At 37.6% G+C, this 72,089-nt stretch overlaps 1 protein-coding gene across 3 annotated transcripts; it reads left to right on the top strand.

The window, feature by feature from the left end:
- Positions 1-21,623: 21,623 nt before the first annotated feature.
- On the top strand, positions 21,624-45,157 carry Spdl1 (spindle apparatus coiled-coil protein 1). 3 transcript variants are annotated; one of them, XM_034636838.2, is made up of 12 exons: positions 21,712-21,809; positions 23,504-23,679; positions 26,787-26,963; positions 28,720-28,914; positions 29,495-29,644; positions 29,738-29,836; positions 29,923-30,033; positions 31,330-31,470; positions 33,686-33,789; positions 34,316-34,503; positions 42,028-42,346; positions 44,512-45,157. In XM_034636838.2, exons 2-12 carry the CDS (start codon positions 23,524-23,526, stop codon positions 44,657-44,659), a joined length of 1,788 nt encoding a protein of 595 aa, XP_034492729.1. In that variant the 5' UTR covers positions 21,712-21,809; positions 23,504-23,523; the 3' UTR covers positions 44,660-45,157. The 3 variants fall into 3 exon arrangements, with proteins under 3 accessions (XP_071467914.1, XP_034492729.1, XP_034492728.1); XM_071611813.1 differs by lacking the exons at positions 21,712-21,809; positions 44,512-45,157 and adding an exon at positions 21,624-21,696 and having other exon boundaries at positions 42,028-42,671; XM_034636837.2 differs by lacking the exon at positions 44,512-45,157 and having other exon boundaries at positions 42,028-42,671.
- Positions 45,158-72,089: the final 26,932 nt, after the last annotated feature.

The raw sequence follows: 72,089 nt of genomic DNA, 5'->3' as shown, positions 1-72,089 counted from the left end.
CATCTCACCTTTAAGAGATAATTTACTGATTTGACTAAGTGGTTGAGTTGTTAGAGTATTTTAGCCACTTTTCATACATTCAACAAATATTTCTTGAACTCCTTCTCTGTGGCCTGGCCTGCCATCTTCATTGAGGATGCCACAGTGACATGCTAGTCAGGGGATAGAAGCAATGAACAGGGAATGACATTAATAAAATAACAGTCAGACGGTGATATGAGCCAAGAAGGAACAAACATGGAGCAATGTCATAGACTGGTTGGTACTGCACCAGACCAAGGGTCCAGGGGACATTCCAAAGGAGGTCACTTCTGAGCTGAGACTTGAAATATAGGGGTTTAGGTTACAGCATCATGATCTTATTTTTGGGGGTCATCTTATGACTTGGTCATGAGAAAAAGATCTTCTTAACACACATTTAAATAAAGTTATTGAATATACATCTTGTGGATGTGGTTGTACAGTACACACTTAGTCTACTTCCTTTTAAAATCTTCACTCTCAATATGCTCAGCTTCTATCTACTTCCTTGTTAAGCTTCACCCTCAAATGCTATTATATCACTGGAATTCATTTTAGAAATGAAAGTGGCAAACCTAGACCCATTAGCTATAATTGATATAAAAATCCACAAAAGATATTCCAGTGGGAACAGAACTGGTCTTGTAGACAAAAATAATGAATTCATTGCTCCACCAGCTGCCCTAGACACACACATCTCTACTTCTATCACTGACCATAATCATCCAACAAAATGAATCTGTAAGTGCTTATGATGAAGAGCAGTTACCAACACATGCAGGCAAACGTTCTTACATTCATATCTTCTGTGAATTCATCAGCCAGCAGTTCCCATGCACAGGGTAAGGAGCAGACATATTTCTTTCCAGGCAGTTTATCTATTGAGATGCTGTAGGATGCTATTCATCTATCATTTTGGACTTCATATACCATAAGTCATATTGCTTATGACTTGTAGTCAACAGAGAGAGCCTTCTGAAGGTGTCCCCAAGCAAAGTTATAAGAGAAAAAAAAAACTAGGCATATAACCTTATGCCAATCAATTATTCTCCCTAAAATCAATTTTTATATGTAAAAAGAAGACATTAAACCAGACAAATTCTAAGTTCTAATTTTAAAGAAATAATATCTGAAGATTTTGAGTACTGTATCCATTGAGAATATGCTTGGTGGTAATCAATGAAAAAGTTAACAGTAGCCTAAACAAATAGGTTGGGTTTTCCCACATAATAAAAATCCTGGAGGTAGACTTCAACAGGTTTTGGTTGAGCAATACCACAATGTTCAGGCCAGACTATCTAGTGGTCTTTCCCCATCTTGTAGCCTCAAGTTCATAAACTGGCTCCAATAATTGTAAAAATCACATCCTCATAAATGTACTGAATAACTGGAAGACTGGGGGAGAAGGGAACAATGCCAGCCAGATCTATGGTTCTATCTAGAAAACAAATGCTTTATAGAAGCCCCTGCAGCAGCCAGAACCTCTGGTTTTATGTGTCACCTAGGCAACTATAAACCCAAGGGTGGCTGCAGAGCTGGGTATCTTGTATCTCCAGCCTGAAGAGTGGAGATCCCTCTTTCTTCATTCTGTCTACTACAGTTATTTCATTTCTGTCTCCTTAATTATAACTCCTTCTCTGTTCATTTCTGTCTCCTTAATTATAACTCCCAGGATATCACACCAAAATATAGGCATGGAACCAATACTAAATGATGGAAGAATTTAAATTTGTGAAGTCATTGGCTATAGGAAACATGAGTTGGGAAAACTAAAACCAAGGGAGTCAAATGGGAAGTCCTCAATGTTGTCAAAACAAACCAAGTCTAATGGTTGAACAGTTTTTTAAAAAGATTTTTTTTCTATTTTTTGGAAATACAGGTTGAATAAGAATCTTTTTAAAATTTTTCCTATTTGCTATAATTAGTTATACATAATAGTAGAATGCATTTATGCACCTTGATATATCATACATAGATGGGATATAATTTCTCATTTTTCTGAGTATACATTTGACAGAATCATATTGGTCATGTAGTCACATATATACATACAGTAATAATGTCTGTTTCATTCTACTGTCTTTCCTATCCCCACATCCCTTCCCCTTCCCTTCCATCACTTCCCTCTATCTAACCTAAGGTAATGTTATTCTTCCCTAGTGCCCCCTACCTTATTGTGAATTAGTATCTGCATATTAGAGAAATTCAGCTTTTGGTTTTGTGGGATTGGCTTATTTCATTTAGCATGATATTCTCCAACTCCAACCATTTACTGTCAAATGCCATAATTTTACTCTTCTTTAAAGCTGAATAATATTCCATTGAGTATATATACCACATTTTCTTTATCCATTCATCTATTGAGGAATACCTAGGTTGGTTCCATAGTCCAGCTATTGTGAATTGAGCTGCTATAAACATTGATGTGGCTGCATCACAGTATGCTGATTTTAAGTCCAAACTTAACACCAAAAAAAAAAAAAAACCCAAATAACCCAATCAATAAATGGGCTAAGGAACTGAACAGACACTTCACAGAAGAAGAAATATAATTGATCAGCAAATATATGAAAAGTATTCAATGTCTCTAGCAATTAGAGAAATGAAAATCAAAACTACTCTAAGATTGGGAATGGAACCATCATTTGACCCAGCTATCCCACTCTTCGGTTTATACCCAATAAGACTTTTAATTGTAAAGAATCATAAAGAAAGCAAAAGTGACCCCCAAATAACCCCTGATATAATAATTTGCTCTATAAAACCTTTCTTTCCAAGCATTCTATATATTTTCCTTCTTCCTCTGCTCCATTATGATAGGTCCTTCTGAGATCTGCTTTCCTCTATTGAATTTACCCTTACCCCGTCTGCACAGTTGCTGTGTTAGATCATTATGACATGTTGGTGGTAAGAGCAAAGATTCAAGCCAGGCTGTCAGATGTCAATCTCAATACAACTCTTAACTGCTGATATCTCAAGCAAGTCACTCAACCTCCTTAGGGCTCAATTTTTCCATCTTTCAAATGAGTTAATACCATCTATCAGAGGACTGTTACAAAAGTTAAGTGAGTTAATCCTTATAAGACACTTAGTACAGTGACAGCCAAATAACAGTGTTCAATTAATGTCAGCTATTTTCATTATATGGATATATGTCAAGCAGTTTTATTAATACTGAATTGATAAATATTAAAATTTTTTAAAATATTTTACTTTTATAAATAGTCCATCCATTAATATACTTGAAGGTATACAGTTGTCTAATTATTTCCTAAGGATACAGTCCCTCAAACGTAGTTGCTGGACCAAAAAACATCCACATTTTAAATTCTGAGACTTATTTCTGAGTTTCTCATCAGAAAACTTGTTCCAGGCCATGTAGGGAGTGCTGGTTTTTGTGTACAAGAACACCTGTTTTCCCACACCTTTTCTAACACAAAATATTAATTTTCCAAACTTAGAGGAAAAAAATTCCATCTTTAAATTTATATTTCTTTGATTAGCAAAAAGAATTAAAAATTTAAATATTTTTAACCATTTATATATTTTTTAAAATGCAAAACTACACTGAGATTCCATCTCACTTCAGTCAGAATGACAATTATCAAGAATATAAGCAAAAAATAAGTATTGATTGGGATGTGGGGATACATTGCTGGTGGGACTACAAATTGGTGCAACCACTCTGGAAAGCAGTACGGAGATTCCTCAGAAAACTTGGAATGGAACCACATTCGACTGAGTTATCTCACTCTTCAGTATATATCCAGAGTATTTTAAATCAGCACACTATACTAATGCAACCATATCAATGTTTATAGAAGCTCAACTTACAATAGCTAAACTATGGAACCAACCTAGGTGCCCTTCAACAAATGAATGGTTAAAGAAAATGTGGTATGTGTACACAATGAAGTATTACTTAGCCATAAAAAAGAAAGACTTCATGACACTTGCTAGTAAATGGATGGATCTGGAGACTATCGTGCTAAGTGACATAAGCCAATCCACAAAAAATCAAAGGGCAAATGTTTTCTCTGATATGTAGAAGCTAACCCACAATAAGGAGGAGTGTGAGAGGAAGAAGAGAAGTCCAGTAGATTAGACAAAGGAGACTGGAGGAAAGGGAGCAGGATAGGAAAAGGAAAGACAATGGAATGAATATGACATAATTTTCCCATGTACATATATGAAAACAACACAGTGAATCCCACCATCATATACATCCATAAAAATAGGATCTTAACTAGAATAAGATATATTCCATGCTTGTATAATTATATCAAAATGGGTTCTGCTGTCATGTATAACTAAAAAGAACCAATAAAATTCATATTTTAATGATTATTTTGATTATTTACCCCAGAAATTAACTGATTTTTTTGTTATAGGTGTTAATTGTCCGATATGATGTTTAAAGAAAAAATTCCAATGACAAGTGAATTTGCCCATTTCCAAGCATTTTCTTTTGCATTCTCAGTGACTGTTACCAAATTCTTCTCAGTTTGAAAGAAATGTATAGTAAAGGCAAATTTTCTACATTTGTGAGACACATCTCTTTAGTAAAACCTATAAAAATGGAAAAAGTAAAAAGATAGCAGGGGCAGGAAGAAAACTGTTTTTAATGAGAATGAGGTATTGAATTATCTGCTTTATTTATTTTATTTGAATATGTTTTGATTTGATTTACCATTATTTTGATCTGTCCCAAATTGCTAAAATGAGCCTCAACTTGTTTGCTAAGTATTCTTGGAGTCCTTATTTGGAGGGAATATAAGTCACATAGAGTACCTTTTTCAAAAAGCTTCCATTTACCTTAACATCACTTGAAGTTTAATTATATACATACCCAATTTTGGAGCTTAACTTTCACACTAAGAATGAGAGTCTCCAAAGATATAGGCCAGACAGCTACATATTTTAAAGACCCTTCCCAGGAGATTCTTACAAATACCAATGTTGGAAGAATTTAGGAAAATGCCAGTTTAATAACATCTATTTCTTAAAAAAATAATGAAAATCATTACTAAGTACCTATGTGCCAGTAACTATTCAGGAAATTAAACACTGAACTAAAAAAAAGTCCATGTTCTAATAGAGCTTACTTTATAATGAAGAAAGTCAAACAACAGACAAGTAAATGTATATTATTACCCACAGTGGTAAGTGCTATTACAAAGAATAAAGCAAAGAAAAAGGAAGGAGATGTGTGGTAGGTTCTTCTTTATATTCTTTATATATTGATCAAGAATCAAACTTTCATTGGTCTCTTCTGTAGACAATAAAGTTACTCTAATATCAAACTTAGTGACATTCCAATTTCTCAATTCACTTGAGTTGGGGCTGTTCTTTATCACAACATGTGCTTGCTTCCTTCTGTCCTCACCTACTGGTGAGGTAGTCCTACAGACTACTGGCCCTATGGAGTATTAGAAAAAGATGGATTCAAAGGCCAAAGGGCCAGCCACCTCCATAACAAGATCATTATCAAATTAAGTGTGGTACACAGGATAGACAATAGTAAAGCAGTGGCAAAATATGAACCAAGGCAACAATGATAGTCCACCCAAGCCTAATAAATGTTTGCCAGAATCTTCAAGAAATGTACAGGCCATGGCACTTGGAGGCATCCAGCACAATGTGTAGCACCAGCAGTTGCTGAGGCTCTGCTGGGAAGATGAGCTTACTGAGCATTCTCACTCATGCTTGGAGTAAAGAGAGGTCTAGGGGTGTGATCTAGAGAGATAAATCGAAAGGTCTGAAAGACCTTGAAACAAATCACTGGGCAAGAAGTTTTAAGACTCTAAACCTGAAATTCAGCCAGAAACCCATACCAACAGATCCGCCTCTGTCAGAAGTAGCTGGAAACAGTCATAAACATATTCCTTGGCAGTTAGAGTTGTCTGTGTAGCCCTGAGAATTCAGATTAGAGATTCTTAACTGGTATCCATGCATTTACTGGTCCACGACCCCCTGAAGTAAGCATATCTTCTATGTATGTGTTTGCAGAGGGCAGGGGAGCAAAGAGCACTGTGCATTTTTTTCTAAGATGTTCCATATATTTCACTAAAGTGAACTATATAACCCAATAAAGCTCGGGACCAAGAAGCAGCATCCTATAGACCTTAAGATGAAATACATAATTCCACTTCAGAAGGCTTCTAGTTAGGATGACTGTCACGAAAGGCTTTTTCCACATGGACCCTACAACACTGACATCCTCCCTGAGAGTTGTAAAATGCCTCATGCCTTATGAGTTAAGTCCTTTGCACAGGGTGGTAAAAGCTTCATGTTCATTATTGAAGACTTGCTTTAGGCACTTTAAGAAAACATATCACTGTGCTAATTCTCTATCAATTGATAATAAACCACTTCAAACATTGTGGAGGTGTTTACTTACAATTCTGTAAAGTCAGCACTAAGGGCTGGGTTCTGCTCAATGATTCTTCTGCCTAGAAATCACAAAACCTGAGTTTAGAATCTCCCAACATCACTTTTGTCACATCTATTACACATAACATGCTAGAAGGCCAGCCTAGGTTGAAGAGGGTTCAAAAACAGACTTCATCCCGATGAAAGGAGCGAAAATAAGATTGTGAAGAGGCTCCACACAGAAGCATCATTGTGAACATCTTTCAAACAATACCACACTTGCATACTGAAAAATGGTATATCATCTGTGATGTGATTACAAACATCCCCGAAAAAAAATTAATGGGAAAATTGTTAAAACAAAAATCTCAAAAAAAATATTGTTGAAGTCTGACCGTGAACACATTGGGATTATTCACATTAGTCTCTTTACTTTCATATGTGTTTATAATTTTTTAAATAAAAAGGATAAAATAAGCTAATAAAACATACCCTCTCAATTAATCCTTACAGTATTTTTCTCCTCTCCTTTTACATATGGGGATATTGAGATAGGGGCAGCCGAGTGACTAGTCTTTGCTAAGGTCACTCATATAATAAGAGTAGCTAATAATGAATGAAGCACCAGCATCTTTCCAAGCACATTGAATATCACATCCTATATAATCCTCACAACAGCCACAGATGGTATTATTATATCCATTTCTTAGATAAGAAAACCTTTCTAAGTTCACAGAATAAGTGGTGAAAGTATGATTTAGATCCAAGAAATGTGGCTCCAAAGCCCTTATTCTGTAAAGAAGTTAAGCTGAGACTAAAATCAAGCTTTGTATGATTCCCATTCTACAGTGCCAGCTTGGGACCTCTAAAGTTGGGTGCTTCCTCCATCATATCCTTCAGTCCAAGACTTGTCTATGTTTCCTCTCCCAAATTTGTTCATTGCAAGACTGGATGGATTTACTTGTCAGTAGTATTCTCCTAAATATCCCAATCACCCACACTTAATCAGAAATTTAACTAAATTGTTCCACATAATGCCCTTGTTTTCTTCCTATAAATAATGTAATGTGTCTATTAGTACTTTCCATACTGTGAGGTCTGATAAAAGGTTCACTCATTTTCCAACGCACATAGTGTTCTAAACCAAAATCATTTGAAATTTATTTTAAAGACTTTCCAAAGAAGCCAAATCTTATGGTAAAATTCCTTTTTGAAATTTTCCTTTCTAATACTTATAACTATCAATGTATAAATGTATTTATTTTAGGTGAGAATTGTAAGGTTTCAGAGGCATCATTGTAAAGTGAGAAGCAAGAATAACCATGAATGAAGCTTCTTTCCAGGGCGACCTGAAAACAACTGAATGGAGCAGCCTGGGAATTTGTCCATTCTCTTCCTTCTAAGTGGAGGTGCCACTTCTGAGTACCCTCCTATGAGTCAGAGCATCAGTCACCCCAGGCTGAAGGCACTGCTCATTATTCTCAACCCTGAGAAAGCCAAAAAGCCAGAGGAAGGGATTCACTCCTGTGTCATGTGAACTGTCACTAGGCTCTGCCTGAAGGGCTTCTTCCAATCAGCAGAAGTGTTATAGCCTAATTGCAGTACTGGTGTGTAAATGTAGATTAGGGCTAGGGGTGTGTGTGTGTTGTGTGTGTGTGTGTGTGTGTGTGTGTGAGAGAGAGAGAGAGAGAGATATGGATGGGGTCCTGAAATCTAGAAACATGCCAAAAGTTTACAAACGAAGCACTCCTTCTAAGAATTAACTGCTGATACCGACCCACACACACACACTCAAAAAAAAAAAAAAAAAAACCTGCCATGATATTTTATTGAAATTTAGTATGTTTCTCCAGGGTCACAGAATATCTGGACTTGTGTCTCTTCCATTATTGAGAAGAAATAAGTAAAACGGTGCCTTCCTCACAGAAGCAAAATATAGGATTTGCTTATCAAGAGCATTCTCTCATGCAGCCCAGCTTTTCAGGGAAGATATCAGAGAACTGAAGATATTGATTCACTGATTGACTTCAAGCTATCAGTGGTTTTTGATGCTTTACCTTCTTAAGAAATAAAATTAAGGAGCATGAGAAAGTGGTGTCAACTAATTACAAAATTTAGTACAGACATATGTAAAGTATATGGGCTATGTAGGTGTGAGTGTATATGCATATGTATTTGTGTGTGTATGTTTGTATGTGTGGAGGGAAGGAAGGAGAGAGAGAGAGAAAAAAGACAGAAGAGAGACAAGACAGAGAGGCAAACTCTTTACAGACATACTCCTTAATCACCCAGGTCTCAAATTCAGTCTAAAAACACATAAAACAGTCAAATATTTAATAAAAACACAGTTGGAACTTGACCTCAAATATGTGTAGGTGCATTGTACATATCAGGTTTCCCAGAAACAGAAGTCATAAAAACACATTATTTGTCAAGAAGTGTTTTCTCTCGCCCTCCAAGTAAACTCTTCCCCTGGCAACCATGCAGCTGTTGCCTTCTGGACACAGGTTGGGCATGGGTACTAACTTTTATGCCTTTTTGTTCCCTAGAACCAGACAACAGTACTCTAAATTTTGAATTCTCTTTAGCTTTCAGAATTTCAGAGAAAATAAAAATCCATACCAGAATATAGGGAAAGTTGATTAGCCAGATACTATGAGGAGGTCATCCTTGAGAGATTTGGGGGACTTTAACCTTAAAGACAGTGTCACTCAGCCTGGGATGCACTCTTGGTCACAGCTCTCAGCACATGCCCCTGGCAGTCACGGCCACCAGACATTTTTCTTTTACTGTGGGAAAGTGTCAAATCTTTTCTCTGTGTGTTTGCGTATTTGGGTCACAGGAAATGGTCTTCACATCTCACTCACAGGAATGAATGAAGTGTGAAAAGATTTTAATATCACATAAATGCTTCATGTCTTTATCAGATTGGATTTGCTTTTGCTTCTTGCATATAACTGCTTAAAAATTTTAACAATTATGAAAGTAATATTAAAACATGTACACAAGACAATAAAAGAGAAGAGTGGGAGAAGCCATCTAAAGTCATGAAAAGACAACTAACTACTGCTAGCTTTTTTATTTGGAAGTCCTTTTTCTTAAAATATGAATTACAAATTTTTCATTATTGAGGTCATCTTAATGTTTTTAAGAAAAGAGCCTACAAAATGATTTATAATTTTATCACAAATAATTCTGAAACTTATAAAATAGTTGTGACAATGTTATAATTTTGTTATAAATAATGCTTCCTGAATTAAATAGTAAACAACAATAAAACTGATAAATAAGCCTAAAATTGTATCTATTATATAATTGAAGGCCACTAAGGGTAATGGAAATAATATCAGCCTTCGTTAAATTCAAAAGAGATGAGTTTGTGTGCCAGCTTTGACACCAACCCATAGTGTGATCAAGAACAAGTTACTTATGATAAGTTCAGTTTTATTTGTAAAATTATGGGGCCAGCTATTGTCCATGAGGTCCCTTCTAGTGCTAAAGTTGTCTGATACTAAGTCAAGAAGATCCAAAAGTTGAGAACTACTTCTCTATATTTTGCCTCCACTTGCAGCCACATTCAAATTGCTAATTCCATTTTCCATTTATAGATGAGCTTATCCAAATGATCAAAATTAATTCTTCATCAATGAAAATATAGCCAAAGAAGAAAATCAACTTAAGAGTTATTCTGTTGGTCACAAATTCATTCAAGCCTTAAACAAACTAATTGAAATATGACAGAACTTTATAGCTACAATATAGCTGAGTTCTTTCCCCCAAGCAAATATCAGATTATCTATAGCAGGATTGAGAATTCCATTTGAATAAAAGAAAATCACAGAATCAGCTGGAGGACAATGGAGCCATACCATAATCAAATCTTTCTGGCAAATTCAAATGCATACAGGAACAATGCACGAAAGTAATATAATTGTCTCCTTATATCTGACTCACCTTACTGAATGATAATAAAATGAAAAGAGGCAGTGGTGAACTGGAAAAAAAGTATAGCCAGACCAACACAAACATCAGAATGAATTACTGAGATGAGGAATGTGGGTACAGGATAAAGAAACATTTTGATTTTCCAAAACAAGCTGACAATCCAGATGTGTGCGCGTGCATGTGTGTATTCCATACATATTCCATTTCCTACACTGTATATGGCAATGTTGGGCTACTAATTTGTACACAAATTTACATGGAAACCCAACTTGCTCCACTTTCTGTAACAAGTGTTGCCCAGAGATAGTACTGAAACATTCCAGAAGAACTGGAAGACCAAGACAATCAGGAAAAACAAGGATTAATCCTGGAATGTGCTAAAACAATGTCAACATTTAGACCCAAGAAGATAGATTTTTAGAAGCATTTTCTCCAAATTGTTTCGAGTTTGTTCATCTAGGAATAAAATAGCTGATAATGATTGTTTTATTCATAAGTAAATAGAGATGCAGCTTTTTGCTTTTCAGTGTTGGCATTAAAAGATAAATTAATCCATTTTATGTGGACTTAAAGGTCTATTCTCCACTTGGTCTTAGCCAAAAGGCTGAGAAGTGATGGGGGTCTATTCTCAATATATATGATTATCTTGAATTCAGGTGTGACAATTAACCCAAAGCCTCTTTTTTCCAGCCACATGAGAAAGGAGGAGCATGGTGAAGAAACAGTCATTCTACCACTTTGCTAATATGTGTTACAATACCTGCCCCTCCTCTTGTTCCTATAAAAACATCTGTGCAAAGTGGGCCCAGTTGATCTGCAAGTGTGTTGCATAATTTGGGCCAGCTTCAGCCCTTCCCATGGCCCCTTTGTTTTGTCTTCTTGCTGCCAATAGACATTTCTCTTTTAAACATCTAATGCTTACTGAAAAAAATCACTGTTATCAGGTTGAAAGTTAATGTGCTTCACCTGTTTCACCTCCTTCCATTAGTTAACTTGGACTCCACTGAGGGATTTGACACTTCACCTGTTTGCCCATCTTCTACTTGGAGGAAATTATAAGGGGATGCTCAAGAGTTGTTCATCAAAATGTCAGGCACCAATTTGGTAAAATAACTACAACTTCTGCTTTCTGGAAATTGTTGTGAAATCTCACTCCTTTTCCTTTGTGGATACTGCTGTTGCCCAAGAAATGCACCAACCATGACTCTTAGTCCTTCTTGGGATGAAGGGGAGGAAGAAAATATCAGGAATGAGCTAGAGGTGAACAGTCCTTTGAGTTTCAGGCCAAAAGGCATCCAGACTGCTTGAGAAGCCTCCTGAGATTAAGGTTCTTTCAAGACTTTCAGGGACTTTGAAAGTTTCCATTAGTTCAGACTCACTAGGCTAGGAGAACAGTTCCAGCTGGGAATAATCTTAACTCCAGCTAGGGCAGAAGGTATCTGATATTCAGGTAGATTAAGAAGGAATTATAATGTGAAAAAAAGAATAAGGAAAAACAAGTCTGAAACCATAGAAAAGACTCAAAATGACAAAAAAGAAATCCCAGCACTACTCAACTAGGGTTCCTGAAAGCAAATCCTAGACTCCAGATTCAGGTATTCACCTCTTCTGTATCCTATCTCCTTGCATAGCCGTACCCCTCCTCTTCTGCACTTCTCACAACACCCCTAGCAAAAGGAAAATCTTCTTGGCTCACTGGGGGATTTTAAGCAGTCTTTAATTCTTAATATGCTGATGCCTTTTTTTTGTGGGGGGTGGGTGGCTGGGAGCTACTGGGAATTGAACCCAATGCTTCATGCATACTAAACACATACTCTGACATACACCTCCAATCCCTGCATGTTTATCTTCCACTGATGCAACTAGAATGGGTCAGAGCTAAAGTAAAAATCCCAGATTCTGAGGACTAATGGGATGGTGCTCTCTCCAATCCAAATTTGACTGCTGTCTTTCCCAAGGATAAGCCATGTTCTCCTACCAATGAGTGTTTCCAAGCATGCATAAGGCACTGGTTTTGATTCTCAGCACAGCATATAAATAAATAAATAAATAAATAAATAAATAAATAAATAAATAAATAAATAAAACAAAGGTCCATCAACAACTAAAAAAATAAAAATTAGAAATTAAAAAAAAAAACAAGGTTCCAGTTCAATTTGAATTTCAGATAAACAGTAAATAATTTTTATTATTCATTGCAAACATTGCCTGGGCATACTTTTAAAAAAGTTTCATTTATCTGAAATCAAATTTAACTGGATATCCTGTATTTTATCAGGCAACACTACTATTGCACAGAGATTTATGAAAATGTTTGAACTTTAGGGCCTAATGAACTGAAGAAGAAAATTCATTCCACAAAACTATTGAATAGGAATTTTAACAATGCATAAAGCTCTTAACAGCCAGGAAAAAAAAAAAAAGGCTAAGGGACTCACTTGATCCTACCTCTTTATATGATCAGCTGGTCCAATGATTCTCCACCATGGCTGAATATTAAAGTCACTCAGGGAACACCTAAATATTTCTGATACTTATATTCTGCCTGATGCCACATGATACCAATAAGCAGTGAAGCTGAGAACCATTGAACTAAAGAGGCACTGAAGAAGAGCTGAAGTGTGATAGAGAGCTTCTGATTGTTTGAACTCAGGTACCCAAACGTTGCTGCACATGGGATTCACTTGAGGATTTAAAAAACAATTGCTGATGCCTGTCACCCAACCCCAGATCTTCTGATTAAATTAGTGCTGGGTACAGCCTGGCCATCAGAATTTGTAAAACCCTCAGGTATTTTTAATACAGAATGATGCTTGGAAATCACTCTTCTCAGGATGAGAGCAGGACTAGTTACTTTTTGTGGAAGCAGCATTGAAATATGAGATTCTAACCATATTATAAAATAAAATGTTACCTTTAAAACCTATTTTTCTGTTCATAAGACTAACACTGATTCCATTTCCAAGAATTTTGTGGATGGGAGAATGACAGTCACACAGGTCCTTCCATAATGCCCCACCTTTAATCACACATCATCATGTGCCATATAATAATGCTCTGGTCAATGATGTACAATAGTGCATGTATAACAGTATCCCATAAGTTATAAGGGAGCTGAAAATTTTCATTCACCTAGTGATGTCACAGCTATCATAAGGCTGTAATGCATCATATCACTGGTGTGTTTGTAGTGATACTGGTGTAAATAAATCTGCTGAGCTGCCAGTCCTATAAAAGTATAATTATGCACAGTAAATTAAAGTCACTCAGGGAACACCTAAATATTTCTGATACTTACATTCTGCCTGATGCCACATGATACCAATAAGCAGTGAAGCTGAGAACCATTAAACACAGTAATGATATTTGATAATAAACGACCATGTGACTGGTTTATGTATTCATAATACCATGCTTTCTCTCCTTATTTTAGAGTGTACTCCTATCTATAAAAAGTTACTATAACAGCATGCTGTTTCACAACAGCAGCCTCATCCATCTCATTTTTACCACAACTCTTGAATACATTAAGAGTCCACATCAAGTGATTGACCTATATCATCTAGTTTATGCAAGTTTACTCTATGGTATGCACACAACCACAAAAATCATGTAAAGATGCAATTCTCCGAACGTGGCCCTATTGTTAAACAATCCATGACTAGATAATAAAAATCCTGGTGATTACACCAATTCAATTCAGAAGCCATACTTCATTTCTGTATAGATTGCTTCCTCTGAGGGGAAGATAGTGACACCAACCTCCAGACTAACACACAAGAAAGCAAAACATAATCTAGGCTTAAATGTATTTATAAGAAACTCTGACTTTTGCTAAATGCACACTGACCCCTGGAACTGTTTGTCCTCTAAAATTTAAAAGTTACTCAACCCCAAGAGATTATTCAGCCCTGATCTAACACACAATGAAAGAGCATTACTTTAGTGCCAAAACTGCAAAGATCTGAATTTCCAAGGAAGCATGCTTTGTGGGAGGATGTGGGCTTTGGCCCAGCTGCTTGGGTAATCTGAAAGCCAGAGGAAGAAATGACTGTCAGAGAAGACACCTGATGAGTTCCAGGACTTCATTTCAGAAAAGTATTTCACCAGACTGACCAATTTATCAAAGTGGCCAAGTTCTTCCAGCATCATGTAGCATGTTGTGGGCAAGTTGATGGGATGCATTTGTGATAAAGCCACAGTTCTGGCAGTCTGCCAGGTGGTGGACCATTAAGTACAACCATTAGTACAAAGAAAGGAGACAGTTATTTTAGAACTGCCTGAAGTCTCATCACCCTGGTAGGAAGAAACAAAGATTTGAGGTGCTGGGGATATAGCTCAGTTGGTATAGACTGCTTGCCTTGCATGCACAAGGTGCTGGGTCAATCCCCAGCACCACAAGAAAAAAAAAAAAAAAGAAAGAAACAAACAAACAAAAAGAAGATTTGACTGTATGGGTTATCTCAAGCCCACAAAGCACTTTCTCCTTTTCTCATATTTTGAGAATACTTTGGAAACATTTAATTATATTTTAGAAAACAACTAACATTTCTCACGACTGTGCTTTTGGGCCTTTTTAGTTGCTCCCTTCATAGCTAAGGGATTTTAAGGATTAGTGAAATCATACACTCAAATATTTTCTATGTGTGAAAATGAATAGGTCATGTACCACATTGTTTTTACCAGGATATAAATAAACCTGCCCAGGACCTGAGGAAATATTAGAAAAGTACAAGTTGTAAAACTTTAAATTCATCAAGCATAGTTCTCCTTTTAAGAGAACTTAATATGTAAAGCTTTGTATTAGACACAATGAACATTTACTTCTGCCAAGGTTTCTTTGCTTTGTAGTCATCTCCAAAACAGCTATTTTGCATTCTAAGTTCACTATTTCATTTTAAATGCTTGATAGGGATCTAGCACTTGACTAGCATCTGCAAAGCCCAAGCTTGTTCCCTAGCACTGGAAAAAAAAAAAAGAACAAAATGTTTGAATTGGAATCATAACATTAATGGCTGAATTCTCAGTGAGGAAATATTGGTTCGAATGAAGAACACCTATATTGTCATAGGTAGATAAAGCAATTGAAATTGCAGAGGATATCAAATAATCTGAACACTTATTTAGTATACACTCCCAGGGATATTTTTTTTCATGAAAACTGATTTTTAACAAATATTCAGCATTTTCCATTAAGGATAAATAATCATAATTCTTTTACAAGTTACTTTAATCTCTCAAGGAGATATAAAGGTTTATAGATTCATTATTTATATCAATAAATTGCATTTAATATTAGTGCTTTGAATATGTATTTTTTATTCACTCATCAAACTCAATCACTGGGATGTCCTGGACAATGTGGCACTTGCTGGGAGAAACTGTAGTGAGGTGAGCATCCTCTAAGAGCTTCCAGTTTAGTGGAGGCGGCAGACATAAACTACTCAAATTATCATAAGTGTTTTGAAGGATAAGCACAGAGTGCTGTGAATTCTATGTAGAAGACAAGCCCTAGGCTAGGAATTCAGAAAAGGGTCCCAACAGAAAAGACATTTTGAGTCAAGACAATGCTCTCAAAAATAACAACTAATATTTGCTGACACTATGCTAACACTTAGCTCATTTAAGCTTCACATATACTAAATCAGGTACACTGATTATCCCATTTTGTACATTGGGAAATGGAGGCTCTGAAAGGCCAACTAGTTGGTTAAAGAAAACCACAGCTAGGAAGTAACAGAGCCTGCAGTAGGAACACAGATCCCAACTCCTGAATGTGTGTTATATGCATATGACTTAAACATTAGTCATAGATCTCTTCAGAGGAAAGAATGAGAAAAGTGAATTAAGTAGAGAAAGAGTATTCCAGATGAGGGGTAACTATGATTTTGAAGAACTTCAAGTCTCAGGATTTAAAAAAATATGTGCATTTGGCTAATCTAACTGAAACTACCTCTTCCAACAGAATTTAATTTCTGTGCCAGGAATATGTTTTGTTCAGAAAAAATATTTGCAAAGACTGTCACCTAGTGGCAACAAGCAGGAGGCAGTGCATGGGCTGAACTGTTGAACAGCTAGCTGCTTATTGAGGGATGCTGACTCATCAGTTTCCCTGTGTATCATGTATATTCCAAGTTGCTTTTCCTAGAAATTCATTAAGTATTACAACATCAAGATAGTCACCATCTCTTTCAACTGAATTTACAAAGAGAAAGAGGGAGGGAGAAAGAAAGAGAATGGAGGGAGAAGGTGAAGGGAGGGAGGAAGGGGGGGAGGAGAAGTAGTGTGGTAGTTTCAACTTCTCAGAGAGATGTAAGATTTAATACCTGAAGTTTTATCCCACCCCCTATGACTTTAAATAAATTTAAACCAACAGAATGGGGAATAATATAATTCATAACTAGTGACTATGTTTTATTCAGCAGTGAAGATTTGGGTCACTCTAATGGATAAGGAGCACCAATTAGCTGCAAAACTGTCAGAAAAGAAGAGGAATATATAATGGGTACTAGAAAGTACGAGGTCATAAGAGACAACTACAATCTTGTGAATAGTTGCAAAAATTAGGACTCTGTGGTTATATACACATCTTTAATAAGAGTGGATACTGTTTTTGGCAAGTAAAAACCATATCTGATAATAACATGCAATCTTAATTCTAACTGGCTTAGGTGCTAGAATCTTCTAAAAAAATTCATTTTAAATGTGTTGTGGGGTAATCTGAAGTGGAACCAAGAGTGATTACACACAACCTGAATCCTTATTTTCCTCCACTATTCATCCCAGACCCCTTAATGTAGAATAAACCTTCCTTTTCATTCAACCAAGGCGTTTTTCTCAAAGAAGCCATCCTACACCTCTGGAAGTAAGCAACTTTTAGTATTATGTTAATCTCATAAATTCATGAACATAGAAAAGGAACTTCTGATGCTTAGACCACTCAAGCTCATACACAAGTATTATTGCCTGTATTGATTAGAACTCCTGTGATTCAGGCAACAAAAACCTCAAAATGGAAGCTGTTTGAGCAAAAAATAAACATTGCAGGCCCACCCCTAACATCTTGAGAGGCTGCATACTGGACAAAGATGGCTTGAGCGGGATGCTTTCCTCCCTCTCCATTTGTCAGTTTTGCTTTTGATTCTATTCCCAAGCTAACCTGTACTTCATGGACCCAAGATGGTGGCTAGAATATGTAGGCTACAAAGTTTATCTATAGAAGGTGGCCTGACTAGCATGTGGGTAGTTGGGTTAGTCGGCTCAGGCAATCATAATGAAATACCACAGATTGGCTAAAACAACACACCTATTTTCTCACAGTTCTGGGGACTGGAAGATCAAGTGTCAGCAGAGTTGGTTTTTGATGAGACCCTCTCCTTGGGTTGTAGACAGCTTCCTTCTCCCTGTGACCTTTCCTATGTGTGTACACATATAGAGACAGACATATCTGGTGTCTCTTCCTCTTCTTACAGGACATCAGTTGTATTATTAGGGTCCCATGCTTATGACCTTATTTAACCTTAAAGACCCTATCTCAATTCACATTGGAAATTAGGGCTTTGGCATATGAATTTGGGGGTACAAATCAGTCCATAAGACAGGGTATTAATAAAAAATCCACTTTTCTGCAGTCCCAGTGACAAATCTCATTGGCTTGGATTCATTCACATACCCATCTTTTAAACAATCACGGAATCAAGGTAATGGGTATCCCAGAGCTGAATGGTGGAATAAATTGTAAGGAACCAGCATGGCTGAAAATGAAAGATGAATCACTCAAAGAACAAATGCAGTGCTTTTGGCAGGAGTAAGTGAGAGAAATTGATGTTGGGAAGTTAACCAACAAATGCTGACAATATTGGGATAGCACACACTTGCTTTGAGTGAGAACTTCATCTATGAAGAGCAAAATAGAGCTCGTTAAAGAGCTGAAGATGGTGCTACACACTGCAGCTCCCAAAGAGACTAGGTTTCATTACCGCTGTTGCTATTAAACAGTCAAATTTGCCTGCCTGGAACAATTATTCGTTTTGACATCTAATTATCACAGTGGGAATTGTGAGAATTCAATTTCCTGGTCTCAGATGGCTCTTCAGTTTCTCTGGTTGAATCCTATACACCCCCTATTTCATGGATTAGAATAATCCCCAGGTCCTGCACTCAGTCCTCTCTTCTCTCTTCTCCATCTCAGCCGTTTTGAAGGCTTCAATGACCACAGCCTTGAGTGTAACTTCCAGAACATCACCTCCAAGTCCATCCTATGAATCATAGAACTTTATTAAATCATCTAATTCTTATTTTAAGATTCTGTGTTGCAGAGTCCTGAGCTTGTTTTTGCTTGATCCCACCAAAAACTGGCTTACAACTCTACCCAATGTGAAGGAACAAGAAACTATTCATCCCCTAAATAAGAATTCATTGTTTGGGAATGCCTCTTCTCTAAACTCTAAGCTCCTTGAGCATGAAGACTTCATCTGTAGTACCAAAAGCAACTATTAAATAAGTTTGTGTCAAAATAAACACAGCTTGTCAATGCAATACAACACCTCCTTCTACACCATTTCTGCTAACTAAACAGTCTAAAGCAGTCACAATGAAGGAAAGATAACAAGCGCACTACAGCTTTCTATCTACATTTTGAACAGCTATAATATTAGGAGTTATGATGGGAAGTAGGCCAGATTTTTTTGTTGCTCTTTCCCAGTATCTAGAGTCCCCTTCTATGCTACTGTGGAGGAAATGGCTTCTCGTTATATAAACTGAAAATTACAGATAAAAGGTTATGTTTTTATTTGTCTGGTCTTTGACATTTAAGGAATGGTATCTGGACCTTATCCGGGTATAGGAATCTGCATCTTGAACTATAAATCCAAAGTATGTTAACAAAAGCGGAGACTCTTTAGAATTCATTTCACTTGTGACATCTAGTGTCTAGTGGTGGTACTGGTAGCACTCTCATTAGACCATTCCTCGACAAATTGCAACTAATTTAAAAATCATAATTGGCTTTAACAACTCTAAAATTGGGCAGTCTGCACGATCACAAGTTCAAAGACCTCCTTCCAGCAACATGATCAGACAGTTATTTATGGATAGTAAACAAAAATAAGGCATATTGATAGCTTAATGGGTTACATCTCAGAACCTTGACTGATTTGAATCAGGTAGCTACTTAGGGTAAACTGAAGCTCAATCGTAGAAATTGACTGAAGGCCAGCTATTCATTAAACATTTAGCAAGAGTGCTTTCATATTGGTTTGGTTTACTGAACCCTGTACAGGAGTCTACTCCAAATTTATGTCCTCCGACAAATTTTATCTAACAATTTTTATATGAGTAGCTTCTATGACTTTGATAATGCTGTTCCCTCTTCCTGAATTCATTCCTCCTTAGCTCTGCCATCCTCAAGACTTTTCTTAAAATGTCACCTACACTGCGAAGTTTTAAATGACCAAACAAAACATATCTGTCCATATAATATTTACTGTAAGGCTTATACCACGCAAGTGGCATTCATATACAACCCTATAGTTACTTTTATATTTCTCAATACTCCACTATGTTGTAAGCATCTCCCAGAAAGTAGTTATCATATCTCTGAATTCCTTCCACTATGTCTACCTCACGGTGGCCACTCAATCCTTTACATAAATGATGATACTGAGTTTACTTTCTCCTGTAAAAGGAGGTTAAAAAAAATGTTAAGAAAGAACTTTAGATTAGTTATTTCATTTCATTACTGGTCCAGGCTAGAATAGTGTCTTCCTGACTTCTGAGTTGAGGAATCTTTGTTAAATGACAGGGGAAATGGTATTTATTTCATTTATCAAAGAACACAAGGGTTGATTAAAAATGAATGAACATTTGGTTCATTCAGGCCCCAGATGCATCTGTTATCTTTGTTGCTTATCTTAAAACTGAGATTATTCTTTTGTAATCTGGTCTACTCAGTCAGAATAAAAGTATCCAAAATAAAGTGAAAAGAGGAAAAATCAAGGAGAGTGTGGCACCCCAAGACATAAAACAAAAATTCAATGAAAGCAATCAACTCTTGACAAATTTCAGCAGAAGGAAGAACTAATTATTGACTACTTGATGTTGCAAGATACAAATCACTGGTGGACTGAGGTGTAGCTCAGTGGTAGAGCACATGCTTAGCACATACAAGGCAAGTAGTCCAATTCCCAGTACCAAAAAAAAAAAAAAAAAAAATGACTGGTGATCTTGAGGTGTCATTTCACTATATTGGTTGGAATTGAACCCTAGCTGAAGTTGGAGCAGGCAGGGATAAAATGTAAGAAAATGAAGTTAGTAATTGTAAAAAAATTTTTTAAGGTGTTTTGTTACAAAGGGAAGCAATCAAATGGGATTGTACCTGATTGGAGTCAGGGAAATTGTTGTTGTTGTTGTTATTTTGCAATGGGAATTTTCACAAAATTTTATCTATTATTATTATTATTACTATTATCACTTTGCAATGGCAGTTATTACAACATTTTTTTCTGTGGAGAGGGACGGTCCAACAGAAAAGAAAAAAAGCTGATGATGGAAGGGAGGGGAGTCAAAAACCAAGTCCTAAAATAGGCAAGAAAAGATGACCCCATAACGGTTACTAGGACTCAGCAGTGTTCGCTAAACGTTGGACGCCATTCTTTATGAGTGCTTAAATTTTTAAATAACGTATAGACACTAGGTTAACAAAACAAAATTATTTAAACACGCATGCTCTCAAGAGCCTGGGTTCTGGAATCGGACTGCATTAGTTCATACTGTGATTCTGTCACTTAAGACAGCCATTTTTTCTTCCTGGGGCTTTGCTTTCCTCTGGTGACAGGTATCGTGTGCAACTTGGCGCCAAGGCGCTACAAGTTGGGGCACAAAGCCACATGGTAACCGTGGACCCACATCGCCACCCAGACTCCGGGTCCTAGAACCACAAGAGATTCTGCTGGAAGGTCCTCCGAGGGCATGCGCACAGTCCGTTGGTGGGTGGACAACGCTGACAACGGCCCCCAAGGTCAGTCCCACCCATCCCCGCCAACCGACACTGTCCCTCCAGAAGGCCCTGTCATAAACAACCACAAGCCCCACAAACATAGCAATTTTAAGCAGACACCTAGACGAAAGCCTGGAAAACCACCTGAGGTAAAACTGACACGCCAAGAGGCCAGGTCCGCGCCTGCGCCAGCCCAGGGCTCGCCACCCGCACCTGCGCAGTCGTTGGGGGGGGGCGGGGCGCTTCTGCCGAACGCTCCTCGGCGTTGGCTTTTCTCGCGCTGTTAGAGGAACGTTTCATGAGAAGTGAGAGTTCTCGCGGGAAGTGTGTTCAAAAAGCCCTGGCGCTTACAGGACTACTAGGTAAATGAATGGGACCGCAACTCTCTGGCAGGCTGAGGTTAGCATCACGGATCTGGACGCCCAGACCTCTCAGCTCTTGCCAGCAGCTGGGGGAAGGAGTGAGGACTACAGAGGTAAAGACTAGTGAGAGTGGAGAGGAGCGGTAGGCGGCGGGGAGCAGGGCTTGAGGAAGCCTGGGGCCGGGGTCTTGGCGGACGCTTTGGCCGGAACGCCTTCGATTCCGGAACCCTAAATTCTTATAAGCTGGCTTCCAGTCGGGCCCCAGTTTTCGGTTGGACGTTCTCGCTTTTCTGGGGAACTCTGGATAAATATGGAAGGCCAGGCGGCTGCTGGGGGCCTCAGACTGATGGCCCCTGGAGGTGCGTTGTCCAGTACGATGGCCCCCTAGCCACTGTGGCAACCCGAATTAAATGTAAATTATACACTGGATTTTAAAGGTAGTATCCCACAAGAGCTGTATCTCTGGCAATTATTATGATTACAAGTTGAAATGATATTTTGGATGCATTGGGTCAAGTAAAACGTCAAGATGAATTTTGTCCTTTGTTTACTTTTTTAAAACGTTGCTCGAAACTTTCAAATCATGCGTGTCTCCCTGCCCTATTTGTATTCCATCCATTATCATGTTTAATGTTCTCAATAAGCCTGTAAGATGGTCATTACCCTCCTTGTATTGAAGGTGATGAAACAAGGCGGCTCCTTTATTATCTGTGACCTAAATTCTAGTTCATATCTTGAACTCTTTTTCCATATTAGGGTTTCCCATCTGCCTGGAACATTCTTCCCCACAATGATGCATACCTATTTCCCATCTTTTGTCTCCTATTTACACCACGTATCTCTTTTGAGCTTTTTTCTTCTTCTTCCAATTCTATTTTCTAATGTATTTAATTATTATGCTGTTACTTATTATTTTCCCCTCTTGGAATGTAAGTTTAATGAAAGAGTAACTTTGCCAGTTTTACACCATAATGATCTGAAGTGCCCAGAATGAAGCCTAGCTAATGGGGCATTCAGTAAATGTTTGTTAAATGCATATTTCTATAAACTTAAGACATAGAGAATCATCTGATGCTCTATGAAAGCAAAGTCCAGTTTCAGTTTGGCTTAAAGGGACTAGGGCCAAAGAGGAAGGGACAATAAATGAGGTTAAGTTAAAGTACAGTTATCCTATGTATAAACTTGTAAGGCTTAGCCTGGAAATTGCTGTGAACATAGTTTCTATTTTACATACTCTGTTAAGAGTAATTAGAAAAATAATGTGAATCTGTTTCCAAAGAAACAAATACATTCAGCAAAGTAGTACTACTATAAAAAATAAGACAGGATATTCTTTGCTTTATCTTGTAAGTCTGATTTAAAACTGTCTTTTTATACTCTTAAGTAGCAGTCATGCATGCATACCATAAAGTTTCTTGGTTTCTGTCATTGCTCTCTTTCTACTTTGATTATTTTGACAGTAACACAGTTATGAGACTAATTCTACCTTAGTAATTATGGACATTTAACATATAACAATTGAATAGTTTCCTAATGTTGAGTTTCTTAGGAGCACAATTAAGTGTATTTTTTTTTTTTCTGTTCTTTTTGGTTTGGTCTCAACTCAAGTAAAAAAATTATCAGAACAATTTTTGCTCTTAGAACAAGAATGCAAATTTGACTCCTTACAAGTCAGGAATAAAATCTTAATATTATGTTTTTATATGATAGTAGCACTGGGGATACATGGTTCCTTTATTATTGGTTTTATTGTAGGGGGTTTTTTTTGTTTAAGCTCAAAAAATTGTATTTCTTCTATTTATAATAGGCTAAAAACAGGAAAAGAACATGGAGGCAGATATTGCAGATCTTCGAAGCAAGCTCAAAGAGGTTGAAAAAGAGCGACTAAAAGCTGCACAGTATGGTTTACAACTATTGGAGAGCCAAAGTGAATTGCAAAATCAATTAGATAAATGTCGTAATGAAATGATGACCATGACTGAGGTAAGACTGTGGATTCCTCTGTTTATGAGGGTGTGCATAGCTATTGAAGGTTTATTTTGTCTAGCAGTAATTATTTTATTTTCTGAAGATCTAATTTCCTATCTATGCCATTTTCATTAAAGGTGAATGAGTTAATGAATTCCTGATATTCTTTCCAAAGCAGTGTGTTCTGAGTTTCAATTATGTTTACTCTTTCTACCACAATTTACCTACTATATTTATCACTAAGTTTTGTTTGTCCACACTCTACATAGGTGACCTCACTAATTTTGGAGCTCTGAATATCATCTAAATGCCCCCATGGTAGTTTAGCAACCTAAACTGTTTAATTAACAATTAATTAAGAGTTCAAGGGAGGAGCAATAGTCTTCCCTTGAACTCTTAATTAATGTATTCAATTGCCCACTTAAGAGTATCTCAAACTTGATATAAACAAACAGAATATTTAATTCCCTGTCTACTAATCAAACATTCTCTGTCTTTAGCTTATTTATTTAGTAAATTGAATGATGTTCAGTTGCTTGACCCAAAAATCTAGAAGTCTCACATTTAGTCCACAAATTCTTAGGACATGATTTATAAAACATCTATCTAGGCCACTGTCTTCTTTCTCCCAGCCTTCTAACCAGATTGCCTGCTCCATCATTGCCATTCAGATCATTCTTTCTCAACATAGAATCATTCTTTTTCATGGAAAAGCACAAGAGATCATGTCATCTCCTTTCTCATTCTGCATAAGGCTTTCGATTGTATTTACAAAAGACAGTCTGAGGGTTTGTACATCCCTATGTGATTTGACTTCTGCTGGACTTTTGCAAACATAGGAAACTGCTTTTCCTTGTTCAGGCTATCCTAGTCTTGCCTTATGGGTTTATATGAGCTCTTTCCTCCTGCTTAGTTGTTCCTCACCCACTCTTCATAGATTGAATCCTCAATCTTCAGATTTCAGTTAAATGTCACTCATAGAGACCAGCCCTAACTTTAATGTAAAGTTGGCATCACTCACTCTTTTGTGGGGGGAGTTCAGGGGGTATAGTTACCAGGGATTGCACTCAGGGGCACTCAAGCCACACCCCCACCCCTGTTTTGTATTTTATTTAGAGACAGGGTCTCACTGAGTTGCTTGGCACCTTGCCTTTGCTGAGGCTGGCTTTGAACTTGTGATCCTCCTGCCTCCCTCCTGAGCCGCCAGGATTACAGGTGTGCACCACTGCACCTGGTAGCATCAGTCACTCTTAATTCTTAACTCTAATTATCTCCAGGATTGCAAGGTCCTTAAGAATTTTGTCTTGTTCACTGCTATATTCTCTAGTGCTTTGCACACAAATATTTATTGAAAGAATGAATAAATCAGTTTAATTTAGTAAATCCTCAGTGGTATAAACTAAAATTGAAAATTATAAATATAGCAGGTAAAAGTTACTAATGACAGCTCTTGTTTTTCCATATGGTACTGTTCTTGACCACGAGTTCAATACCTAATTATAAAGCAAAGCAAAGAATTACAAATCTAATAGTAGAAAATAAAACCATGTTATATATAATTATTTGGAGAAATAACTTATCAAAAGTGGAAGTGCTTTTGGAGAAATAATGTTACTTGTTTTAGGTCTTTTTTCTAGTTTCATTTTATCTTATATTTTAAAGCTTCATGAAGGAGTTTGAACTAATACTTCTCTGTCAATGCCTTCTACAGGGTAGTGAAGCAATTACCATATCTGTATCATGGACTTTACCATACAGTAGGCCCCTTCCTTATTTCTAGTTTCACTTTTCTTAGTGTGAATTACCTCTGGACAACTGTAGTCTAAAAATATTACATAGAAAGTGCCATAAGTAAATAATAAATTTTAAATTGCATGCCATTCTGAATAGTGTGAGGAAATCCGGTGCCATCCTACTTTATCCCACCTGCTCCACCTCACTTCCTCTCCTCACCTAGGCATAGTACAATGAGATATTTTGAGAGAGATCATATTCACATACTTTTATTACAGCATATTATTATAATTGTTATTAGTTATGTTATCAATCTCTAACTTGCCTAATTTAAAATTAAAACTCATCAAGATAGGTGTGTACATATGTATATATGGAGTTTGGTTCAACTTGTGGTTTCAGCTATCCACCCAGGGTCTTGGAACATCCCCTGCATATAAAATGCAAATGATATCTGATCCTGTGTGGAGCTCAGACACCTGAATGATCTGACTAGTTAAACAATTATTCACTTTATGATGTTCTCTGCATCAGAACGTAGTATATAAGCATGTATCCTAATACTTTAAAAACCAATATAGACATTACTTCCTTCAGGAAGTGTATTCTGAGCTAGCACTTACCAGTTACTGTGACTTAATGTAATTGCTGAATTGTGTGTTTATTGTTCCTCTAGACATTGATCCTCCTTGAAGTCAGGCATCATTTTTTATATTTATCTGAGTTTCTCTGTTACCTGGCATATTTGCTGGGTTCTTAGTAAGTATGTGTGGAATAGATGGAAGGTTGAATGCCTAAGACCTTGTTTCTGGTCTTTTGTTACCAAAAGTCCCTTTACTTTTTCATGTTCTCTCTCAGATGGACTCCAGATTTGAAGGCTGTGCTATCAAACTGTACTAAATAATAAGTAGCTTATTTTCCTAATCGTCAAACAAATGCCTAGTTTTTGGTCAGCATGAGATAAGACATGCTGCTGTGACAGTTGATATTCCAGCCAAAAGCAGGGACATTTTAAGGTAGCCTGATGGTACTCATCATACAAAGTTTTATTCAGATTTTGGAATCCAGAGAATGCCTCCCCAGTTATATTTTGCATTGTGGGTTACTAGGGCATCAGAGCCCCAGATTGGAAAGTGGTAACCTTGCATCTTTTCTAGAGTTGATGCCTGTACTAACCTCAGCCTGAGTGTTTTTGACATTACTGTACTTTCAGAATATACCTTAGGGATTCACTAAAACTGATGAGCTACAAAGTTATTCCGGATTTAACATGTGGTTGTACCTCAGAAAGCAGCAAATGTATGAAACAGGAATAAGCCAGTTGAAGGTGAGAACTGATTATATGTAATAGCTTTAAGTGATTTTTATGTAATTGAATCTATTTTCAGAATTATGAACAAGAAAAATATACTCTTCAGAGAGAAGTTGAGCTCAAGAGTCGCATGTTAGAAAGTTTGAGCTGTGAATGTGAAGCTATTAAGCAACAACAAAAAATGCAGCTAGAACAATTAGAAGAGCAGCTAAGCAGAAGCCATGGACAGGAAGTGAATGAACTAAAAAACAAGGTTTGAATATATGTATGTTTTCAGAGCAAAAATACCCCATGTTGATGCAACCATCTGTTAATGTAAGGTGATAAAGATTTTTCTCAAGTATCACTGTGAAAATAGCATAGATCAGTTTTCTGTCATTTTAATGTTGAGAGTAGAAACACTGAGAAACAAAAACATATAAAATGACTTATAAAAGTGAGACTTGTATCAATATAGCCTTCTAATTACATATAATTTTCCAATTTTGATAACAGCAATTTTTTTATGATTCATTTATTTAGTAACTACTGAGGCATCCTTGCTCATAGTCAAGCAGTCTCCTTTCAGAAAGAGTGGTCCCTTAGCCTTTACTGCAGCTAGTGGTGTGCTTTGTAATTCTGTAGAACAAATCAGTAGTTCCTTATAAATTACTATATATTAGTATTGATACCTTATAATTTATTTTTTGAGGAAAAACATGATCCAGTTCTCAAAATATATTTTTAAGGGAAATCCTATTGTTATCTCCATATTACTGATGAGAAAACCAATGTTTAGGTAGATCAAGCAAATTGGACAAGGTGAGAGCTAGAAATTGTCAGTTGTGAATTGAAGCAAGTCTTCCTCACACCAAATTCTGTGTCACTGAGTGTGTACATAATCTGATGACACATTACATACTAGCTGTGCTTCATACATAAACACGAAATAGACAACAGCTGTTCATGAATGCCCATTCCCTTCTAGCACCCCCACCCATCCATCCTTCAGATTGCTACTTAGGAATCCAGAACTTCACCATGGCTCCTCTTCGTGTGGAATCCAGACTTTTACAAACCCTTTCTTTCAAAACTTGCTTGACTTTTTATTGTCTTCTCAGAAGTCTCTTTCAATTTTTAGGTTTTTTTTTTTTTTTTTTGTAACATCTTCTAAGATTTTTTTCCATGTCTGTGTACAATCTATACTGCTGCCTTAATTCTTTATTGATTTAGCTCTAAGTGTTTTTCTATTTTTAGTAATGAAATCACATATTTGAGTTGGTTTATTTTTTCCTAATAGATGGTAAAACAAACAAATAATGCTTTTGTGAAATACATACTCATCCTGCACATTACTGACAAATAGTCTAGCTTGTCTGGAACTAGTCTGATTTTAGACAGTAACGACTGGTAATGATACATTTTCATTTCTCCTGGTGGGTTTTTTTTTTTTTTTCATGTAGCTTTCATTACATAAACAAATGTAGCAGTATAGGGGATATTTTTTCAGGGCCTGAAGTAAGGACCAACTGTAGAGATGGCTTAGGTGGTAGAGCAAAGAGTAAATCAATACAAAATTTTCAGTCTTACTGATGTTCTTAAATCACTTTTGCCAAAAGTTTGGCTTTTTTTTTTTTTTTCCCAGTATCTTTCTCTTACTTCTCATGTTGAATTCATCAGCCTGTTGTGGGGATTTGGCCCACATAACCTTGATGTAGGCTACTGTGGCTCTAGTCCCCACCATCCCCTCTCCCCTAGACTGTTGTGGTAGCCTTCCAATCAGGCTTCTGCTTCGGCATGGCTGGTCACAGCATCGTTTACACAGCTACACAGTGCTTCTGGTAGCTTTAATGCATCCAAACCACTTGGATGGCTAGAATGGACTGTTTATAAAACAAGGTGGGTCACTATTGGAGTTTCCTTGGAAGCTCTACTAGTCTCTTGTACAAGTTTGGATCATTCAGTGATGTTTTACAGAAAGAAAATACCTTTTGATTTATAAAATTGTGATTTTTTTTTTTATACTTTAGATAGAAAAACTGAAAGGAGAGTTAGATGAAGCTAGGCTTAGTGAAAAGCAGCTAAAGCACAAAGTAGACCACCAGAAGGAACTCCTGTCTCATAAATCGGAGGAAATACGGATGATGTCTGAGCGAGTCCACGAAAGCATGTCTTCAGAGATGCTGGCTCTTCAGGTTGAGCTGACTGAAATGGAAAGTGTGAAGGTAATTTTTATGGCATGTGTTTTCTTAGATTTTTAAATTTTTCTTTTGCATACATTTTATGTGTTTTTATAATAATTCTAATGAGCTAATGTGGAGGAAGAAATGTTTTTTTGACCTACTTTGATCTAACTATCCAAAAAATGTTTTATGTAGTTTAGGTGAATTACTTTATTTATAAAATAGTATTAGGTGACCTGATTAAATAAGGCAGACAGTACCTTAGATTAATGAAAGCTCTGAAAGGACATAGACATTTTCTGATCCTAGTTTGTGTCATAATATAAAATGTTAGTACAGTGGAAGTTGAAATTTGTGTGAACATAGATTTTTCATTTCAGACTATGAGTCATTAAAAATTAAAGCCCTGAATTCACAGTCAGAAGGAGCAGTCTCTAGAGCCTTTTGTTTGGTTCCCTGCTGAAAAATTAAGTAATTTTTAAAATTTTAATAGGTATCTGACAACTTTGACAGGTTTTTGTAGTTTTAATTTGAATGTGAACCACTACAGATAAGTTAGCTGAGCAGCTGCTAAATGAAAGCATTTTCAAGAGAATTTTGTCTTTCAATTTCTGTTGAATAGAATGCTCTCAAGGAAGAAGTGAATGAACTACAGTACAGACAGGAACAACTAGAACGTCTTAGTACTAACTTAATGCGCCAGGTAGACCGACTTAAAGAAGAAAAAGAAGAGCGGGAGAAAGAAGCAGTTTCATACTATAATGCCTTAGAGGTATTATGATTACAGTAGTATTGTCTCCAGTTTTTAAACTGTTTTCATGCTAATTTATTCTCTATTAGCTAAATTGTTTTCTTTTGAATTTAGAAAGCTCGTGTAGCAAATCAAGATCTGCAGGTGCAATTGGGCCAGGCCCTCCAGCAAGCCTTGGATCCCAATAGTAAGGGCAACTCTTTGTTTGCAGAGGTACTTACAAGTATTCTAATAATTGAATTGGGTAAACTGTTATTTCATTTAGTACAAGAACAATTAAACATATCAATGTTTTCCAGGTAGAAGATCGAAGGGCGGCAATGGAACGCCAACTTATCGGTATGAAAGTCAAGTATCAGTCACTAAAGAAGCAAAATGCATTTAATAGAGAACAGATGCAAAGAATGAAGGTGTGGAATTACCGCTCTTAAATGTTTGTTAAATCTACTTCATATTAGCATTATATAGATAAATATATCACAAAAGCCATCTTTTCCTTTAAGGGGTATACTTTTATATTTTTTTCTAGAACTGCATGATTTTTTTAAAAATTAGAAATTCCAGGTAGATCATAAAATACTTTTATGTTTTCAAAAAGTTAATCTTGGAAAAACATTAGTGTGTTTAGCAACTACTAATTGTTTATTTTAATGATCATTCGCTAACCTTGCCAGGGAGATTTAAATCTTTGTAGAACAGGGAAAAGGAATTTAAAAGTGTTTGTTTCTCACTTATTCTGAGTCTTTCTGGGTTCCCGCATCAAATGAGACTAGCTTTTGCCATTTCTCACTTCTCATGAAGGCTTATTTTAGATGGAAATTTGAACTATTTAGGGTTCCCTTTTCTTGCAGCTCCTCAAAGCATGTAATTAACCCCTTTAATTTTAAGGGTTTTGTTGGTTGTTGCTGCACACAAATAAGAAGTAACAGAAAACCTTATGGCAATTAGAAAGATTCCAAGATTATAGCAGTCCTTAGAATTCCAATGCATGGTCTGTTCTGCCTGACGTTCCTAAGGTGGTGTTTGGAAGAAAGTTTAGATTTTTTTTTTTCAAGATATCAGTTTTACCAGAGAAATGGGAAAGGTCACTGATCAAACTTGGAATTAGATGGACTGGATTGAAGCATAGTTGTCATTTGCTAGATGTGTTACCTGGGACATATATTCTGAGAGCATCTAAAAGGCATACCTTATTTACAAAGTAGAGGTGATAGAACTTGCCTCTCAGAACTGTCTTGGGGTTAAAGTGTAGAAAAATACTCATATGGTACTTCCCATTCTTATCATTGTGAATATCATGTTTGTGACTGAGCTGCTTAACAATTTCCCCTACTTAAGTAAAGCTAATGGAGAATTTTGAGAAATCGCTTTAACAGGAGTTAGTATAGGTGATGAATAGCAGGCCACATTTGTCCAGGCTTACTTACCAGTTAAATGACACCCTCTGGACCACAGTCATGCTGTTCAATTTTGTATCACAAACTAGGTAAAACTATATTAAAGACTTCAGATATCATTAAAAAGTAGAAGTACTCCAAAGTTATGTCTACAACAAAACTAATTGATGTATATTTTCCAATTATTAGACTAGAAATAACTAATTAGTTTTCAAAACAAGTTCTAAATAATATTAGTACAAAATACAAATTGTTCCAGAAATATGCTTATCAGAATATCTCAATTTTGTTGTGGTGGGGGAATTGTAGTTACAGATTGCTACATTGCTACAGATGAAAGGATCTCAAACTGAATTTGAGCAGCAGGAACGGTTGTTTGCCATGTTAGAGCAGAAGAACGGTGAAATAAAACATCTTTTAGGTGAAATTAGAAATCTGGAGAAATTTAAGGTACGTATAATATCTTGAAAAGATGTGGCTAGATTTTTATTTGAATATCTTAAATTTTCAGTTTAAATAGGTTTCTCATCGTATAATTGACTTTCAGTTTCAGTACACATTGACTCAATCTTTAAATTATTTTTTTCTTGTCTCTGCTTTTCAGTATTATTGACCATGCTTCTTTTACTAAAGCAAAGACAAACCAATCTATTCTATTTTTGTTGTTATTATCTGGTTATTGTTTGTAAGTACCTATATCTTTAGTGTACAACTCAGTGAGTTTTAACATATATATGTTTATATATATACACACATACACACATATTTATATCTGTATATGTATATTCTTACAATTACTATCAGATTACATAAAATATTCCTAGCACTCCAGAAAAGCCCCATTTAAATGAAGTGCTCCCACCTCCTAACTTTGTGTCAACATTATGTGAACATTCTGTTGAACTTCATATAAATTGAATCATGTAATATATATACCCTTGTTTCTGTCTTCTGCTCAGTGTTATGTCAGTGAGATTTCTTGCCTGAATGTCATCAGTAATTATTTTTTAGTGCTATCTGTTCCATTATTTTTAGAGCTTTGTCAATTCAACATTGTATATCCACTGGAATTTATGGATGTCTTTAATAAATTCTAATAAATTTATTTTATTTTGCAATTAGTGCAACCTTCCAGGAAAGTGAAAGTACTCCTACATGCCTTTGACTCAGAGCTCCCTATTTCTTATTTGTACGCTTTATTTATAACTTTTTCTGTTTTTATATTTTTTTTCTTAAACTTTGAGAGTGAGTCCCAAACCAGATGTCCTTTTACCCCTAAGCACCATGATGTTACTGGAGATATAAGCAAATGGTCAAAATTACAAATTAACATTGATATGCATTGAACCATGCTATTAACCAAGCTACTTTTTACATTTTGCCAGTTATCATTGATACCCTGTTATGGTTTAGATATGAGATGTCCTTCAAAAGCTCTTGTGTTAGTGCAAGAATTTTTAGAGGGGAAATGTTTGGATTATGAGAGGTTTAACCTGATCTGTGGATTGATCCACTTATATGGATTAACTGAGTAGTAACTTTAGGCAGGTAGAGTGTGACTAGAGGAGTTAAGTTACTGGAGGGGTGACTGGAATTTTGTCCCTGGTAAGCAGAGAGCTCTCTCTCTCTGCTTCCCGATTACCATTTTCTAAGCTACTTTCCTCCCCCACACCCTTTCACTATGATATTCTACCTCACCTTGGGCCCAGAGCAATAGAGTTGGCCATCTGTGGATTGAGACCTGAAACCATGAACCCCAAATAAACTTCTCCTTACATTGTTCTTGTTAGATCTTTTGGTCACAGAGACCAAAAAAAAAAAAAAAAAAAGCTGATGAAAACATACCCTAAGCAAATTTTAAAAGAAAAAAAAAAAAAATCTAGTGTTTTCAATTCTAGGGCCTAATCCAAGGTTGCATGTTTTACCATGAAGTCTTCTTCAGTCTTCCTTAATCTGGAACAGTTTCTCTTTCTTTATTTTGACATTTTTGAAGAAAAAATTGTTTATATGACTTTATCCCTGTTTCTTCTAAAAACTATTAAAAGTATTATAATTTTAGCTAAATTTGCAGTGTGTCACTTCGCAGGTATATGTAGTCTATCCCTGGGGCTTTGTGCTATACTTTGAAAATTGTGACCTTAAATTAGGAGGATTTTTAAATGTGCAATCTCTGAAATTCTTTGCAAGTTTTTAAACATCTGCTTTTTTTTTTTTTCCAGTAAAGAAAATATTCAAAGAGTGAATCAGAATATTTAAAGCGTGGGTACCAAAAATAACCTCAAGAATCTCCTCTCTTTTTCGTATTTTTCCATTGTATAGCTTTGTCATACCAGAATTCAACCCAAAAAGCATTTGCTTCTCTCATTCTAAAAGCCAGGAGAGTGAAATCCTAAGACAGGTATAGTTGGAGTCAGAGATATGAGTGTGAGTTAGATCTGGATTCACAATCTAGCTCTTGATTTACTTGCCGGTAGTACCTTGAGCCACTTTTCTTACCTGAGGAAGGACTGGTGGTTCTTGTACCTACTGCACTCAGGTAAGTGGGTGGATCTTTGAAGAGTATTTGTCAAAGGATGAGAGATTAACATGTGGCTGCTGCCACTGTTAATAAGCATACAGTAACCTAATTTGTTATGTAAGTAATAAGAATTTTTGCTTTCTTTAGAATTTATATGAAAGTATGGATTCAAAACCTTCAGGCAACTCTGGTGCTCTGGAAGATAACACCTATTATACAGATTTACTTCAGCTAAAGCTTGAGAACTTAAAGTAGGTGTCTGGGTTGGCAGATGGAAGATAAAGACTTTTTATTTATTTTAATAGATGGTATTCATATAATAACAAATTTTTAAGTTCAAATTGCCAAAAGGAATTTCCACAGAAAAGAAAGTCAATAACATGTCTTTGTGTAATACATGAGTTGTATGCAAGATTTAATAATTACTAATTACTGAAGAATACTTTCAGTAAATAATTTGTGTTTAGCTTTTTAGATTGGTAAGTAAAAAGGACTTTTCATGTAGAAAATATTCTTATAATCCAAATTTTTCAAGAATAAGTATCTCATAACTTAAAAGGAATTTATGCATGAATCACCTTGGAATAATGCATGAATTTTGGCAGCGGGGGATGCTATTGTTAAACTTTAATTATTTGTTGTTTCTTTGTTACCAGAAATCCCAAAGAAATATATTTTTAACCAGGTGTTCAAATATAAAATTAAAGATTCATCCCACTAAGTTATTCACAAAATTATATATTAACATTCCTTGGTTCTTCTTTTCTGTTACTGTAGCAAAGAAAATGAAAGCAGCAAAAGTGAATTGTCCATACAGCGGAGGAAAGCATTGTTTGAGAGCCAGAGGGCCCTGGATATCGAGCGAAAACTTTTTGCAAATGAAAGATGCCTTCAGCTTGCAGAAAGTGAAAATATGAAACTGAGAGCTAAGCTAGATGAATTAAAGCTGAAGTATGAACCTGAAGGTATGCAAGTTTCCTATGTTTTTGTCTTTTAAGTCCTAAGTAGCTCTGAGAAAGTGTATCAACATTTTTTTCAAACTATAGCTTTTAGCAAATCTCATTACAAACCAATTTTGTGGTTATCAATCTGTAGTTAATAAGGGAAATTTACAGCTGAAAAATTCAAAGGGAACTAGGTATGCATGAATGTGATATATGGCTTTTTTGGATGTCTAGGCTTCATCATACTGACACTTGAGGCTTTTCCACTTAAAATCGTAGCATATTGTCATACCGAAAAGTTAAATAAGCAGCTAATGTTGGAAGTTATGCTAATTCGGATTATTTATAGAAGATCTAAACACAGTTTAGGTTTAAGTGCTTGTGATTATTCTTCCCCCGATGAAAGTCTGAGGAGGCATTGCAGGATTCAGACTCCTTTTGTGTTGTCTGCCACCATCCCATTGAGCAGAGTTTATTTATGTGGCCTTGCTGTCACAGCAAGGCAAGATTGAGAAAATTCAATCTTGATTCTCAGGGGCCATGTTCCAACTAAATATTGGGAATTCTATATTTTTTATTGACACATAATAATTGGACATTTATTATGTTTCTATTTATATATACATTGTGTAATGATTAAATGAAGGTAATTAGCATGTGATCACCTTAAATATTCATTCTTCATTGAGAACACTCAACTTCTACAAAATCAACCTGGTTTGGATTCCACAGATGAATAGGAACGTGTAGTGTTTGCCTTTTTGTGCCTGACTTATTTCATTTAACACAAGATCCTTAGTTCATTTAACTTGTCACAAATGACAGGATTTCATACCTTTTTATGAATGCATAGTATTCTATTACTTATACATATCACATTTTCTTTCTCCATTTATGGGAGTTCAGATATCTAGAAAAACACACACACACACACACCTAGTATTGGGATTGCTGGGTCACATGTTAATTCTATTTTTAATTTTTGAGAAACTTCCATACTATTTTCCATAATGACTACTAATTTATAGACCCACTCACAGTATATGAGAGTTCTCCTTTCTCCATATCCTCACCAGAATTTCTTTTTTTTTTTGGATAATAGTTATTCTGACTTGGATGAAATAGTATCTCATTGTGGTTTTAATTTGCATTTTTCCTGATGTTTAGTGATTTAGTGGTGTTGAGAATTTTTTCGTAAACCTCTGTATTCTTTAGAAAAATGTCTGTTCAGGTCTTTTGCCCATTTTTAAAATCAGATTATATGAAGGGTTTTTGCTATTGAGTTCTTTTAGTTCCTTATAGATACTACATAGTAATGCTTTGTCAGCTGTATAATTTGCAAGCAATTTCTTCTATTCTGTAGTTTTTCTTCACTTTGTTGATTGTTTTCTTTGCTATAGAAACTTTTTAGTTTGATATTATCCGGTTTGCTTATTTTTGCTTTTGTTTCTCCTGCTTTTGAGGGATTGTCTAAAAAACCTTTGCCCAGACCGAGGTCATGCAGCATTTCCCTATGTTTTCTTCAAGTAATTTTATAGTTTTTAGTTGATTTTTGTATATGATAAGAGAGAAGTCTGGCACAAAAAGACAAACACTACATGATCCTATTCATCTGTGAAATTTAAAAAAGGATGATTTTGTAGAAGTTGAGAATGTTCTCAATGAAGAAACAATGAATATTCATGGTTCTACATGTGGAGATCCAGTTTTCTCAGCACCATTTATTAAAGGACTGTCCTTTCCCCAGTATGTGTTCTGAGCTCCATTGCTCTCTTCACTGTTTTTGTGCTATTTTGGTCAGTTTAGCACTGTAGTATATTTTGAAGTCAGGTACTAGGATTGTTCCAGTTTTGTTCTTTCTGCTCTTTGACTATTTGAAATTTTATTGTTTAAGACAGGTTAGGATTATTTTTTTCTTTTTCTGTAAAGAAAGTTATGGAATTTTGATGAGGATTGCATTGAATTTGTAGATTGCTTTGGGTAGAATGAATATTTTAACAATATTAATTCTTCTAGTTCATGAATATGAGATATCTTGCCATGTTTTTCTTTTTAATTTTCACCAGTGTTTTATGGTTTTCACTGTAGAGCTCATTCATCTCCTTGATTAAATTTTTTCCTAGGTATTTTATTTCACTTTTTTTTTTTAAAACCATAGCTTTTATAAATGGGATTACTTTCCTTATTTCTTTTTCAGATAATTTGCTATTGTTGAATGGAAACACTACTGACTTTTATATATTGGCTTTAGTATCTTATATCCTTACTGTATTTGTTAGTTCTAATAATTTTTAAGTAGAGTATTCAGAATTTTCTGTAAAAGATTGTATTATCTGAAAACAGGGACAATTTCCTTTACAATTCGGCTGCCTATTATTTCTTCCTCTTATCTAATTTCTCTGCTAGGACTTCAAGTTCTGTGTTGAGTCATGACAGTGAATGCTGGTGGCATCCTTGTCTTGTTCCAGGTCCTAAAGGAAACACTTTGATTTTGACCCTGTTGAGTATGATGTCTTTGGGTTTATCATCTATGGCCTTTAATATACTGAGATGTGTTCCTTCTATGCCTAATTTATTCAGAGTTTTTATCAAAAAAGGATGTTAATATTTGTCAATTTTTTTCCTATTGAAATGATCGTATGGTGTTTGCCCTTTTGTCTGTAATGTGATATATCAGCTTGTTGATTTGTGTTTTAAGTCATTCTTAGATCCTAGGGTGAATTCCATTTGATCGTGGTATTTAATTATTTTGATATGCTGTTGCCTTCTGCTCTCCAGAAATTTTTTTTTTCAGGTTTTCCAATTTGTTTGTATTTACTAGTTCTTAAAATTCTTTGTTTCTGTGGGGTCAGTTTATGTTTCCTTTTTCACCTCTGATTTTTTAAAATTTATTTGAGTTTTTTGTCGCTTTTTTTTTTTTTTTTTTTTTTTGGTCTGGCTAAAGATTTATTCATTTTGTTTATCTTTTCAAAAACCAATTCTTCATTTATCTTTTATTTTTTTTTCCTCTATTTTGGTTGTTTGTGCTCTGATCCTTACCATTTCTTCCTTCTAATTTTGGTCTTATTTTTTTTTCTTAATTTTTTCTAGTTTATTGAGATGAGATATTGAGATCTTCCTTCTTTTTTAAAAAAATTTTTAAATTGTTTTTGAACCTTTATTTTGTTTATATGCAGGGCTGAGGATTGAACCCAGTGCATCTCACGTGCTAGGCAAGCACTCCACCACTAAGCTGTTCTCTTCCTTCTTTTTTTGAAGTAGGAGTTTATTGCTATAAACTTCCTTCTTAGAACTGCTTTTGCTGAAAGCATAAAATTTTGGCATATTTGGTATATTTTCATTTTTACTTGTGAAAAGAAATATTTAAATTTATCTTTTAATTTCCTCATTGACTTATTGGTTGCTTCTAAGTATGTTTAATTTTTACATCTTTGTACAGTTTCTGATGTTCTCTTTTGTGGCTTGACATGATACCCTTGAGAACATTTCATGTGCAGTTGAGAGGAATGTGCTGCAGCTGGTGCATGGAAAGGTCTGTAACTTCTGTTAGCTCCATTTGGTCTAGAGTACAGTTTAAATCTGATGTTTCTCTGCTGCTTTTCTGGCTAGATGCTCTTCCATTGCTAGAAGTAGGCTGTTAAAGTACCTTATCACTGCAAAAAAATTGCTGCCTATCTTTCTACATTTAATAATGCTTGCTTTATGTATTTAGACATATATTTACAATTGTTGTATACTCTTTTTTTGTTCTGTAATGGCCTTGTCTCCTCAGTTTTTGACTTGAAGCATATTTTATCTAAGTATAACCACTCCTACTCTCTTTTGGTTTCCATTTGAATGGAATATCTTTTTCCATTTGTTCACTCTCTCTCTATATTCCTTACAAGTGAGTGTCTTGTAGGCAGCAGAGTCAGATTTGGGTACTGTCATGTAATTACTTGTTTTCTGGTTGTTTTGTACATCTTTGTTCTTATCTTCCTGTCTTCCTTTGTTGTTAAGTGATTTTTTTTTTTTTCCTATCAGCATGTTTTGATCCCATGGTTTTTATTTTCAGTGTATCTATTTAAGGTTTTTGCTCTGTGATTACCATGAGGCTTTCACAGAACATCTTATAATTACAACAGGTTATTTTGAGCTGCAACAACTTAATTTCAAAAACAAAAAAGAAAAAAGCCTTCTACTCTTCAACTCCATTTCTCTCCCATATTTTGAGTTTTTGATGTTAAAATTTACATCTTTTTATATTACATATCCCTTAGCAGATTACTGTATTTGTATTAGTTTTGTCCTTTAGGCTTCTTACTAAGGATATAAATGGTTTACATCCCCTAGTTCCCATGTTATTTTGGATTTATCTGAATGCTCACTTTTACCTGTGGGTTTTTATACCTTCAGATGTTTTCATATTAGACATTCTCATCCTTTTTTTTTTTCTCTCTGCATTTGAAGAACTCCCTTCAGCCTTTCTTGTAAGATAGGTCTGGTTGCCATGAGTGCATTCAGGTTTTGTCTGGGAAGGTCTGTCTTCCCTTTACTTCTGAAGAAGCTTTGGTGGGTACATTATTCTTGGTTGGCAGATGTTTTTCCTTCAGCAGTTTGGATATCATCTCATTCCCTTATGTCCTTTGGGTTTTTGCTGAGAAGTCCACCAGTCATATTGGAATTCCCTTCTGTGTCACTTGCTTCTTTCTTTCCTCTTGCTTCTTTCATAGTCCTCTTTGTCTTTGACCTTTGAGAGTTATTTGGGTTGAATCTGATTGGCAACCTTTGATTATCCTGTAATTGGGTGTTTGTATCTTAGATTTGGAAAGTTTTCTGTTATATTTTTGAATAAACTTAATTCTAACCTTTTGTTATTCTCTAGATCCTCTTGGACACCAATGACATAGATTTGCTGTTTTAATGGTGTCCCAGAGATCTCATGAATTTTCTTCATTCCTTCTCATTCTTTTTTCTCCTCTGTTTTCAAATAGCCTGTTATCAAGCTCACCAATTCTTTCCTCTTCTTGATCAGTTCTGCTATTAATGCCCACCAGTGGCTTTTTTATTTCATTTATTTATCAGCTCCAGAATTTGATTTTTAAAAATTATTTCAATCTGTTAAATGTCTCCTTATAAAATTTTCTTAATTGCTCCTCTGTTTTCTTGAAGTTTCTTGAGTTTTTTTTTTAAACCAGATATTTTAAATTCTTTGTCTACCAAATCATGCATATGAATGTCTTTTGGGTCTGTCTTTGGCAATATGTTTTGTCCATTTGATAAGGATATCTTTCCTTGGCTCTTCTTAGTCCTTGTAACATATATCTTTGTCTCTGCATTGATGAATTAGGTATCTCTTCCTTTTTTTTTTTTTCTTTTTCAGTCTGGACTTGTTTGTGACTATTCTACTTCAGTGGGCTTTTTTAGACATTTTTAGCAGACTGCCTATGGTATTCCATTTCAGCATTAGAGGGCACCCTGAGCTCAGGTTAGATGCAGGTTTTTTGACAACTCTGCTGCTGGTGCAGTTTCCAACCTGGATGGACCCATGGGAGATTCATGGAGTACACTCAAGGCATGTGGGAGAGCCAGTCAGGCTCTTGAGTCCAGAGGATCTATGGACCCCGCCTCCAGCAGTAAACATTCCCAAACATTCTGTCTGCTAGCATGTCTCCTCTGGCAGGGATGGAGGGCCAGTGCCAAGTTCTGTGTGCTAGTTCAAGCCCTACTTCTCCTTCCTTCTAGCTGGTCTCAGGAGCATCCCACGGAGTTCTCAGTACTTGCTGTGAGCCCATGCAGTGAGACTCCCACAGAGTTACTCTGGTGGTGAGGAAGTCAAATATCTATTTCTTGCTTACTTTTTTCAGTGTACACACTGAGTTCTGGGGGCTTTCTGCAGGTGGTACCATGAAAGCTTGGGGACAAGGGGTTGCAGTAACAGGGAACCTTTCCCCTTGTGGGCTTCACAGTCTAACTTACCTGTTCTGGTTTTCTGAGTTCTTGTGAATGTATTTTTGTGGCATATAGTTATTTAGTTTGGTCGTTCTGTGGGGGATTTATCACTGGAGATTTCTACCCGACCTCTTCTCTTACAGTTCTAGCCTTTAAGGAAAAATGTTTGGACAGTTATTAGAGCAAGTCACATCACCGAGAAAAAATAGCCCAATACACTCTCTGCCTCTTGTATACTACAAAAAATGAACTTTACTATGTATAAATTTTAAAATAAAAGGCCAAATGTAAAGAAGTCCATGAATGTGATGGTCCTAACTCCCTCCCCTCCCCAAAAGATATTGTCAACATGTTTTAGGTTAAGGATTCGAAGAGCATGAGAAGAAGATTAACATTAAACAGGGATGAGAGGTGGGAGGGAAAGGGAGAGAGAAGGGAAAATGCATGGAAATGGAAGGAGACCCTCAGAGGTATACAAAAGTACATACAAGAGGAAGTGAGGGGAAGGGGAAAAATAATACAAGGGGGACAAACGAATGTCAGTAAAGGGGGCAGAGAGAGAAGAGGGGAGGGGAGGGGAGGGGAGGGGAGGGGAGGGGGGATAGTAGAGGATAGGAAAGACAGCAGAATACAACAGACACTAGTATGGCAATATGTAAATCAATGGATGTGTAACTGATGTGATTCTGCAATCTGTATATGGGGTAAAAATGGGAGCTCATAACCCACTTGAATCAAATTGTGAAATATGATATATCAAGAACTATGTAATGTTTTGAACAGCCAACAATAAAAAAAAAAAAAAAAAAAAAAAAAAAGGATTCTCAACAGGTTTCTGCCCCACCCTGTTAACAGGCTGAACTCTGTTCATTGTGGTCAATAATGGGGAAAATGTCAACGATGATAAGTTTTTTATATTGTTTTAAAAGACTTCTCTTTCATTTGTCCTTTTTCTCTTCCCTGATCCTAGTAAGCTCCTATGTGTAAAAATTACCCATTAGGAATTTCAGGGGTAGTGTGCTGAACTGAACACAGCAAAGGGACAGGAGGATGGTTAGTAAATCCAGATGATGTGGGTTTCAAAGGAGCAGCAAAGGATATCCAATATTCAGAGTTTGACCTGTTCTTTTCATTTAATCCTTGTAACAGACAAAGCAAAGTAGGTATTTTTAATCTGCATTTTGCAGATTTAGAAACCTTAAAATGTAGGTTGATTAAATACTTTCCTAAGGTCATCCAGCTGCTAAGTGCCAGACTTGATCCTAAACTCCCTGACTTTTGGCCATTGCGTCTTTATGTCCATGGCACCAAGGTCTCCCTTAGGAACCATCTCCCCTTAGAATTTTTTATCAAAATACTACAAGAGAACATTTTATTCATTCCTAGAATTCCTGTATTGAGTTCCCAAGGAAAGACTTATGGTCAAAATAACCTATAAAAGCTTTAATTAATGCAATCTATGAAAAAGAAAGAAAAAAAAAGAAACAGATTTCAGTGAGGAGATGAGTGGATTTTGAAAGAATAGAAAAAAGGAAAAGACTTCATATATAATTGCTCTCCCTTGGTCTGTCTTTTGTTCATTGACTGGATTTTTCTAATGGTTTTCATTCTTAGAGAAAATCGAAGTTCCTATACTCAAAAAGAGGCGGGAGGTGCTACCTCTGGATGTGACCCCTGCTGAAGACGAATGTGCCAGCAGTGCTGCCGGGGAAGGAACTTCTAGATTCCCACCTCACAAGGAGACACAGTCCTGTCCTAACCCTTCAGAAGGTGACTTGCAGTTAGAAAAGTCAGTGTCTGCAAACACTCCCACTGCCCCTCTCTCTCCTCACAAAAATCTGCCCGTGGACGTGCAGCCAAAGAAGGAGAAGAAATGTGTGAAGCTTGCTCAAGCCTTAAGTGAAAGAAGTGAGAACACGCCCGGCTCTCTCAGGTCAGTGTCCTCTTTTCAAGGCAGCCAGCAGCCCTCCCTTTCTCTCCCTTCTCGCTGCATGAGCTATGCTCTTTGTCTCTTTATCTGTCTTCTCAATATTGCATGCAGTCTAATCCCCCAGTTTCATCTGCCCGCCTTCAACTTCTCTAAAACTTTGAGAAAGACAAAAATGATTGCAAGGGGAAAGGACTCCTGAAGAAGGGAGTCATTAGAAAGCCACACATCTCTCTTATTGGTTTGAATAAATGTGCTATTACTTTTCTCCTGGTAAAGGAGTAGCCATGAAGGAACAATCAACTTACCTTCTCAAAGGTTTTCCAGTAGTCTGAAGACAGTTTAGTTAAGAAAATGTAGGTGAAGTTTTCTATGGCTTTTGATGTTGTTTATACCAGTCCTTCAGACATTACTTTTAATTATTTTGACATTTTTAAATATCCAAGGTAATTTGTTTCCATTTTTTCTAAAACATCAAAGCCTCCAATTTCTGCATAATTGAATTTGTGACTTAAAAGAGAAAGTGTCAGATATGTGTATCTGAAGGACCAGTTGAAGGGCCTTGTCCTTTAAAAGGAATAGAAGTGAGAAGGTAAGAGCAAGTGAACAGAGGGAAGAGGATGTAACTGGCTGCAGCTGGAGTTCTGGGCATGCACAGCAGGATCTGGGTAAGATAAATAGAAGTGAGTGAGGGAAATGGAGGGGAAATCAAGATGAAGGTTGTGTAATGCAATGGCAGGTATATTAAAAATAAACACTTTTAGACATGTAAAATTCAAACTTGTTTCTGTGACAGTAGCCAGCTTGGGTTGTCTCCAATGAAGTGAGGTTTTTAAGGTGCTACTAGGGCTACTTTGTTCTTAGAAAGAAGGGAACAGAATCAGGCATTTTCTGTGTGCATTTAATCAAAAAAGTAAAACAGTCCATCGTATGTAAAAGAACTTCCTTGTATGTTTTATCTGATTTTTTCTTTAAATTTTCAGTGCTACTAAATATACTCAACAATGATAAAACTCTAGCTGCTTTTGTTATTGTAAGGAAGACTAATTAATTATTTCCTTCCTTGAGTTTTTGTATAATGTTGTAAGTCACATAAAATAAGAGCTTGATATTCTTGAGGAAATGACAAATGGATGCTACCTGACAGTACCCATAGCGCTAACTGTACTGAGGCGAGTTCCGCAGGCCGTGCATGTGTGTGTGTTGCTCACTGTGGGAGTGTGCATATGGCCAGTGCGGGTTTGCGTGGCTCACAGTGTGGGTGTGTGTGTGGCCTGTATGGTCTTCCAGAGGTGGATTTCCAGAACCGATCAGTGCATATCTTGCTAGCTATGTTGCCTTCATTTCTTCTTCTGCCCTTTTGTGCTTGAAAAAAATATTGCTTCAATGTATCTAGTTAAATTGTTTGACTCAAATTGCATATTGGAAACTATTTGCCTTGCTAGTTAAACAAAAACAAATAAAATACCACAAAACACTTGATTTTTTTTTTTTTTTTTTGCGTGTGTGTGAGTCCATCTGCTCACTGCAGACATTTCCAACCTTGTGTCTTGCATGCTTAACTTAGATACACAATCTGAAGATGATTTTATAACAAAAGTGGTTTTTATTGGAAACTTCACTGTCGCATGCTTTATAAATTTAATTGATGCTCTTCTTTAAAGTGTTCGCAGGCCTATTTTAGTATCTCCCCACTGTTTATATTTTTCTTTAACTATTCTCCTAGTTGAAACTCAGTTTGAGTGTGTTTTCATTGTCTGAGACAGACATCTGTGCAGCCAGGATCCCATGGTGTTTTCATCTTGTGCATGGGCCTTTTGTGTGTCATGTTATCTTTAAAATACTGCTCCAGCATTTCAATTTTTGTGTTATGTGTACTTATCATGATAAATATCTCATCAAATTTAATTCTTTAATCTAGGCCTTAACAAGCCTTTTTATCAACCTTAACATATTTACTAGACATTTAAAAATTAAGTCTATTGATAAGAATAATTCCTTTCAAGAGTCATTTAGTATTTTAATGGTACTAGAGTCAACTAATTTTTTTCCTTATTAAAAAAAAAAAATAGCACCATTCCTCCTTAGAGGCTCAATATATTACGGGTTTGTTTCTCTATTTTTTTCATTAACTACATTTGAATTCAGAGTGGATGCTTTAATGCCTGTAGGTTAGCCGCTGAGTCAATGCTTCAAACAGACGTTAATGAAGGGAAAGAACCTGCAAGCAAATTGGAAAAAGAACCTTGTAAGAAATCACACCCTATTGTATACGTGTCCTCCAAATCCACTCCGGAGACCCAGTGTCCTCAGCAGTAAGGGCTTCTCTCTGATCAGAGAGAGGTACTACTTGCCCTGAGGTTACTGAGGAGTTTAGTTAAGAGCCAGAGTGGTGCCAGAGTGCGAAATACTCACGTCTCCACATTGTATCAAGAGCCGGCATTTCCATGCTTCTCAACCAGGCTTTCAATTTTGATTGTGATTCTAAGGAGAGTTTCTTAAGTGATGACCCTTCATGGATCTTCTGTGATTCACACTGAATAAACTGTTAACGGAAGGAAGACTATACTTAATTTAAATCTACATGCAGTGTAGTGTCTGGATTTTTTTCAAGTGAAGTGAATACTTTAACCTACCTTCAGAGCCATATATTCAGAGAATGAACTAATTTACTATTATATTTTCATATGTAATCTTTTTATGAACTTAGTTTTTCACTGTATTGTAAAAATAGGAAATTTGATTTGAAAATATATATTGTTATAGATTTTGTCAGTGTTTAAAGCACCTATATGTATCTTTATTTATATTCACTTTATGACTGAAGCATATGAGACAAATAATTTTTAAATGTAAAATAAAATTGCAACAATTTCTTCTCTTTGTGTTTTCTTATTCTGTGTGGATAACAGGATATTATCAAAAAAGAATAAAGGTGTGATCAAAAAAAAAAAAAACTTCAGGGATTCTCAATTCCTTGATAACTATGATCTTACATATATTTATATGTATTTTATATATAACTTTATATTTTGTGAATATATACCTATATATTAAAAAAGATTTAATGCTAAACTTTCTAAATGAAACCTAAATGAATATAGATTGGTTCATAGCAATTTCATGTATATTTTCTATAGGTGGGTGAATTAGGGTTTTTTCATGTACATATACCTACATATTTTCACATTCATTCATATTCACAAGCATTTCTGAATCCAGTGTGCTGAATTAGAAATGTTTCATTTAGTAAATTAAGTCTGAATAGAAATCTAGGAGCAACACCACAAAGAGTTTGGGAAATTTTTTTACAAAGAGACTTGCACAAATATTTAAAGAAATTAAGCAACCAATTGAAGGTTGAAGAACAGGGCCAACAAGGTAATCTCATACATTGAGGCTCTGCCTTAATCCCTAGAAACTGAGGCAATTCTGTTGATCTTGAGTCTTCTAGGAATATATTGAAAAATCACTGCTGTAGATGATGGGAAACAAATAATGGATATAAACAAAATAGTGTCCTCACTCAATTTATTTTAGTGCAAGCTTTGCAAAGTCATAATGGAAAATGGATTTTAAAAAAGCTAAGAATGGAGGCCAGAAATGGCAAGGTTTGTCATTGGATAGTACAGTTAAATGCACAATCAGACTGAGGCGGTAGGTCAGTAATATAAAATGAGATACAGTTAAAGGAGCAGAATGGTCAGTAAGGGTTGAAAATGAGATGTGGGACTCAGATATTAGTGGATAAATGGTGGTGGTAATAGAATGTAGGAGTTGAGGGATTCAGTTCGGGTGGACACTTTTACTCAAGTACATGCAGGGAGCTGGGCAAAATGGCGCACACCTATAATCCCAGCCACTCAGGAAGCTAAGGCAGCAGGATTACAAGACACCGTCTCAAAAATTAAAGGAGCTTGGGATGTACCTCAGTGGTAGAGCACCCATAGTGTGTATGATTTGCAAAAGTAAGTTTTTTTTATTGAAACTTAATTTTGAAAGGAAAATGTGAACTAACATATAGCCTTGTTCTAACAGGCACATTTCTCCCTATCATTACTCCAAAAAGTAGCCTTGGTTTATTCACTATTAGACAGAACCTGGAGTACAGATGGCAAAACTATTTTGCCTCCTTGAGAAAGGTGTTAGTAGGAGGAAGCTAATGTTTGATTTGCTAGATATTTTATGTTCTGCTTCTCTTAGCATAATAATAAGATTGTAGCATTCTAGGATATCTGAACCCAAATCTGAACTTCTCAGCATAAAGTTAGACTTGGGCAACTTTGTCTCTGGGAACAGTTGCTTTGGGTATTGCTTTTTTTTTTTAATAGTTGTAAGTAGACACAATACATTTATGTTATTTATTTATGTGGTGCTGAGGATCAAACCCAGCACCTTCACACGTGCTAGGCAAGCATTCTACCACTGAACTATAACCATAGTTCCTGTGTATTGCTTTTTTAATATTTTATTTTTTTATAATTATTTATAATATGTAGATCCATAATCTACAAAATAAAATACATTTATAAGAAAGGTTGCTTTTATCCTTGTGTATGACTTACTTTTTCTCCCCTAACCTTTATGTAGACAATATAGGTAGATAGACTTTTCACTCCCTTTCTTAGATTAAAAATAGAATACTGAGAGATGTCAGAGAAAAATGGTGTATAGGGAGCTTCAATGGACCACCCGTTCCTCTACAAAATTAGCCAATTAACTAAGGAATTGTAGAAAGCATAATGTGACTGTAGGAACTCTGGAGATTGATCAAGAGTGTATAGCAGTGAGGGAACAGTCAAGGAAAAAATCAGCCTGAGTGTCGGCATTGAAGGAGATCTCAGATGATCACTACCAAATATTATAAGTAGCAATTACACAGAACACGCTTAAACCACCAGTGGGGTCAAAGAATCACAAAGAAAATACTTTTAAAGATGAATTTTAAATACTTAAGATGAATGAAAGTGAAAATGTAATAGAACTTAGGAGGAGATGTAGCAATGTCAGAAGGACTCAGCAGGAAATTTATGGCTGTAAATTCCTGTGTTTAAAAAGGATCTCAGGCCAATAACTCAACTTTAAGGAATTAGAAAAATGAAGATTGAATCCAAAGCTAGGAGGAAAGAAAAAATCAGAGAGACAATACAAAAATAATAAGATGTGTGGAAACAAAACGTTCATTCTTTGAAAAAAAAAAAATCAATAAAATTGGCAGACTCAATTAGACAAACCAAGGGAAAAGAAGAAAAGACTCAAATTGATGAAATTAGAAATGAAATTGGGGCAATACTAACCATTTTATAGACATAAAAATCATAAAACAATACTGTAAACAGTTATTAATTAGATATACCAATGAAGTTGTCAAATTCCTAGAAAAAAAAAAAACTACCAAAATCTAAGAAGAAACAATTATAATATGGCATAACAAAAAAGAGATTGTAACAGTCAATAGTTTAAATAATAATTTTAAAAATAAATAATATTTTTTAAAAAACTTTCAGAATAAGATTCTGGGACCTGCTGGCTTCACCAGCAAACTCTATCAAATGTTTTCCAAACCTTGCCAAAAAAGTAGAAGATCATTTCATAACTCATTCTTTTAGGAGAGTATTAGCCTTATACCAAAACCAAACAAAAACTTTAGAAGAAAACTATAGACCAATATCAATGATGACTGTGGCTGCAGAACTCTGTAAGGTAAAGGAATAGATACCATGGCTGTCAGGGCTTGCATCTGAATTGCCCCCCCAAAGGCTCATGGGTTGAAGACTGTCCCCAGTGCAGATGTGGGTCTTTGGGGAAGTAATTGGATCGGGAGAATTCTGACCTTCTATATGGGTTAATCCATAAATCCATAGCTGAATGGGTTATTGGACAGTGATGGGACCTAGTTGGAGAGAGTGGGTCCTTGGCAGTGTGCTCTTGAGGGCTGTATCTTGTCCAGGGCCTCTTCCTCCCTCTGTGTTTCCCAGCTGCCATGAGGTGAGCAGCTTTGCTGTGTCATACCTTTCTGCCATGATACCCTACCTCACCACAGGCCCAGTACAATGTAGCAAGCTGTCCATGGACTAAAACCTCTGAAACTGAGCCAAAGTGACTCTCCTCCCCCAAGTTCTATTTTGTCAGAGCAATGAAAATCTGACTAACACAATGGCCAAGCAGGATTTGTTCCAGGAATTCAGATTGGATTAAAGTGAAAATCAATGTAATATAAATAGAAAGCTACCCCATGTTCAGGAATTGAAAAGCTCAATATTGTTAAGATGGCAGTACTCGTTGTCTTAGTCAGCTTGGGCTACTGAATCCTGGGTGGTTCAAGCAACATTTTTCACATTTCTGAATGCTTGGAAGTTCAAGACGAAGGTGCTAATAGATGCAGTGTCATGAGGGCCCACTTTCTGGTGTGCAGAGCAATCATTGTATATTCTCATATGGTGAAGAACAGAGAAAGTAAGTGCATGTCTCCTTATAAGGTCACTAGTCCCATTCATGAGGACTCTACTCTCATGACCTGATTACCTCTTGAAGCACCCCCCCATACCATGGCAGTGGGGGTTAGCATTTCAACATAGGACTGGGGAGAGGGCACATTCGGTCCATAAGATGACCCAAGTGATCTGCAGAATCAATGCAATTCCTATCAAAATCCCAATGGCCATTTTTTTTGCAGAAAAGCTAATTCTAAAATTTAAGTGGAATTGAAAGGCATCCCAATAGCTAAATTCAACTTTAAAAAGAAGAAAGTTGGAGATCTTTCACAAATTTCCATTTCAAAACTCACTGTAGAATTGCAGGAAACAAGACAGATACATGCTGCAATGTGGATGAACCTTGAGAACTGGCACAAAAGACATTTGTTTTATAATTCCATTTGTGTGACATATCTAGATAGGCTCATCCATAGAGAGAACAGCTTCCTGGTTGGCAGAGACAGAGAGAAGAAGGGAAAAGGGAAAAACTGCTTGATGGACACAATTTCAATTTGAAATGAAGAAAATGTTGTAACTAGATGGTGGTGATGGTTTCACAACATTGAATGTACTTAATTCTACTGAACTGGACACCTTAAAACAGTTAAAATGATGACTTTTATGCTATGTCACAGAAATTCCTAAAATCTTGTAGAAAGCAGCTTTTGGAATGTATAGTGTGCAAAAAGAATGGCCTCAAATTAACAGTTTAAAGTTTGAGGAAAGTAAAAAGAAAATCTAGCAATTAAACCTTTAAATTTTTTTGAGAAAGAAAGTACATTAATAAGAAGAAATCAATGAAATAGTGTATAAGTATGTAGTAGAGAATCCACAAAGCCAAAAATTGATTAATCTAAAAAGATAATAAAACTGATAAACTGCAAACCAGATTTATGAAGTAAAAAAGAAAATACCAGTTAATAATATCAGGAATAAAGAAAATACATTACAGAATTTACTGATTTTTAAAAGATAACAGGTGGATGATCAGGTTACACCAACAAATCTGACAATTAGGATAAACTGATTAAATTTTTTGAAAAACACTATTTAAAAAAAAAAAAAAAACATAAGAAAATTTGAATTACCTGATATTAAATTGACATTTTAACTAAATGTTTTTCCATAAAGAAAACTCTAGGCCCAAAACTTGAATGCATTCTTCTAATCATTTTAAAAACAACACCAACCTTAAAATTAATATTTTTTTTGTATGTTTGTTATTGGTAGTTACGCGGGGTGCTGAACCACTGAACTACAGCCTTTTTTATTTTTTATTTTGAGACAGGGTCTCACTAAGTTGCTGAAGCTAGCCTTGAGTTTGCAATCCTCTGGTCTCAAGACTATTGAGTCACTGGGATTACAAGTGTGCACCACCATACCTGTCTTAGAATAGTTTTTGCTTTGTATATAACTAATGCAAAAAGGCAAGAAAAAGAAAATTAAAATATACAGCTTTGAAAGGAAGAAGTAAAACGTTTTATAGGTGACATCATTGGGTAGAAAATCACAGATAATCAACAGAAAAATACATGCTGAGCAGGGCACCATGGGACATACCTGTAATCCCAGTGAACCAGGAGGCTGAGGCAGGAGGTTCAAGCCCATCCTTACCAATTTGTTGAGAACCTGTCTCAAAGTATAAAATAAATAAATAAAAATTAAAAGGCTGAGGATATAGTTCAGTGGTAGAATGCCACTGGGTTCAACTCCCGGTACCCCCAAACAAAATCTGCTGAATCTAATAAGCAATTATACCAAGTTTATAGGATACTTCGGGTTTTGTAATGGCCCTTTAGATACAACACCAAAGGCACAAGCCATGAGAGAAACAAAAATTTTAATTAAAAATGGGTAAAAGATCTAAATAGACACAAAACTACAGATGATAAATAATAAATAAGCATATGAGAAGATGCTCAACATTTGTATCATTAGAGAATTGCAAATTAAAACAACAATGAGATCCCATTAAATTTCTATTAGAATGGTTAAAACCCAATGCACTGAAAACAGCAAATGCTGGTGACAATTGGGAGCAACAGGAACTCTTATCCATTGCTGACAGAAGTACACAGTGACAAGCTATGTTGGAAGGCAGTTTTCTTACAAAGGTAAATACAGCATTACTACACAATCCAGCAATTGCTCTCCTTTCTTGGCATTTACCCAACTGAATTAAAACAACAACAACAACAACAAATGTTCACAAAAATGTTTATAGTACACATACACCTACATTCAGTGCATCTACTCAGAAGTATTCACAGTAAATTTATAATCATCCAAACTTGGAAGCAACCAAGATGTCCTTCAGAAGGTGAATGGATAAACAAATGGATATGCCCATACCATCCAGTCTTATTCAGTGGTAAAAAGAAATGTTATCAAGCTACAAAAAGACATGGAGGAACCTTTGACCTAAGGTTTCCTAAGGGAAGGAAGCCAGTCTGAAACTGCTACAGACTGTGATTCCAAATGCAAGACATTGTGGAGAAGGCAAAACTACAAAGACAGAAATCAGGGGTTGCCAGGAGTGAGGGGAGAGGGTAGGAAGTGGGATGGTGAGGTGGAGCACAGGGAGTTTTTAGGGCAGTGGAACTACTGTGTATGATACTGTGTGGGTGGACTCATGTCTGTCATTTGTTAAAACTCATGGAACTGCACAACATGAAGCTGAGTCCCTAAGGTCAACTGTGGACTCCATGATAATGTATCAGTATGGATTCATTAATTCTAACATGTTCTAACATGTTCCATGTAGCAATTACACAGCACACGCTTAAACCACCAGTGGGGTCAAAGAATTACGAAGAAAATACTTTTTTTTTTTTAATTTTTTATTGTTGGCTGTTCAAAACATTACATAGTTCTTGATATATCATATTTCACAATTTGATTCAAGTGGGTTATGAGCTCCCATTTTTATCCCCATATACAGATTGCAGAATCACATCAGTTACACATCCATTGATTTACATATTGCCATACTAGTGTCTGTTGTATTCTGCTGCCTTTCCTATCCTCTACTATCACCCCTCCCCTCCCCTCCCCTCCCCTCTTCTCTCTCTGCCCCCTCTACTGACATTCGTTTGTCCCCCTTGTATTATTTTTCCCCTTCCCCTCACTTCCTCTTGTATGTACTTTTGTATAACTCTGAGGGTCTCCTTCCGTTTCCATGCTTTTTCCCTTCTCTCTCCCTTTCCCTCCCACCTCTCATCCCTGTTTAATGTTAATCTTCTTCTCATGCTCTTCGACCCTACTCTGTTCTTAGTTACTCTCCTTATATCAAAGAAGACATTTGGCATTTGTTTTTTAGGGATTGGCTAGCTTCACTTAGCATAATCTGCTCTAATGCCATCCATTTCCCTGTAAATTCTATGATTTTGTCATTTTTTAATGCAGAGTAATACTCCATTGTGTATAAATGCCACATTTTTTTTATCCATTCATCCATTGAAGGGCATCTAGGTTGGTTCCACAGTCTAGCTATTGTGAATTGTGCTGCTATGAACATCGATGTAGCAGTGTCCCTGTAGCATGCTCTTTTTAGGTCTTTAGGGAATAGACCGAGAAGGGGAATAGCTGGGTCAAATGGTGGCTCCATTCCCAGCTTTCCAAGAAATCTCCATACTGCTTTCCAAATTGGCTGCACCAATTTGCAGTCCCACCAGCAATGTACAAGTGTACCCTTTTCCCCACATCCTCGCCAGCACTTGTTGTTGTTTGACTTCATAATGGCTGCCAATCTAACTGGAGTGAGATGAAATCTTAGGGTGGTTTTGATTTGCATTTCTCTGACTGCTAGAGATGGTGAGCATTTTTTCATGTACTTGTTGATTGATTGTATGTCCTCCTCTGAGAAGTGTCTGTTCAGGTCCTTGGCCCATTTGTTGATTGGGTTGTTTGTTCTCTTATTGTCTGATTTTTTGAGTTCTTTGTATACTCTGGATATTAGGGCTCTATCTGAAGTGTGAGGAGTAAAGATTTGTTCCCAGGATGTAGGCTCTCTATTTACCTCTCTTATTGTATCTTTTGCTGAGAAAAAACTTTTTAGTTTGAGTAAGTCCCATTTGTTGATTCTAGTTATTAACTTTTGTGCTATGGGTGTCCTATTGAGGAATTTGGAGCCCGACCCCACCGTATGTAGATCGTAGCCAACTTTTTCTTCTATCAGACGGCGTGTCTCTGATTTGATATCAAGCTCCTTGATCCATTTTGAATTAACTTTTGTGCATGGCGAGAGAAAGGGATTCAGTTTCATTTTGTTGCATATGGATTTCCAGTTTTCCCAGCACCATTTGTTGAAGATGCTATCCTTCCTCCATTGCATGCTTTTAGACCCTTTATCAAATATAAGATAGTTGTAGTTTTGTGGATTGGTTTCTGTGTCCTCTATTCTGTACCATTGGTCCACCCGCCTGTTTTGGTACCAGTACCATGCTGTTTTTGTTACTATTGCTCTGTAATATAGTTTGAAGTCTGGTATCACTATACCGCCTGATTCACATTTCCTGCTTAGCATTGTTTTTGCTATTCTGGGTCTTTTATTTTTCCATATGAATTTCATGATTGCTTTCTCTATTTCTACAAGAAATGCCGTTGGGATTTTGATTGGCATTGCATTAAACCTATAGAGAACTTTTGGTAATATCGCCATTTTGATGATGTTAGTTCTGCCTATCCATGAACAGGGTATATTTTTCCATCTTCTAAGATCTTCTTCTATTTCTCTCTTTAGGGTTCTGTAGTTTTCATTGTATAAGTCTTTCACCTCTTTTGTTAGGTTGATTCCCAAATATTTTATTTTTTTTGAAGATATTGTGAATGGAGTGGTTGTCCTCATTTCCATTTCAGAGGATTTGTCGCTGATATACAGGAATGCCTTTGATTTATGCGTGTTGATTTTATATCCTGCCACTTTGCTGAATTCATTTATTAGCTCTAATAGTTTCTTGGTAGAGCCTTTTGGGTCTGCTAGGTATAGAATCATGTCATCTGCAAATAGTGATAATTTAAGTTCTTCTTTTCCTATTTTGATGCCTTTAATTTCTTTCGTCTGTCTAATTGCTCTGGCCAGTGTTTCGAGAACTATGTTGAACAGAAGTGGTGAGAGAGGGCATCCCTGTCTTGTTCCAGATTTTAGAGGGAATGCCTTCGATTTTTCTCCATTCAGAATGATGCTAGCCTGAGGCTTAGCATAGATTGCTTTTACAATATTGAGGTATGTTCCTGTTATCCCTAGTTTTTCTAGAGTTTTGAACATAAAGGGATGCTGTACTTTGTCGAATGCTTTTTCCGCATCTATCGAGATGATCATATGGTTCTTATTTTTAAGTCTATTGATGTGGTGAATAACATTTATTGATTTCCGTATATTGAACCAGCCTTGCATCCCAGGGATGAATCCTACTTGATCATGGTGCACAATTTTTTTGATATGTTTTTGTATCCGATTCACCAGAATTTTATTGAGGATTTTTGCATCTAGGTTCATTAGAGATATTGGTCTGTAGTTTTCTTTCTTTGAAGTGTCTTTGTCTGGTTTAGGTATCAGGGTGATGTTGGCCTCGTAGAATGAATTTGGAAGTTCTCCCTCTTTTTCTATTTCCCGAAGTAGCTTGAAAAGTATTGGTATTAGTTCCTCTTTAAAGGTTTTGTAAAACTCTGCTGTATACCCATCCGGTCCTGGGCTTTTCTTAGTTGGTAGTCTTTTGATGGTTTCTTCTATTTCCTCAATTGATATTGGTCTGTTTAGGTTGTCTATATCCTCCTGACTCAATCTGGGCAGATCATATGACTTAAGAAATTTATCTATGCCTTCACTATCTTCTAATTTATTGGAGTATAAGGATTCAAAATAATTTTTGATTATCTTCTGTATTTCTGAAGTGTCTGTTGTGATATTGCCTCTTTCATCCCGTATGTTAGTGATTTGAGTTCTCTCTCTTCTTCTCTTCGCTAGCATGGCTAAGGGTCTGTCGATTTTGTTTATTTTTTCAAAGAACCAACTTTTAGTTTTGTCAATTTTTTCAATTGTTTCTTTTGTTTCGATTTCATTAATTTCAGCTCTGATTTTAATTATTTCTTGCCTTCTACTTCTTTTGCTGTTGTTTTGCTCTTCTTTTTCTAGGATTTTGAGATGAAGTATGAGATCATTTATTTGTTGGTTTTTTCTTTTTTTAAGGAATGAACTCCAAGCAATGAATTTTCCTCTTAGAACTGCTTTCATTGTGTCCCATAGATTCCGATATGTTGTGTCTGTGTTTTCATTAATCTCTAAGAATTTTTTAATTTCCTCCTTGATGTCTTCTATAACCCATTGATCATTCAGTAACCTATTGTTCATTCTCCAAGTGATGTATTCTTTTTCCTTCCTTCTTTTATCGTTGATTTTCAGTTCCATTCCATTATGATCAGATAGGATGCATGGTATTATCTCTACTCCTTTATATTGTCTAAGAGTTGCCCTGTGACATAATATATGATCTATTTTTGAGAAGGATCCATGTGCTGCTGAGAAAAAAGTGTAACTGCTTGATGTTGGGTGGTATATTCTATATATGTCAATTAAGTCTAGGTTATTAATTGTGTTATTGAGTTCTATAGTTTCCTTATTCAACTTTTGTTTGGAAGATCTGTCCAGTGGTGATAGAGGTGTGTTGAAGTCTCCCATGATTATTGTATGGTGGTCTATTAGACTCTTGAACTTGAGAAGAGTTTGTTTGATGAACATAGCTGCACCATTGTTTGGGGCATATATATTTATGATTGTTATGTCTTGTTGGTGTATGGTTCCCTTGAGCAGTATGTAGTGTCCCTCTTTATCCCTTTTGATTAACTTTGGCTTAAAATCTATTTTATTTGATATGAGTATGGATACTCCTGCTTGTTTCCGAAGTCCATATGAGTGATATGATATTTCCCAACCTTTCACCTTCAGCCTATGTATGTCTTTTCCTATCAAATGTGTCTCCTGTAGGCAGCATATTGTTGGGTCTTGTTTTGTGATCCATTCTACTAGCTTGTGTCTCTTGATTGGTGAGTTTAAGCCATTAACATTTAGGGTTATTATTGAGATATGGGTTGTTCTTCCAGCCATATTTGTTTATTTATGTTACTAAACATGGTTTGTTTTCCACTTTGATTATTTTCCCCCCTTTAGTGTCCTACCTCCCACTGTTGGTTTTCATTGTTATTTTCCATTTCCTCTTCCTGTAATGTTTTGCCAAGGATGTTTTGAAGAGATGGTTTTCTAGCTGCAAATTCTTTTAACTTTTGTTTATCGTGGAAGGGTTTAATTTCATCTTCCATCCTGAAGCTTAATTTCGCTGGAAACACAATTCTTGGTTGGAACCCATTTTCTTTCAGTGTTTGAAATATGTTATTCCAGGATCTTCTAGCTTTCAGAGTCTGTGTTGAAAGGTCAGCTGTTATCCTGATTGGCTTACCCCTAAATGTGATCTGCTTCCTTTCTCTTGTAGCTTTTAAAATTCTCTCCTTATTCTGTATGTTGGGCATCTTCATTATAATGTGTCTAGGTGTGGGTCTCTTATGATTTTGCACATTCGGCGTCCTGTAGGCTTCTAGGATTTGGGGTTCTGTCTCATTCTTCAAGTCTGGGAAGTTTTCTCGAATTATTTCATTGAATAGATTGCTCATTCCTTTGGTTTGAAACTCTGTTCCTTCCTGTATCCCAATGACTCTTAAATTTGGTCTCTTGATGTTATCCCATATTTCTTGGATGTTCTGCTCATGGTTTCTTAACAGTCTTGCTGAGGTGTCTATGTTCTTTTCAAGTTGAAATACTTTATCTTCATTGTCTGATGTTCCGTCTTCTAAGTGTTCTACTCTGCTGGTAGTATTCTCAATTGAGTTTTTAAGTTGGCTTATTGCTTCCTGCATTTCTAGGATTTCTGTTTGTTTGTTTTTTATAACCTCTATTTCCCTGTATAGTTGATCTTTTGCTTCTTGGATTTGTTTATGTAATTCATTGTTGAAGTGATCTTTCATTGTCTGATTTTGCTGTCTGATGTCTTCCTTGAGACTCCAGATCATCTGAAGCATGTATATCCTGAATTCTTTATCTGACATTCCATCAGCTGCAGCTATTACCTCTTCTAACGTTGAGTTGACCTGCAATGCTTGTGGTCCTTTCTTTCCTTGTCTCTTCATACTGTTCGCATTCCTTTCTTCTTGGTGAAACTGTTGTGCTATTGAATTTTCCCCCTATATATTTATATTGGTCTTGTATAGTTGCAAAGTCTCCCTCGCAGGCGCGGGCGGCGGCTCTGCCCCTCCTCCAATTGGGGCAATGTGCCTACCACGCCGGCAGGCCGCTGGGCCTGCTATGCCAGTCGGTAGCAGGTCCGCCGACCTTGCAGGCGCGGGCGGCGGCTCTGTCCCTCAGCGGGCCGCTAGGCTTGTTCTGTCGGTGGTCGCAGTTCTGCCTACTTTGCAGGCGCAGGCAGCGGCACTGCCCCTCTGCAGGCCTCTGGGGCTGTAGTGCCAGTGGGTCGCAGGTCCGCCTACTTTGCAGGCGTGGGGGGGGGGCGGCTCTACCCTTCCTCAGGCCACTGGGCCTGTTCTGTCTCTCGGTTGCAGGTCTGACCTGTTCTGATGGTGGTCTCAGTTCCGACTACCTTGCAGGCGCGGGGGGGAGTGGGCGGCTCTGCCTCTCAGCAGGCCGCTGCTCCTCTTCTGCCGGTGGGTCGCAGGCCCGCCTACCTTGCAGGAGTGATTGGAAGCTCTGTCCCGCCACGGGCCACTGGGCCTTTTCTGTCGGTGGTCACCCTTCCCCTACCTGGCAGGCGAGGGGGGTGGGGGGCGGCTCTGCCCCTCAGCAGGCCGCTGGGCCCTCTCTGTGTTTGGTCCCAGTTCCCTCTACTATGCCAGCGCAGGGGGAGGGGGCGGCTCAGCCTCTCAGCAGGCGGCTCCTCCTCTTCTGCCAGTGAGTCGCAGGCCCGCCTACCTTGCAGGAGTGATTGGAAGCTCTGTCCCGCCGCGGGCCACTGGGCCTTTTCTGTCGGTGGTCACCCTTCCCCTACCTGGCAGGCGAGGGGGGTGGGGGGCGGCTCTGCCCCTCAGCAGGCCGCTGGGCCTGCTCTGTGTTTGGTCCCAGTTCCCTCTACTATCGAAGAAAATACTTTTAAAGATGAATGTTAAATACTTAAGATGAATGAAAGTGAAAATGTTATAGAAGTAGGAGGAGGTGTGGCAAAGTCAGAAGGACTCAGCAGGAAATTTATGGCTATAAATTAAAAAGGATCTCAGGCCAATAACTCAACTTTAAGGAACTAGAAAAAAAGAAGATTGAACTCAAAGCTAGAAGGAGGAAAGAAAAAATCAGAAAGACAATACAAAAATAATAATACTAACCATTTTATAGACATATAAAGATCATAAGAGAATACTGTAAAAAATCATTAATTAATTAGATATATCAATGAAGTTGGTGGAGGGCACCATTTTATAGGGAAAACTGCTTGTGGGCAAGAACATGTACAGGGGAACTCTATTTTCGGCTCAATTTTCTATAAATTCAAAACTGCTACAAAAAAAACTAATTAAAAAAAAAAAGAAACAGTTTCCATCACAATAAAACAAGAGGGGCTTTCTTTTAGATTAGAAATACCCCCCCCCCAAAGCAGATAAATCTTATTTACTCATGAGAACTGTGTACAATGTTTCCACTTACCCAGCAAGTAGAGCTATTTTTTAAATTATTTTTTTATTTATATATGACAGTGAATGCATTACAATTCTTACTACCACATATAGAGCACAATATTTCATATATCCGTCTGTATACAAATTTGTGTCTTCATACATGTACTTTGGTTAATAATGATCATCACACTCCACCATCATTTCTAACCCCATGCCCCCTCCCTTCCCCTCCCACCCCTCTGCCCTATCTTGAGTTTGTCTATTCCTCCCATGCGCCCTTTCCTTACCCCACTATGAGTCAGCCTCCTTATATCAGAGAAAACATTCAGCATTTGTTTTTTGGGGATTGGCTAACTTCACTTAGTACTATCTTCTCATTTTATTCTCTTTTATTGCTGATATACATACACACACACACACACACACACACACACACACACACATGCTTAAACTGTGGAACCAACCTAGATGATATGGCATATATGCACAATAGAATATTACTCAGCAGTAAAAGAGAATAAAATAAGAAGATTATATATATATATATATATATATATATATAAAATTACCAAGGCTTTATAAATAAAGCCTTGGTATTTTCTTACTTTAAAAGGAAAAGGGGCTGGGGTTGTGGCTCAGTGGTAGAGCACTTGGCTAGCATGTGTGAGGCACATCAATTCTCAGTAATACATGTAAATAAATGAATAAAATAAAGGTCAATCAACAACTAAAAAATATATTTTTTAAAAAAAGTGAAAGGAAAAGAAAAGTGATAGAACACTCACCCAGCATGTGAAAGGCCCTGGGTTTGATCTCCAGCACTGTAAAAAATAAAAATGGTTATCCTTTAGTTATAAAGGCTATAAGAAAATCATTTCATATATGTTACAACTCAGGGAATTTTGTAGCCATAAACCCTCCTTGAGGGATTTCCTAGAGTGTAATCATCACAACAGAAGATGCCTGGAATAACTTTTGCAATAGGATTGAAAAATTGAAAAATAACTACACGTGTTATGGATAACGGGAGTCAGAATGTGCAAAGGAGGAAGGCTAAAACAAACTCTGTGGTGTTGAATTGGAATTGAGTTTTATGAACTCCTGGATATGTCTACTGAGAAGTCCTGGCAGCAGTATCACCTGAGTACTGGTGAGTACCCTTGGCACCCAGATCTTGATTTCTTAATACCATTCTCCACCAAAAAGGAACCAGAATTTTTTGAAAATTAGTGGACTCCAGGAGTATGGCTGGGAATGAATGAGTTGAGCCTTGAGCATCTTATGCCAAAAAGTAAGAAAGTGCTCAGAGAATGGTGGGGCACATCGAAATGAACTTATCACCTTGAAGTGGCTCCCATTGGCCAAATCTGAGGACATTTTGAGCATGTAAGTTGACAATAGTAATGGGTCATAACATTGAGTAAAATAAGAAACCACAAGCCCATACAATTATAAAAAAATTAAAATACTAATGAATAAATAAAGAAAACCTTTTGCTCACAGTAGAATTGCATTGCATGAGCTCAGAAGAGATAATAGATTTCAAAAATCTCTGGTACATATACTAGGTCATTTAGACAAGAATCACCAATAAATGCTATAATTAGTGGGATAAAAGTATAATAAGTTATAGGATATTTATTTAGCCTCAGAATATTTACTGAATAGCATCTTTCCTGGTTTGTATACTTCAAAATGCAGAGCATGAGTGATAAGTAAAGGTAGGAAACCTGATTCTGATTAGAGACATACCATCTAATGAATGCAATTTTTGATAGGAATAGTGGAACAACTGGCAAATTTGTACTTTGATTAGCTGATAGTATTGTGGGAATGTTCATTCCCTGATTTTGATTCTTGTACTGCCTTGTTTTTAAGAAATGTACAGTGAAATATTTAGGAGTGAATATTACTTATTCTCATGTCTGCACTTTATTCACAAGTGGTCCAGGAAAAAGAAAGTAGTTTTATATATTGAAAGAGACATGAAAGCAACTATATTGAAATGTTAACATTTGGGAAAGGTACGTAAAGAATCTACAGGCTCCATTGTTCTTGTAAATTTCGTGTAAGTCTGAAACTGTTAAAATTAGAAGCTTTTCAGTGTTACTATTTGCATATGCTTTGTAGAAAGTCTAAAATACTTTGTAGATAATCTATTAAAATTAATGATGGAATTTATTAAAGTTGCCTATCAAATGCAGGTTGAATTTTTAAAAATCAGCTATAGCAGCTCTAAACACATGGATAAATTTTTATTCAGTTTTATTAATTCTTTTTAGTTATGCATTACATTAGGATCCGTTTTGATGTAACTATAAAAGTCTGAAATATAATTTGCTTGCAGTCCCTAGTATTTCCCCTTTTCCCTTCCATCCTCCCTTCTCCCATTCCCTTCCCTCTTCTTTACTGATCTTTCTGCTATTTACTTGTATTTTTTCTTTTCAATTAGTGCCTTATGAATATATGTAATGGTGAGAGTCACTGAGGTATATTCATATATGTACCTAGGAAAGTTGTTCATTCCACTGCTCTTCACTTATCCCATCCCTCCTGCTTCTTCCTCAATCCCCTTCCTGATCTTTCTCCTATTTTGATAAAATCCTTCCCCTTTTCTTTTCTATTTTTTCCCTTTTTTTTTTTGACTAGCTTTTGCATATCAGAGAAAATATTCAGCCTTTGACTTTCTGGGTCTGGCTTATTTCACTTAGTACATTAGTCTCAAGTTCCATCTATTTATTGGCAAAGGCCACAATTCCATTCTTCTTTATGGCTAATACTCTCATATGTATATAAACCACATTTTCTTTATCCATTCATCTGTTGATAGGCATCTAGGTTGGTTCCATAGCTTGGCTACTGTGAATTGTGCTGCTATAAACACAGATGTGGCTGCATCTCTATAGCATGCAGATTTTAGATCTTTTGGATATACTGAGGAGTGAGATAGCTGGGTTATATATTGGTTCCATTCCTAGTATTTTGAGGGATCTCCATACTGCTTTCCAGAGTGGTTGTACTAATTTGTAGTCTCACCAACAACATTGGAGTATACCTTTCCTCCTACATCCTCACCAACAGTTCTTATTTGTATTTTTTATAATTGCAATTCTGACTGGAGTGAGATGAAATTTCAATGTAGTTTTAATTTGCATTTCTCTGATTGATAGAGATATTAAACATTTTTCATATATTTGTGGGCCATTTGTATTTTTTATATATCTTCTTTTGAGAAGAGTCTGTTTAGTTCTTTTGCCAATTTATTGATTGGGCTATTTTTTTCGTGGGTGTGTGTGTGTGTGTGTGTGTGTGTGTGTGTGTGTTGAGATTTTAAATTTCTTTTTTCTTACTGGATATTAATCCTCTATCCAGGGAATAGCTGGCAAGATCTTCTCTTATTTTGTAGACTCTCTCTTCACATTCTTCATTGTTTCCTTTGCTGTGGAGAAGCTTTTTAATTTGATGCCATCCCACTTTTTAATTTGTGATTTTATTTATTACACTTTAGGAGTCTTGTTAAGGAAATCAATGCCTGGGCCAGTATGTTGGAGTGTTGGGCCTACATTTTTTCTAGCAATTGCACATATTCTGGTCTAATTCCTAAGTCTGTGATCAGCTTGATTTGTCTTTTGTGTGGTGTGAGAAATAGGGGTCAATTTTCATTTTTCTGCACATGGAATATCCAGTTATACCAGCACCATTGGTTTAAAAAGGCTATCTTTTAACCAACACGTTTTTGGCACCTTTATGTAGTGTGAGATAACTGTATAACCAGGCATGGTGGTGCATGCCTATAATCCCAGCATCTTGGGAGGTTGAGGCAGGAGGATCACAAGTTCAAAGCCAGTCTCAGCAATTTAGTGAAGCTGTAAACAACCTAGCAAGACCCTGTCTCAAAATAAAAAATAAAAAGGCTGGGAATTTGCTTAGTAGTTAAAGACCCTTGGGTTCAATCCCTGATACAAAAATGAAAAATAAAAAATGACTGTTTGTATGTGGGTTTGTGTCTGTGTCTTCTAGTCCATTGGTCTTTGGGTCTATTTTAGTGTCAATGCCATGCTGTGTTTTTTTTTCTATAACTCTGTAATATAATTTGAGATCTGCTATTAAGATGCCTCCAGCATTGCTCTTCTTTTTTCAGGATTGCTTTGGTTATTCTAGGTCTCTTATTTTTCCAAATGAATTTTAGGACTGTTTTTTTTTCTATTTCCATGAAGAAAGTCATTGGGATTTTAACAGGAATTGCATTGAATCTGTATAGCACTTTTGGTAGTGTAGCAATTTTGACAATATTAATTCTGTTTATCCAATAATACGGGTGGTCTTTCCATCTTCTATGGTCTTCTTCAATGCCTTCAGTATTCTATAGTTTTCATTGTAGAGGTCCTTCACCTCCTTCATTAGATTAATTCACAAGCAATTTATTGTATTTTTTGAGCTAATTGTGAATGGGATAATTTCCCTAATTTCTTTTTCAGCAAATTCATTATCACTAATGGAGTATATAGGAAAGTGAATGACTTATGTATGTTAATCTTGTATCTTGCTTTTTTTTTTTTAACTTGTATCTTGTTTTTTTTTTTAACTCTAGAAGTCTTCTGATGGAGTTTTTTGGGTCTTCTAAATATAAGATCATGTTATCAGCAAACTGATAATTTGGCCTCTTCTTTTACTATATGTATCCCTTTATTTTCCTTCTCTTGCCTAATTGTTCTGTCTGTGTTTCAAGGACTATGTTGAATAGGGTGATGAAAGTGGGCATTCTTGTCTGGTTCCTCATTTTAGAGGAAATGCTTTCAGTTTTTCTGTGTTCAGTAAGATGTTGGCCTTGGGTTTGCCGCAAATAACCAAGAAGAAAAATGTTTGATCATATAATTGTAAATATGCCATATGTCTAGAGATAAAGCCAACAGAAAAAAAGTATAAGACTTCTCTATTAAGAACTTCAAACATCTCAGGGATAAAGAAGATCTACTTGGTGGTATATATTAAACTAAAAATATCACTTATCTCCAAATTGTTCTAAAGATTCAACACAATTCCAATAAATTCCCAGTAAATCCCTCCTCACACTGGAACACAACAAGTTGATTCTAAAATTTATATGGAAATTCAACAAGCCAAGAATAGGCAAGAAAATTTTGAAGAATAAAGGAGGAGGGCTTATACAAACAGACAAAGAACATTAGTGTATAAAGAAAGAAATTGAAGAAGACCTTAGAAGATGGAAAGATCTCCCATGCTCTTGGATAGGCAGCATTAATATTGTCAAAATGGCCATACTACCAAAACTGTCATACAGATTTAATGCAATTCCTGTTAAAATATCAATGACATTCTAGAAAAAGCAATCATAAAATTCATTTGGAGAAATGAGACCCAGAATAGCCAAAGCAATCCTTAGCAAGTAGAGTACAGCAGGAGATATCACAACATCAGAACTTGAAGTGTACTACAGAGCCATAGTAACAAAAACAGCATGGTATTGACGCCAAAACAGACATGTAGACCAATGGAACAGAAGACATAGAAAAAAACCCACATAAATACAGTTATTTCATATTAGACAAAGGCACCAAAACATTCATTGGAAAAAAGACAGCCTCTTCACCAAATGGTGCCGGAAAAACTGGAAATCCATATGTAGCAAAATGAAATTAAATCCTTATCTCTCACCCTGCACAAAACTCAAAGTGGATCAAAGATTTAAGCACTAGAACAGAGACCCTGTGTCTAAAAGAAGAAAAAAGAGGCCCTCACCATTTTGGCTTAGGAACTGACTTCCTTAATAAGACTCCTAAAGTGCAAGAAGTAAAATCAAGAATCAATAAATGAGATGGATCCAAACTAAAAAGCTTCTCAGCAAAGGAAACAATAAATAATGTGGAGAGAAAGCCTACAGATTGGGAGAAAATCTTTACCCCATGCACCTCAGATAGAGCATCAATCTCCAGGATATATGAAGAACTCAAAAAACTTAACACTGAAAAAAAAAATAACCCAATTAATATATGGGTTAAGCAACTGAAAAGATGATTCATAGAAGAAATACAATTGATCAACAAATACATGAAAAAATGTTGAACATCTCTAGCAATTAGAGAAATACAAATCAGAAGTATCCTAAGATTTCATCTCACTTTAGTCAGAATAGAGATTATCAAAGATAAAGCAAAAAATAAATGTTGGCAAGGATGTAGGGGAAAAGGCACGCTATTACATTGCTGGTGGGACTGCAAATCGGTACAACCACTATGGAAAGCAGTTTGGAGATTCCTCAGATAATTTGGAATGGAACCAACTTTGACCCAGCTATCCCACTCTTTGGTTTATACCCAAAGGACTTAAAATCAGCATACTACAGAGATGCAGCCATATCAATGTGTATAGCAGCTCAATTCAAAATTGCCAAACTATGGAACCAACCTAGATGCCATTCAACAGATGAATGGGTAAAGAAAATATGGTATATACACACTAATGGAATATTACTAAGTCTTAAAGAAGAATGAAATTATGACATTTGCGGTAAATGGATGGAGCTGGAGAATATCATGCTAAGTGAAATAAGCCAATCCCAGAAAACCAAAGGCCAAATGTTTTCTCTGATATGTGGGTGCTAATTCACAATAAGGGGGTAGGGTCTAGGGATGAGTAGAGGTACTTAGGGTTAGAGAGAGGGGAGTGATGGGAAAGAAGGGAATATGGGAACAGGAAGGACAGTAGAATGAATTGGACATATATGTCCATATATGATTACATGACCAGTGAGATTCTACGTTGTGTACAACCAGAAGAATGAGAAGTTGTACTCCATTTATGTATGATGTGTCAAAATGCATTTTACTGTCATATATAACATTAGGACAATAACAAAAAGAACCTTAGTGTAAATAGTAATTGATTCAGCGTGGTTTAAGAGCAAACAGAGACTCAGTCATAAAGAAGAATGTAATTATGGCATTATTTGCCATTAAAAGAATGGAACTGGAGACTGTCATGCTAAGTGCAATAAGCCAATCCCCAAAACCCAAAGGCCAGATGTTCTCTCTGATATGTGGATGGTAACACATAATAAGGGAGGGGGAGGGAAGAATAGAAGTTCATTGGATTAGACAAGGGAAAGGAAGGTAGTGAGAATAGAAAGATAGTAGAATGAATCAGACAGAAGTTTCCTATGTTTGTGTATGAATGCATGAGCAGTGCAACTCCATATCATGTACAACCACAGGAATCCTAATTAGAATAAGTTTTACTCCATGTATGTATAATATGCCAAAATACACTCTACTGTCATTTATATCTAAAAAGACCAAATTATATATGTGTGTATATATACACATATACATAATATATGCATAATAATATATATGCCCAGTATATATATATATATATATATATATATATATATATATATATATACATATATATATATATATATACATATATATATATATATATACACACACACATACATATATACATATCTATATATGCATACAGAGAAATAAACCAAAGAAAGAATAGTGAACTTGTAAACAGAGTCAAGCATGCACATGCTCTCCTATTTCATAACAACAGACCACATAGGGCCAGAGGGAAATGATAGTCTTTTTGAAAAATTGTGCTGGGGAAATTTGGGTAGTGCATGGAGAAGACCCTTGATCCTCTCTCCACTTAACACAGTTATATGGGTGTTACAAAGGCAAATGTAAGGCCCAGTCAGTTTACTTGAGAGCCTAGGCTGAAATCTAGACTCTCTGGCCCCACATGGACTGTTGCTTTTAGTAATGTTGATACTTCCTGTGAGCCTTGAGGGATACAAAGAAAAAAGAGAACAAGGAAAAGGCAGTAAAGAAAATATAAAAGAGGTGCGCACACACAAAAACAATTACAAAGAAAATAAGGACAGTGAAATTTAAAACCTAAACAGGCGATTCCACTGAACAGGTGGCTCTTTGAAACCCTGCTTTTTTCCTATCTGGTTAGAATAATGCTTTACCATGAATCATCTGTTCTTCGCATTTCCTCTAGATCTGTTCTTAAACTCATTCTTTCTCTTTCTCTGAAAAATAACTTTATAAGGAAAGGAAAGTTGGCATGCCTGTTTTGACTACAAAATGGTTACCACATTGAGAAATACAGAATCAACTTATGTTTAAATAGTATATTATTTATAATTTCAAATAATGTGTCCCACAAGGGTTCAGCAAGATACTCTTAAATTAATGAGTCTAATTGGCAACCTGGAAAAAAAAATCATAAAAACAGGGAAAAAGTATGACTGTTATAGTTTTTAAGATCAACAACTGAACCATTAAATTTAGAGTACTCCATCCCAAAAGGTATCAGAATGATAAAGAATATCATATTGGGTGTATTATTTTACAAAGCAGGCAACAACTCTTGAACAATGTGTTTATCCCACCTTCAAGGACTTTGTGGACATCTTGTATGGTAAAACACTTTTCCACCGGGTTTAGCACTTTTCTACCTCACCTAAGCAGCACCGTGAGTGATGACTTCAGGTGGCACTGCTGAATATCTATGTGGCCTTCTCTTATTTCATGGTTCTCTTTGCTCTTTGAATGCCGACTGGACACAGGAGCAGGGCAAGGACAAGGGTGGGCGTGAAAATTGCTAAGCCTAGTTCCATGGTAGAGCCCCAGCGAGTACCCATTCCTGGAAATCCAGTCTCACTTCTGCCCTCTCATCAATTCTGCAACCCACTTAAAACTCCATAATGCTTGCTTTCCTACGTAAATTGGTTCAAGTAGATCCTGTTCTCTTTATCTGAACTGTCAGCACTGTGATCCTTTTAGAACAAAACCACTTTAAGTCAATAGGATTCAGATACTAACCTCTACCTGGACATGGAAAAAAAGAGTCCTTGGAGCAAAGATAATTCCCCTGTGGCGCTGACTTAATTGTTTGTGTTGCTATTTGTTCAGTGGAAGTGGGCTCTCACAGAGGCCTCCCACTTCTGTTCTGGAAGCTTCTGGCCCTTGACTTACCACTTTTTCATTGTCTACCACAAAAGCCCTCAAATTTTTTCTTATCTTAGATTCTACTCTCCATAATTAACACTTCCCTTCATGCCTGAATACTCTTCTGAATTTCCCTGGGAAGACCCCAATCCTAACTTAAACCCAGCTCTTCCCATGCTCTAGTTTGAGTTTAACTGTCCCCCAGAGGCCCATGGTTACAGGCTGGATCCCCAGCTTGGCACAATTGGGAGGCAGTGAAAAGAGGCAGGTCTGCTAGGAGGTCTTCTGGTCACTGGGGTGTGCCCTTGAAGAGGAGAGTGGGAGCCCAGCCCCTTCCTCTTCTCTCTCACTGACTCACAGCCCTGACAGGAGCAGCTACTCTCGAGCATGCTCAGCTGACCATGATATGCATCCTCAGGACAGGTCCAAAGACAATGGGGCCACTCCATCATGGACTGAGACCTCTGAAACTGTAATTATAAATGGGTCTTCCCAGGTATTGGTTACAGTGACAGGAACATGACTAAAAAAACTGGGTATCTTCTAAAGTCTCCTGGACCCTCTTCCCAGATGACTGCAATCAGAATTGGGGTGTGGGGGGCACTGAGACTGAGATTCCAATGTACAGCCAGAGTGGAGACTCCCTGGTCTAATCCATGTCTGCACTGAAGTCATTAAATGTGGCACAAGAAAACCATTTGATTATCTTGAATCTTTCATGTGAATCTTATGACCAATAAGCAGATGGCTTCCATGTCTTCAGGATGACCTTCATTTCTCTTTCACTATTCCTAGTCTCAGCTGATGACCTTCGAATTTTATTGAAAATATAATAATTTGCTGCATATTATGTGAAAAACACTAGTGTTCTACATATATTTCTCAATTGGTCTGAACTCTGGAGTAGGTGCCACAAGATTGTTTGATCTTCAAGAAGTAAAAACTGAGTACCAGAAACGTTACTTTCTGTGACCAAACTCACAAAGCTTGTACTTGAAGGAATTTACATTTGAACCTGGAATCCATCTCTCACCCACCTCACACTCCTTTTCTGGAGTGCTGAAACAAACAGAAAAAAAAAAAAAAAAAAAAAAAAAAAAAACCACCTTTGTCTGATCTTACATTGACTGACCAATCTGTCTCTGCATCAATCTCTTCTTTCCCCACCTTTAGTGCACTCTGTGCATCCAATCGACCTCCTCTAATACAAGACTTGTTAGCAACAGTGATCTTGCCCACTTTGAGTGGAATACTGCCATCGTACTCCTTGGATCATGAAATCAGGATGAAAGCACAGTCCAATGTGGCTGTTCCATACTGCAGTGCTAGCATGAAGAGGATTCCAAAAAGACATAAATGAAAATTAAAAAGAGTACTGGGAGACACATATGAGGGAAAGTTGAAGGAGAAAAGAGGAAGTATGAAGTAATGAGGATATTTGATTCAGGTAAGGGGAAGAGAGAAGAGAAAATAAAAAAGGAGAGAAAAGATAAAAAAGGAAAAAGGGGAGGGAGTGAAAGAAAGGAAAGAGAAAAAAGTAAGGTAGAAAAGAAAGAGGGAAGTAGAGAAGTAGAGAAAAAAGGAGGTGGGAAGGGAATACAGAAGGAAAGGAAAAAAGAAGGAGACAGGGAAGAAGAAGGCAGGAAATAGGTGGAAGGAAGAAAGGAAAGAATGGAGGATAAAGAAAAGTAGAGAGAGAGGAGGAACGACCAGGGAGGGAGAGAAAAAAGGAGAAAGGGAGACACAAAGAAAAGGAAGAGACATGAAGAGAACAAGAAAGAAAGAGAGAAAGGAAGAGAGGACAGAGTAAGAAAGAGAAAAGAGGAAGAATGGAGGAAGGTGTTAAAGGAAGGAGCAAGAGAGGGTGGAAGAGTGGAGGGGATGCACCATGGGAAGGGTGAGGGGAGGGTGGAAGGGTGATGGGGAGGAGGGAAGGGAAGGGTGAGGGGGGTGGAAGGGGGAGGGAGGAGTGAAAAGAAGGGTGAGGGGAGGCTGGAAGGGGTGGAGGGGAGGAGGGAAGGGAAGGGTGAGGGGAGGGTTGGAAGGGTGGAAGGGATGCATGATGGGAAGGGTGAGGAGAGGGTGGAAGGGTGGAAGGGATGCATGATGGGAAGGGTGAGGGGAGGGGTGGAAGGTGAAGGAGAGGAGGGCAGGGAAGGGAGAGGGAGAGTGGAAGGGTGGAGGGGAGGGGGGATGGGAAGGGTGAGGAAGGGTGAAAGGGTGGAGGAGAGGAGGGAAGGGAAGGGTGAGGGAGAATATAAGGGTGGAGGGGATGATTGATGGGAAGTGTGAGGAGAGGGTGGAAGGATGGAGGGAGGAGAGAAGGGAAGGGTGAGGGAGGGTGGAAGGTTGGAGAGGATGCCCCAGGGAAGGGTAAGGGAGGGGGAAGTGTGGAGGGGAGGAGGGAAGGGAAAGGTGAGGGAGGGTGGAAGGGTGATGGGGAGGAGGGAAGGGAAGGGTGAGGGGGGTGGCAGGGGGAGGGCGGAGTGAAAAGAAGGGTGAGGGGAGGCTGGAAGGGTGGAGGGGAGGAGGGAAGGGAAGGGTGAGGGGAGGGTGGAAGGGTGGAAGGGATGCATGAGGAAGGGTGGGGAGGAGGGTGGAAGGGTGGAAGGGATGCATGATGGGAAGGGTGAGGGGAGGGTGGAAGGGTGACGCGTGGGGCGGGCAGGGCCGGGCAGGAAGGGAGAGTGGCCGCGTGGGGGAGGGGGGATGGGAAGGGGTGGAGGAAGGGGAAGGGTGGAGGAGAGGTGGGAGGGAGGGTGAGGGAGAATATAAGGGTGGAGGGGATGATGGGAAGGGTGAGGAGAGGGTGGAAGGATGGAGGGGCGGAGAGAGGGCATGGTGAGGGAGGGTGCAAGGTGGACGGGAAGGCCCCAGGGAAGGGTAAGGGAGGGGACGTGTGGGGGGAGGAGGGAAGGGAAAGGAGGGAGGGGGGAAGGGTGGAGGGGAGGAGGGCTGGGGAAGGGTGAGGGAGGGTGGAAGGCGGAGGGAGGAGGGAAGGGAAAGGTGAGGGAGGGTGGAAGGGTGGAGGAGAGGAGGATGGGAAGGGTGAGGGCGGTGGAAGGGTGGAGGGGCCGAGGGAAGGGAAGGGAGAGGGAGGGTGGCAGGGTGGAGGGGAGGAGGGAAGGGACGGGTGAGGGAGGGTGGAAGGGTGGAGAGGATGCACCAGGGAAGGTTGAGGGAGGGGGGAATGGTTAGGGGAGAGAGGAAAGGGAAGGGTGAGGGAGGGTTGGAAGGGAGGAGGGGAGGCGGGATGGGAATAATGATCTGAGTTAGTATGGAGGGTGGAAGGGTGGAGGGGAGGAGGGAAGGGAAAGGTGAGAGAGGGTGGAAATGTGGAGGGGAGAAGGAATGGGAAGGGTGAGGGGAGAGGGGAAGGGTGTAGGGGAGGAGGGAAGGGAAGGGTGAGGGAGGGAGGAAGGGTGGAGGGGAGGAGGGGGAGGGAAGGGTGAGGGAGGGTGGAAGGGTGGAGAGGATGCACCAGGGAAGGCTGAGGGAGGGGGGAAGGGTGTAGGGGAGGAGGGAAGGGAAAGGTGAGGGAGGGAGGAAGGGTGGAGGGGCTGAGGGATGGGAAGGGTGAGGGTAGGGTGGAAGAGTGGAGTGGAGGAGGGATGGGAAGGGTGAGGGAGGGTGGAAGGGTGGAGGGGAGGAGGGATGGGAATGGTGAGGGAGGGTGGAGGGGCTGAGGGATGGAAAGGGTGAGGGTAGGGTGGAAGGGTAGAGGGGAGGAGGGAAGGGAATGGTGAGGGAGGGTGGAAGGGTGGAGGGGAGGAGGGAAGGGAAGGGTGAGGGAGGGAGGAAGGGTGGAGGGGCTGAGGGATGGGGAAGGGTGAGGGTAGGGTGGAAGGTTGGAGGGAGGAGGGAAGGGAAGGGTGAGGGATGGTGGGAAGGTTGGAGGGGATACTCCAGGGAAGGGTGAGGGGAGGGAGGAAGGGTGGAGGGGGAGGAGGGAAGGGAAGGGTGAGGGAGGGTGGAAGGGTGCAGGGGCAGAGGGATGGGAAGGGTGAGGGAGGGTGGAAGGGTGGAGGGGAGGGAGGGAAGGGAAGGGAGAATGAGGGTGGCAGGGTGGAGGGGAGGAGGAATGGGAAGGGTGAGGGAGGGAGGAAGGGTGGAGGGGAGGAGGGAAGGGAAGGGTGAGGGTAGGGTGGAAGGGGTGGAGGGGAGGAGGGAAGGGAAGGGTGAGGGAGGGGAGGGGTGGAGGGGAGGAGGAAGTGGAAGGGTGAGGGAGGGAGGAAGGGTGGAGGGGGAGGGAGGAAGGGGAAGGGTGAGGGAGGGTGGAAGGGTGGAGGGGAGGAGGGAAGGGGAAGGGTGAGGGAGGGTGGAAGGGTGGAGGGGAGGAGGGAAGGGAAGGGTGAGGGGAGGGTGGAAGGGTGGAGGGGAGGAGGAAAAGGGAAGGGAGAGGGAGGGTGGAAGTGTGGGAGGGCTACTCCAGGGAAGGGTGAGGAGGGTGGAAGGGTGGAGGGGAGGAGGGAAGGGAAGGGTGAGGGAGGGTGGAAGGGTGGAGGGAGGGAGGGAAGGGAAGGGTGAGGGAGAGAGGAAGGGTGGAGGGGAGGAGGGAAGTGAAGGGTGAGGGAGTGTGGAAGGGTGGAGGGGGAGGAGGGATGGGAAGGGTGAGGG

The sequence above is a fragment of the Marmota flaviventris genome, chromosome 5, assembly GCF_047511675.1.
Source record: "Marmota flaviventris isolate mMarFla1 chromosome 5, mMarFla1.hap1, whole genome shotgun sequence".
In the NCBI taxonomy this organism is placed as follows: Eukaryota; Metazoa; Chordata; class Mammalia; order Rodentia; family Sciuridae; genus Marmota; species Marmota flaviventris.
Note: the sequence above shows the minus strand (reverse complement) of the source record. Positions and strands in the feature narration are given on the sequence as shown.

Excerpts from the sequence above, each read along its gene's own strand:
- Spdl1 (XM_071611813.1), top strand. The coding sequence starts at position 23,524 with ATGGAGGCAGATATTGCAGATCTTCGAAGCAAGCTCAAAGAGGTTGAA. Across the intron at positions 28,915-29,494 it reads CTGAAATGGAAAGTGTGAAG|AATGCTCTCAAGGAAGAAGT; the intron begins GTAATTTTTATG and ends TCTGTTGAATAG. Across the intron at positions 29,645-29,737 it reads CATACTATAATGCCTTAGAG|AAAGCTCGTGTAGCAAATCA; the intron begins GTATTATGATTA and ends TTTTGAATTTAG.